The following is a 72,089-nucleotide window of genomic DNA, read 5'->3' as shown; positions in this document are numbered from 1 at the left end:
GAATGCTAATGTTATTTTGTATCAGTGTGCAAGTGGAGCGATTGTTAATGCATTCGAAATTTGTAGAGAGATGTCTTTTGCATTGTTTAGTCTTGGTTTCTTGTAAACAAATAATATCTGAACTCATAAGTGTTTGAGTGGCTATAATGTCTTCCTTATGTTTTTGTAAGGATCTTATGTTTAAAGATTGGACGAGAATAGTTGATTCCCTATGTTCTTGCATTCTATTGTTAAGGTTTTCCCATCTTGATCGAGTGGGTAGTCTTTCCATTTCTTCATGAACGTCTTTGTCTATGAGGAAATGTTGTTGTTGTAGTCGTTCAAGCAAGAATAGGTTTTCTGTTTTTAACACGTGACAAGGCTATGTACGTCAGACCGTGCATTCGAATCCTTGTCAGAGAGAAGGAGACCTTGTCCATTGTAAGCCCTGCACTCTATGAATCGTTCTTGTCATCACAGAGCTGGTTGGATTGGGAATTGTCAATGAGTGAGGATTATTTTTTTAGAAGAACCAATTTTTATTTCTCTTGTGACTCTTAATATTGGTTTCCATTTGCGATTAATAGTTGTTGTGTACACATATAAATTACTTTGGCTTGTTTCTTTTCGTATTTGTGGATTTTGAAATGAAATCCATATGATGTCATCATTTTGATGTGTGGACACACTCATGAAAATGCCATCTGCACCATTAATTAGTCCATCTTGTTGATTAATGTTTCCCGAGCATAATTCAACTAACATTCCTTTAATTTGTATAATTGTTCTCAAGCCATTTGTTGCTTTAGGGTTTTCTAATACTTTACAAGAAATTTGGCTATTGTTATTGAATGTATCAATTGCTTTGATGTTATATTCTTTGCCTTTTGTTGCATGAAATACTTTTTTGTTATGGTTGTTCATGTCCAAGTTTGTGTAGTAAGGGTGGGGGAAAGTGTGGTATTGTGGTGGTGGATGGAAGTAGTGGTTGTTAAATGTATTTAATCTATTCCACATTATGCGAACATGTTCTAAAACAGTCGTGTGCTTCTATGAAGTCGGAGTTGCTTTGTCCCATTAGTTGTTTGAGCTTGTAACATTGTGGTTTTGTTAGTCGGTAGGTGTTCGCTAATGTTTCCAATGACTCTTTCTCTGGTTTGAAGACCCAACTGTCTCGTACTGGTTTGGCTTGATAGAAATCCCCACAACAAATGGCATCAATGCCCCCAAAGTATTCTGTGTGTTTTTTTTTGAATGTATACATGCCCTATGCATGTGAAGGTCTATAACATCTAAAGTTTTCCTACCAACTAACCAGATCTCATTGAACACAATGAGTTTCACTTGTTCATAGAGACGGATGTGTGTGTCCAGTTTTTCCCTGGCCAAGCATGTTACGTTCTTTGTTTGTAATGTTAAATGCAATACGGAGTGAATGGTGATCCAGTTTATGTTGTATGTAGCTTTTCTTGTGTAAGCTAACATTAGCACATGTTTTGGATTATATGGTTGTAAAATTGCAGCAAACCTTGTACTATGAGCAACATAAGATTTGTTTTCCCTGTTCTAGCTCCACCTATTAGGAATAAGTGTATTTTTTCATTTGGTTTAATTTGTTTTCGTATCATAACATCATCGAACAGTTGTCTTTGTTCAAAGTTCAACGAGCAAATCATTTTGAAGTATTCATCATTTTGCATGAGTATTTGTTTTTTAATAGGAATGATGAATTTGTCATTTAATGTTTTTTGCTATTTTGTTTTCATGTCTAATGCGATGTCATATTTGGGAAAGTCCTGCCTTTGTGTGGCTTCATTTTCAATTATTGTATTGCCATTCTTGTCAATCAATAGACTATTGCTTGTATTTGTTGGTTGATCGTTGTCCTCATCTTTTATATACAAATCCTTGTTTTGTATAATGGCTTGATATCGAGAGTTGTAAGATTCTTCCCAAGATCCATGTATTAATAATTCATGGTCCTCGTCATTCTTGAAAGGATAGTATAAGAATAATTGTTCACGGTAATAATTGTTTGGATCGTTTGCTATGTTGAATTTTACAAATCTTATCATTCTTGCTTTTTTCTTTTTTTTTAATGTGTTGTCTTTTTGGTCGTATTCTATAACAAATATTGCGAGGTAAATGTTGTTTATATATTCTCATTTTTTGTATTTGTCTATAATAGTTTGACATGTAATTTCTGTTGATTTGATGGGGAGTTGTTGTAATTGTTGTTTTCTTTTAAGAATGAGAGCTCTATTTTGTTGTTTATTTCTATCTATGAAGTAAAAGTCTCTTGTTGTTATGTGTAATTGTAAAGATTAATTAATAAAAGATGCTAATTAATAAAATATGCTAATTGTGCACTCATTTGTTGTGCATGTAAGAATGTATTGCCCATTCCTCGTAATCTGTCATGTGTGCTGTTGTTAAGTTCTATGCACGTCTTCATTGTTTGTCAGAGGCTTGTTGTTATTGTGTTATCCATTTTTGTGATGTATGAAGTACAGTATGTTGTAGCTAAGTATGGATCAACAATATATTGTATATCCATGTTTGATTGCCATAAGAAACTCATTTCATGATTGAAAGCATTTGTGAAAATGTCTTTTGGTTGTCTTTTTAAGAATAGAGTTGGTTTTGATGTTGACAAATGTAGCGCTAGTATATATGTTGGTATGTCTACTCCAATATTGACTATCCATTCAACAAATGTCATCTATGAGTCAGGTTCTATCCATTCTATATTTGTGGAAATGGTTTGGTATGTTTGTTTGTAACTATGCATCATGTTTTGTTGTAGAGGTTGTAGTATAATCATTTCATGAAGTGGAGGCTTTGGATAGTGGAATCTGCAATTGTTATTGTTTTTTTTTTTGGCAAGAAAATGTGTGTTTGTGTGTTTGGATGTCTTTAATATTTGCTAGCAAGCAGGCTCTTGTCACATGTTATGTATTTGTTGATGAAGGAGATGATATTTTCATTCTCATGAATACCATATATAGGTGCATGTTGCACCCATAAAATCCCATGTTCATCCTGACTTCCTCTGTTTTAAAATTCCGTAACAAAAAAGTAGTCCATTACATTTCCAAGTAATTGTTTGTTGTTTATGCATATAATCTCCTGCACATGTCATTGGATTGTCTCTTGTTAATTCTCTTAATTCGATGATTGAGTCTTTGTGTTCTAGATGTATTTTTTTATTGTTTGGATATGTTTGTTGTAGACATTTTGTCAAAGGTTTCGATAGTCTCTTTGCACATGATAGTGTCATAAAAAAGGTTGGACTATCCAATTGTCTCATCATTGCAAACACATCTTTTTTGAGTTTCTCTTTATGATCTGGGGAAGTGCACAGGTTCTTGAAGTCTTTGTATCCAATTTTAGATTTCAAAATAGCTTCAATATTGGTGTTATTCATAACATCCTTTGCATATATTATTTTATTTAGTAGTGCCCCTTTATGCAAACAAACCCAAATTGATTGCATCACCTGATTGATTAAAACTTTAATTGATTTGAAGAACATATTTGGTATACTTTATGAGAAATGAAGGGATGTGTGTGTTAATTCCCATTTTACTATGTCTTGGTATGTTAGCTTGGTGTTTACAATTTGTCTTTCATGTCCAAAGAAGAGTGTTGTAAAGTTTAGTTCTTCACTGTGCCTGTCTTGGAACAACAAACCCAATCGTCTATTATCTTCACAAGGAGAAACATACCTGATGTCTATTTCATAATCTATAGCTTGCTTAGCCGTAATAAGATTATGAATTAGTGTGTCTGTATAGGTATCGTCATTATGTTCATCATCAACTTCATTGTTGTTGTTGTCTTGTGGTCATTATGTATTATTTGTCGCAAATGTTCAACCCATTGGTTGTTTATTTCGACGTTGTTAGCTTTGTAAAGTGGTGTTTGAATGAGTGTGTGTAGCGCTCACATTAAAACATTTGGATGAACTTTTTCAAGGAGGTATGTGCTCTTATATTGTAGTTTTCTCTTGATTTTGAGAATTATGGATGACTCATCATTAATGAGTTGTGGCAAGATATGCTGCACTTTACTTGTGTTGGACATGACATTAACAATGCTGCCTTGCATGCCGTATTGTCCACCATGTGGTAGTTCTTTGATTTGAGTAAATGCTATTCTGGGGGCAACCAATCATTCTTCCATATCATTTAGAATTGTTAGAGCAGATGTTGCAGTATTTCATTGAATTTGGAAGGGGACGAAATATTTTGGTAATGTATTTGCACGTATGGCTTTTTTACAATCTATGCAAATGCGTTCTATTTTCCCATAAAATGGTGTGTCGCATTGTCTTTTGGCCATTACCCCAGAATGTGTGTCTTCTTTAACATATAGTGTTTGTTTTTTGAATAGCAAACGCTCACAGGATATGCATGCATGTGTTGGAGTATCTTCAATTGCGTTAATGTATGCACATATGTACTTTGTAGGAGTTTTGAATGTTTTTAAGTACTTTGCTAATGTTATACAATCAATTATTGCACGTGCACTTTTTTTTTTTGGTTGACAATGTTTCTGTACTTAGATTTTGCTTTGCTGGTGTTGTTTTGGAATGCACGGACGATGGTCAATTTTCTCATTGTGGCCATTGTTTTGGCTTTTGGACTCATGTGTCGATACTAGAATTGTATTGTGGATTCTTTTTTTAAGGTTTGAGATTTTGTGTCAAGTAATATCATTGTGTATTATTGTTGAAGGAAACTATTCATGTAAGGTATGCACTACATCGTTTGTTGAAGTGGAGATGTTTTCTTCACAATTTACTCCAATGCAATCACCATGGCTTTTGTACAACAAGTGTTCTTCTTCTTGGTTGGTTGTAGTATGCCTAAAAAGGTAAAAATTGGTTGCTTTAGGAGTTTCATGGGCATTGAAGTCTCGTAGTTAATTTCATCACTCATGAAAATAATATGTTTTGAATTTGAAACCAAAAATGCTGAACACAATGTGTTGTAAGAATAGATCTTCAACATAGTAGTAATAACCATTCTCTAGCAATCCTTCAAAGTATTCTTTAGTATTGTTGATGTGTGATTAAAGCTGCTTGAAAAGGTACAATTCAAAGAATTGTTGTCCCCATTTTTCATGTGCGAATGTAGTTCTTTGTAGTAATTTGTTTCCTTCAGAGTAAACCATCTTTTTTAGTGTTACTGAAGGCATGATATAAAATTGCAACATATAAGATATACATGTAAATATGTAATTGTTTTGCAGGTAAAGCTTGTGGAAGGAGTTGTTAATGTGTATTTCTTTTGAAGTGTGGGAGATGCTTATTTGCGAGTAGTGATTTTTCATAGCTCATGCTTCAGGAAAAGTTTAATTTCAATATCTTGACGCTTTGGAAGTAGGAACTATGCCATTACTGGCTTTGGTATCCGTGTTAGTGCTAATGAGTTATCCTAGGCTGTAGAATGTATGTAACCAGTGGCCACTAATGCATCTGTGTTGCTAGTTTACACAGTGTGATGCATTTGTCATTCATTTATTAAAATGGTTGTTTTTTACCTCTTATCTTGTACACAATGTAGAGAAAATTTTAGTCGTGGTTGCAATTGCAAAGTTGCATGAATGAATTGTTTTTACTTGTAGGAATACGTTTCAAAAGCATGCAATAGGGTAGGAGAGGAGTTGCTCAAGAATTAATTTCTTTGTCACAATAGTATTGAGATTTTGTAGAATTTCCGCATCAAGAAAGAGAGTAGGTTGCTAGCATTGTGTAATGAAGCAAGAGAGTTGATCGCAGATATTGTGAGATGGCTTTTGTGATTGTTTCACGATTGTGTGTAGTATGTTTCGAATATTGTATGAAATAACTAAAGTGAAATGATCAATTGTATTGTAGCATGCTATTTGAAGATAACATGTCAACAAATTTAAATTTAGAATTTTATTCTCGATATATATGTTCTTTGCGTCAAAATGAGGATTCTCTACTTAAAATGTGTAGCGGACTTGTCTTGGAGTATAAAGAAAATACTCTAGTCAAAGCATATAATAATACGCATTAAATGCAGGGAGGATGTCAATGCAATTGTATAATTATATGTTGTAGATGGTTTTATGTGGGGCTATTTTTCCTTGCACGTGTTTTGTAATGAAACACATGTGCTGTTCTTGAATTTTGAGTTCTACAATACTGTATAAGAATCATATTGTTAGCAACCTATTTGTAAATGTGCTACGAGTATGCGAAAAACGTTTTTGTTTCAGTATTGAGTAATTAAAGTGTTGTAATTAATTCGTCTATAATATGGTATGAGTAAACTTTCATTGGAAAACATTTGCATGATCTTTTTTTTCTTGTCATCATAGTATAATGTTGTACTTAATCTATGGAGTATCATAGTATGTGCAATAATTCCACGTGTGCGATTTTAAATTTTTTTAACGTATTGAGGTATTTTAAAAGTAAAAAACAAGGAAGACGCATAAGTATTAAGTTTGCATGGTGGTTAGTTTCAGTAATGTTGTATGAATGGAACATTACACTTAAAGTGTGTAATGGAATGAAGCACTTTGAATTTATGTGAGAATAAAGTTCGTATGCTTGCACTAATTAATAACATTATCACCAATGATATTAAAATGTCTAACTTCTTAAAACATGTAAAAGTTACGAGTATGAAGTTTTCATAAGTGTAGCATTTGATATTATGCAAATGGATCATTACAATTAAAACGTCGAACAAGATAAAACACAGACAAGCCATTCAAGGATAAATTTTATAGATTTTCTATTACTTTTGAAATAGGTAGAATGTATAGCTCTTTTCTATGTATAATTCCCTTTTCTTTGGGGATTAATACAAGCCATATTTATAAATTTGTTTTAACATATCGACGTAATTTATAAGTAAAAAACAAGGAAGGTGCATATGTATTAAGTCTGCATGGTTAGTTTCATTAATGCTATATGAATGAAACATTACACTTGAAGTGTGTAATGGAATGAAGCATTTTGAACTTACGTGAGCATGTAGTTCGTATGCTTGCACTAATTAATAACATTATCACTAATGAGTAAGCACTTATTGAAACGTCTAACTTCTTAGAACACATAAAAGTTATGAGTATGAAGTTTCTATAAGTAGATCATTTAATATTACTGGAATGAATCATTATAATTAAAATGTCAAACACGATAAACACTGGCAAGCAATTCAAGGATAAACTTTATATATTTTCTACTACTTTTATAACAGGTAGAATGTGCAACCTTTTTCTATGTACAATTTAAAAAGAATAAAATAAAAACAAGCCATATTTACAAAAGAACATGCCATGTCCTTCTCTCAAAAGCGAAGCACTCTACTATGAAGTACTAGGACTCCAATCTTCTTTGAGAGAAATAAAGAAGACGGAACTGTGTTGTACAATGGATGAAAACATGCTGAACACACGATAGTTTATTGTACAAGAGGAAAGTAGAATGATAAACTGGGAAACCATTCACAACCGCATTAAACTATAATAGAACTATGGTGACAAGATTGGCTAAGCAACAACATTCGACAAATGAATAAATCCTGCAACTACACCATGCATGTTAACTAGAAACCTGCCTTCAATCTGCATGTCAAAGAGTTTAGACTTTCAGATACTTTGTGTCGTCCTCAAGCATTTTCATGAGAGGACAAGGTAAATCCAACACCTTGTCTACCCACATGTCCTTTAAGATAATGTCTACACTCCCACCATCTAGACTTGTAATAATACCTTTCACTTTTGGAATTTTCTCTAGAATTGTAACTTGATTGCAGGTCAAACGAGCCATAATATTATCTTTTGAAAATTTTCCTTCTTTGCAAAAAATGCATACGGGCTCGTACAATGTCGAGTTGATTCCGACAATACTAAGAACACCACTTACCTTCATACCAAATGGTGCCAAAGTGAATTATCAATAGGATGAGTTGGATTTACGAAACATTGCAAAGGTTGTAGAGTACTTAAATGTACTTGGTTACCATAGCTGATTTGTTGAATATGTCGATGGAAAACGCGTGCCAACCTTGTAGAGATCAAGGGAATTCAAGCCGAGACCAAAATGGTTAGATCTAACATATTCAGCTCAATAGGCTTACTATTCTTCTTCACCCCAAGATTCCTTAGTATGAAATGAAAAAAACCGGTGGCTTTGAATCTTTCTGCAATGTTGATGTAATCGGAATGCCTATTGCTCCAAAATGTGAGTTGTTTTTAAAAAACGAAAAATAAAATCAATTGTGTAAAAACAAAAGAGAGGCCATGGTTAACTTTATGTGGGTTGGTTGGAAGGGAACCAGTTGTAATAAATCAATACCATTATTAAGTCCTCCACGTCCTCACCATTACCAAACAATCACTTCGTCCATCTGGCGGATTGAGCTCCCGAGCTTGATAATTGTCACCGCAACAATTGTTGCTAGGGGAAGATAATGCACTTGCCCTTTGTTTATAAGATCCTTACATTCCTCCTTAGACTTGCAAATACTTGTTGTCGGAACAAACATTGGATCAACCATAAATGGCTCACATCATTCGATCCTAGTGGAAGGATAAAAAACTAAGGTGAAATCAATAGTCCCCCCATTGTTTTACGAGTATTTCTATTGCATACAGAGAAGTTGGTTATTCTAATATAATCACCAACATTGAGGGTTTTGATGAAATCCACATAGTACACCATCAAAACCCTTAATTTACAGAGCAGCTGCATGGATGCATGCGCAACATAGGAACCAATAATTGATGGATCTGAAATACAAAACATTCGAGTTACAACCTACTGCCACGAATGGATTGCTAATAAAAAACCAGATGATAAATTACATCTACCACACTGAGCAATTGCTTCATGTGAAAAAAGAGGGCACAAACATGTGGCTGCTCCGCTGCTAATGCCACAAAAAAAAGCCAAAAAAAGCTAGTTGAAACACATAGTAGTAGCAACATAGAAGCAGATAATTTTAGTGCAAATCCAACTGGATCTATTGCAATGGTTTGCAACCGACACTAGTGATACCACTGCCTCAATCTAATGGTTTCACTAAAGCAAGCCATGTTGAAATGTTACATAAGAATAACAGTAAAGACAAAAGCAAAGCAAATCTTCGGTGAAATCAATAGTCCCCCCATCGTTTTACGAGTATTTCTGTTGCATACAGAGAAGTTGGTTATTCTAATACAATCACCAACATTGAGGGTTTTGATGAAATCCGCATAGTACACCTCGCCTATTGCGGATTTCATCAAAACCCTTAATTTACGGAGCAGTTGCATGGATGCGTGCGCCACATAGGAACCAATGATTGACGGATCTGAAATACAAAACATTCGAGTTACAACCTACTGCCACGAATGGATTGCTAATAAAAAACCAAATGATAAATTACATCTGCCACACTGAGCAATTGCTTCATGTGAAAAAGAGGGTACAAACATGTGGCTGCTCCGCTGCCAATGCCACAAAAAAAAGCCAAAAAAAGCTAGTTGAAACACATAGCAGTAGCAACATAGAAGTAGATAGTTTTGGTGCAAATCCAATTGGATCTATTGCAATGGTTTGCAACCGACACTAGTGACACCACTACCTCAATCTAATGGTTTCACTAAAGCAAGCCATGTTAAAATATTGCGTAAGAGTTAGCAGTAAAGACAAAAGCAAAGCAAACCATCTTGAAATATTGTGCAAAAAAATATAACTTGAGGCTGATCTCAACTGAATACAATAGCCATATAAGAGATGGCATGATCCCCCAGCACATGCTTCGAATCCATAGTTTGGACAAATCCCAACTTCCGAGCGCCAAACAATTGCACACGAAAGCACACCCACACATGTAAACACAGCTTGCAATATCTATAGCATAATCATAAGAGTCCTCAAAAGTTGGATCAATACGGTTCACAAGCTTGCAGAGTTATAAGCATGATATCTAAGAGACAGTGCACATGAAACGCGAGCAACTATTGATAGTGTACTATCACCACACCCACACATGTAAGCACAACTCATCCTCCCATCCCCTCCATAAATCTGGCTTCTTACACACCTGAATAACCAAAGCCCCATCAACTCTAGACCTTCCATCTACGGCTAAAGCCACTAACTCTATAATATGGCTACATACCAACATAAGCTACTAACGTGGCTACATAGCAACACAAGCATTTATTAGTATTGAGTTATACTTTACTACATTGCTCAACCACCCCAACATACCTCACTCATCCCTCCCCCTTTCAACCTTGATACTCGAAACACGAATATGCAACAAAAAGAGTTTGCAAAAGTTACAACAACCATTATGCGCTATGTAAGACCAACAGGGCACAACACAAGACATGTTGCAGACCAAAAATGGGCTCAAATAATTTCAAAGGAAAAAACACAGATCTCCACACAAAATTAAAGGAAATGGAGGATGCAATACTACTCTTAATGAATACCATAAAGAAACTTGAAGCTGGCCTCAGCTGAATGCAATAGGCCAACTATACAGTACTACACCCACATCGCTCAAACTATCCATTGTCTTGGTAGATTTCACATTGCTCCACCATAGCCAAGTAAACCTAAGTTAGTAGGATGGAAGATATAACAGATGGCAAAACTTGAAGCTGGCCTCAACCGCCGAATGCAATAAGCAAACTATGCATTACTACACCCACATCACAATCCATTGTCTCAGTAGATTTTACATTGCTCCACCATAGTCAAGTAAGTCAAATTTCACGTAAGTTAGTACGATGGCAGATATAAGAGATGGCATGATCCTCAAGACATGCTTCGAATCAATACTTTGGACAAATCCCAATTGCCAGACACCGCCAAACAATTGCACACCAAACTAGCGATGTATAATCAAATTTTCATAGCGCAACGCCCACAAGCATACACGAATCTGTGGCACTTCTTTTTTGAAGAAAGACAGACAAGGCAAACACGTCGGCTAGTAGAGAAGCTGAAGCTTTAATACCATTCTTACAAACAGAGCGAGTGAGACAGAAAGAGAAAGAGAGAGCAAAATCAACAGACAAATGAACAACAGAATCACCTCTCGCACATTCTTCCATTTTCATTTTGCAAACGCGTCATGTCTATCAAACTACTTTGCTTTGATCTACAATACTTCGAATCCACACACACAATTGTAGCACGCTATGACTGAAACCTAGACATACCAATCCACTGTGGGCAAACGCTCTTTTATAGACAAACGAACACAAATAAAAACCATAAAAAGGATATACTTAACGATTCATTCTTCTACTCGCTTCTACAACCTACTTCATCCCATCGTCTCTATGCAGTCAAAGAAATGCTGCCAACATGATGCATCACACACTACACAACGTCACACAACACACGACACAAATGTTTTCTAGAAGGCCCTTTAGCTTTGCGCTTATGCAACAATAGAAAGTTGCATGTCCATATCTGTTGGGCGCAGAAAGCAAAACTGGAATAGCAACCAGGGAGAAAGATAGAAGGGTCAAGAAGCATGCTACACGGTGGTCGACCGCTCAGAGAACTTTTTAGCAGCTTCACCACGCTCAAGAGACTCGCTCATCACCACACAACAAATCCCTCCAGCGACGATGGTACTTGCTCCACGACGCACGTAGGCCAAAAGGAAAGCGATGGCTTTCGCTTCTACGGCAGCAGATCGACAGAAAAATGCAGACAACGCGGAGAGATAGAGACAAAGAGGAGAGACGGCCAGCAGATGGGGACACTAACCCAACAACTAAACCTAAGGTGTCACGAACGTGGTCAACTTGACCACTAACAAAGGACTATAGGGGCTCAAGCGACTGTGAAGCATCCAAAAAACAACCCTTTCCTAGGGCCTAAAACAAATCATCCAAGCAGGGCTATAGTGGTACGACAACCTTCTTTAATACTATTTCTTACTTAAATTTGATTGAAGGCAATCTATGATCGCAACTTTGAGATCGAGCGGGCCAACCTATCGTAGATAGGTCAGGGTATTCGTGTCAGGCCACGAGGGAGTGCCCTTGCTCCTTAGCTTTTGCGTGATTTCTACATACCTCGCCGTGATCTTTACACTGTGAAAATCGTCTAGTTCGTCGCTAGTTGTTTGGGATCCCTGCTCCATTTTGCCATGGATACAAAGAAGGTTGACAGCCGTGACTTTGCTATTCATCTTCGTTTGCTATCCCAAAGCGCTCGCGACACACCTCCCTCGTCTGACACGGCTCAGGACACTGCCGTATTGGAAGCTGTAAAGAGTTCTAGCCTTTGGCGCATTGAGTTTGTCTTCGTGGATCCATTGCACACTCCCGGGTGCTCATTCAATCGCATCTTTAATGCAGATCCACAGACTCCATGCAATGTGCGAGGGCCACATCGACCTGGTTGGAACCGTCAACACGTCTATTAGCAAGCTTTTCCAACGATGTGCTGCCTCCGTGACTCAGTTTCGCTCTAGCACCGGTCTTCTGATGTTGGTACGTTTTTTCGACAGGACATCACTTAAAGACTGAGCAGACCTTTTTTCCGTTAGTCCACTTGTCGTAGGGTGCCATCATTTGTCCCTGCGGGTTGAATTGTCTTCAATGCTTGCTTTAAAAGCAATACTAATGGTCTTCAATAATTGCTTTAAAAGCAATACTTTTGACATAAGACAGAAATAGGTTCTGCAGGGAATTGGACTCTCTTAGTCTTAGAACAGATAATCTCAAGGAACCGGCCTTTTGCAAAACATCACCTCTGAAATAATGTTGCCATGCTTGAGGCCACAATTAAAGCATGTGCACTCCCCTCACCCATCACCGATCTAACATCAGATGTCATAGGCAGGCGCACCCTGGTGCTCCATAATCTTACCGCTATTCTATATTCTAGGAACATGCCCAAACTGATCCCTGAAAACACAACATACAGTGCAGGTTCAATTTCACGACGGTCAAAAGGTTGAAAACCATAATCTTCGTCACGCATAGTAGGGACTAGCTACTATGATATCCCCACCCATGTCATCAATGCCCAATGGTGGGTGTAGCCCATAATTTAAACATATGCTCTCACAAATACATATCCACACACACCCACACATACTTGAGCATCCATTTCTCTTCTCCGAAGTACGTATATTTACTTGCTCTTTGTTACATACAACTACATCATACCTATGATTTACCAGCACGAGATTTCCAACAGTCACATTTTGAGTGCGGCTCTTCGTAATGGCTGCACCAATCCAATGTGGAGTAGTCTCTCAAAGGAAGCATATGTTGGAAATAGAGGATAGAATCACTCACACCTCACACTCCCAATCGCAGCTCACAACACTCAAAGAGACGGAGAAAGAGAGAGAGCAAAAACTCTGATATATTCTTCCACAACAGTGGGCTGACAAAAACTCAAGAGATGAGCGTACAAAACAGCCAATCGATGCTGTCCCAAATCTTGAGTCTACTCCTCTCCCTGCGCGCTTGTCTGTGCAAGTGATGAGGAATGAGGGGGGGAGTGGTGGCCTTTTATAGGCCCATTGCTGGGCTGTGAAAACCGACCAGCAGGGATAGGCCCCCTATTGCAGCACCGACTTGCTGGGCTCCACCATCGACTAGGCTAGTCGGCCTCTTGGAGGCTGATTTGGCTGGCTTGGGCCAGGCCTATATAAAGGCCTGTGTGCCTAGCACATGGGTTGCTGATGCAGTTTGCAGGCGCTGCCTTCTTTCTGGTCCAAGAGACACCTAGGATGCCGTGCCATCAATTCTTGCTACGCATGTTCCAGGACAGGTAGGTTCTCTGTCCTTTTCTTCCCCTACCCCCCTATAGTCTTATGCTCCCTTGTCCCCACAATCGGGGGCTCGCAAGTGGGGCAATGACTTCTAACACCCCCTCTCAATGACAACTGTGGGTTGATCCCCATGCGCCGAATGAGGTGTTTGCTCCCTGGGAAGCGCCTTCATGAAGACATCTGAGATGTTGCCGTGGGTTGGACAGTGCATTAACTGTATAACTTCTTTGTCGATGAGTTCACGAACAAAGTGGTAGTGAACCTCGATGTGCTTCAATTGTGGTTGTTGCACATAACCATTGTCGCATCTGCTTGGGCTACATTCATGTTCTCCAAGATCCACTTGAGCTACAATGCTTCACATGTTGTACAAGCAGCCTTGTATTCTGTCTCCGTAGATGAAAGGGCGACAATAGGCTGTTTCTTAATCAGCCATGAGATAGCTCCTGATGAGAGTAAGAAACAATATCCAGAGGTCGATCTACGGGTATCAATATCACCTGCCCAATCACTATCGTAGAAACCTCCCAACTCAATGCCTCTCGTATAAGTGATGCCGTAGGTGCATGTACCCTTCAAGTACCTTACTACCCTCATACCTGTGTCCCAATGGGCCTTCTTGGGTGTGGCGGAGAATTGACAGAGCAATCCAACTGCATAGGAAATATCCGGTCGGGTATTAGTGAGGTAAAGCAAACTCCCCACCATGCGTCGATACAGTGATGAATCAACTGGTTGAGATGGATCACACACACTCAGCTTTAGACCAGTTTCCATGGGAGTCACTGTTGCTTTGCAATTTTCCATCTGAAAGCATTTGAGTAGTTCCCTGCAGTATTTCTCATGTGAAATAAAGATATAGCTCTTTCCCTGCTTCACCTCAATCCCAAGACAGTAGTGAAGTATGCCTAAGTCCGCCATCTCGAACATCTCCAAGAGAAGTCTCTTGACCTAAGCAATCTTCTTCGTATGATCCCTTGTAATGATGAGATCATCAACATATAGAATCAATACCAGCCACAAATCCCCGTCTGTGTCGAGATAAAGATTTGCCTCTGATGGACTCCGTTAAAGCCCGATCTTTTAAAAGAAAATATCTATTCGTTGGTACCAAGCTCTGGGGGCCTGTTTCAGCCCGTAGAAGGCCTTCTTCAGTTTGCAGACTTTTGATGGGGATCCTGGAATCTGAAATCCTGGTGGCTGTGCCACATATACCGCCTCCTCCAGGGTTCCATTAAAAAATGCAGACTTGATGTCAATATGAAAGTAGGCCAATTGTGATGAGCAGCCAAGGCAATGACTATCCGAATGGTCACCATCCTAGCTGTGGGGGCGAAGGTCTCATCGAAGTCAAGTCCTTCCGACTGTGCATAGCCTTTGACCACCAATCTCGCTTTGTACTTGTCCAAACTCCCATCTGACTTGAACTTAAGTTTGTACACCCATTTAGTCCCAATGACCTTCCACTTGGTTGGTTTGGGCACTAAATCCCAGGTGTCATTTTTCATAATGGCATCCATCTCTGCCTGCATGGCTTCCTGCCATTCTGGAATATCCTTTGCTTCCTGGAAGGAATGGGGCTCCTCAAGCTGAGCCACCATAGTGTAGTTCACGAAGGGAGTCTTCATGTTGCGTTCAGACCACCGCACTCTGGAACTGCTCTCGGGAATGTCCGTGACCCGTGAGTCTGCTAAGGTCTTCAAATACCATTGAGGTAGCATCTTCTCTGATGGAGGTGCCTTTGCTAGAGTCGCCTTGGGAGTTGGTTTTGGAACAGCATGCTCCTCCTCCTCCTCCTCCTCCTCCTTGTCGGGGTCTTTAGTCGTCTCCACCTTTTGGATGGTGACCTTGGGTGGGGGTAATGACAGAAGTTCAGGAACCTCTTCTGCAAGCTGTGGCTCTGACTCCTCTATCTTCGGCCACATGAACAAATGCATGAGAACCGAAAACACTTAAATGAGATATCGTGGGCTTCTTACCATAGTAAGCTTCATATGGAGTCTTGTCATCAACAGCCTTGGTCTTGGTTCTGTTGAGGATGTGAACGGCAGTGTTCACGGCTTCACCTCAGTAAGCTTTCGGGAGATTCCTCCCTCGCAACATGGTCAAACCTGTCTCTGTGACGGTCCTGTGCTTCCTCTCAGCAACTCGTTCTACTGAGATGTGCGAGCTGTCTCTTGATCCCGTGCTTCTTGCAAAATCCATTGAACTCGGTAGAAGTGAACTCTCCCCCTGTGTCGGTGCGGAAGGCTTTGATTACCTCCTCGCTTTCCTTCGTTACCTGGGCCTTCCAGTCTTTGAATTTCTCATAAGCCTGAGACTTTTGGCCAGGCAGAATACCCACGTCATGCGACCGAAATCATCCACAAATAAAAGAGAGTACCGCGAATCTGCGAATGAATTTGTCGACATTGGGCCTCAGATGTCGGCATGAACCAACTTGAGCGGCTTCTTGGCCCATGATGAGGCCTCCTGTGGGAACTTGCCTCTGTGTTGCTTGCCCTCTAAGCAAGCCCTGCAAACATGATCATTGCCTGCAATCGGTGGAAGTCCATCCACCATCTTTAACTTCTGCATCTTGGTGAGAGTGCCATAATTGACGTGACCGAATCGCTCATGCCTCAATTTGGATCTGCCATGGTCCCTGTGCACCAATAGAGCGTTGAGCCAATATAGCCCATGCTCCTTGACTTTTTGAGCCACCACCTTTCCATTTGCCTTGGATGTGACAGTGACTTTGCCATTCTTGAATAAGATTGACATATTGTGCTTGTCCATCTGACAGACAGACAAGAGGTTCTTGCACAAGTTTGGTACATACAATATACCGGAAAGTAGCTCCTCGTTTCTTGTAGTCGTGATGAATGGAATACTACCAACACCCTTCATAGGGCATGTCTGATTATTCCCCATAGTGACCTTGGAATCGGGATGCGTACCTTTCATGGATTTGAACCACTCCTTGTTGGGCATGTGCTTCTATCCATGTACCAACCTTCCTTTCCTTCACTGACTGTGTAAGCGGAGCAATACTCAGTGATGATGAAGAGAGCGCCGGTCGTGACGTTTGCTGATTCTGTCTTTGGCTCCTCCTTGGACTTGGACTCCTTTCGCTTGAGGTCCGCCTTCTTCTTGCGGCACTCTTTAGCAGAGTGACCAAGCTTCTCACAATAGAAGCACTTCATCTGCCTCTTTTTCTCTGCATCCTCTGTCTTGTTGTTGTTCTTGGAGTCTTTGAACTTACCCTTGCCGGGCTTGTCCCTTGCCATGAGTCTCTTCTCGTCCGATTGAGTAAATAGCTTTGCCTGAGCCTCTTCCTGCAATAGCAAAGGGCCAAGTTCCTCGAAGGTGAGAGGCTCTGTACTCTGTCCTACAGTGATCGTAGTCACGAAACTCTTGAAACTGCGAGGTAGCTCGTGTAATGTCAGCAATGCTAGATGACTTGAGTCTACCTTCTGACCAACTGCCGCGAGCTGGTCCCTTACCACCTTGACTTTTGTGAGATGGTCATGAACATTGTCCGCCTCATTCATGTCCAGATGGTACAGTTGATGTTGAAGAAGCAGAATATGAGATTTGTTGTCTGTTTCATATAGATACTTTGCAATCTATGAATTAAATGAGGCAATGTAGGTTGCATTCGTAGATTTGCTCCCAATAGTGTATGATGGTAATAGATTTAAGGATCAAGAACGAAAGTATGAGCTGTTCACACTTTGTTTTGTGGTTTCTTGTTGTAAGCTTCGTTTTGCTTTCATGGGGAAAAGGTGCTCACCAGGTTTCAAAACATTCGGACCCTTCATGCTGCCTCTCTTAAGATTCACTAGCTTACATTGTCACACAATAAGTTGCTTACATTTTGTACTATATTTCAGTTCGTATTTAGGCCTTTGTTATAGGGCTTATGACTATGCTGTTAGAAAGTCACTGCCCCACCTGTGAGCCCCCGATTGTGGGGACAAGGGGGCAGAAGACTAGAAAAGGGCAGAGAACCTACCTGTCCTGGAACCCGCGCAGCAGGAATTGATGGCACGGCATCCTAGGCATCTCCTGGACCAGCAAGAAGGCGGGGCCTGCAGACTGCATCAGCAGCCCATGTGCTGGGCACATGGGCCTTTATATAGGCCTGGCCCAAGCCGGCCAGATCAGCCTCCAAGAGGCCGACCAGCCTGGTCGATGGTGGAGCCCAGCATGTCGGTGCTGCAGCAGGGGGCCGACCCCCTGCTGGTCAGTTTTCACAGCCCAGCAATGGGCCTATAAAAGGCCACCACTCGCCGCCTCGTTCCTCATCACTTGCACAGACAAGCGCGCAGGGAGAGGAGTCGACTCAGGATTTGGGACAGCATCTGTTGGCTGTTTTGTATGCTCGTCTCTTGAGCTTTTGTCAGCCCACTGTTGTGAAAGAATATATCAGAATTTTTGCTATCTCTCTCTCTCCGTCTCTTTGAGTGTTGTTTGAGCTGCGATCGGGAGTGTGAGGTGTGAGCGATTCTATCCTCTATTTCCAACATGGTATCAGAGCAAGGTTTCCAGCTCTAGAACAGAGTTCCTCAGCAAGAAGGCGACTCCAATCAACACTCAGGTTTGCTGCGTGGTCAAGTTCTCTACTGCAAATTCATTTTTACAGTTTGCTGTTCGCTATTACAGCAAGGATGGAGGACAAGGATTCTACCGTTGCCTCTTCAGCCCCTTCTCTTCCTTCCTCCTCCTTCAGATTTCTCTCATTCACCATCCCGAACTTCGGGAGTCAGGGAAACTAGATGGGTCGAACTACCCACTCTGGAAGGTGAAAATGCGGAGTCAGTGGCTCCAAAGTTGTGGAAATTGACCATGAGGGTGGAGGCAAAGCCGGAAGATATGCTGGACAGCAAGGGGAAGATTCTCATTCCAGTAGATGGAGAGGAGCTTGAGAATTGGGAAGACAGAGATGCCCACTCCCTAGCATTAGTCATCAGGACCACAGCGGACTCTGTTCTTCCGCACATCCAGATGGCTGAGACGTCTGTAGAGGCGTGGGCTATTTTGAAGGACGATCTCCAGGCCAACTGGCTATACAGATTCAAGTGAACCTATCCCTGGGATTTCCCTTTTGTAATAATATCCCAAACACAATGTTATTGGAGGTTGACGTGTTTTGACCTCTTATGAAACCCTCCAAATATTCTTGATTTGTGTTGTACAGGACTATATGCACCTTAGTGTTACTTGGAGGAAGGCTAGCTGATGGTGGAGTAGATGGTTCATTGTCCCACCTGTAAGTCTAAATGAGGAGGCACATGAACATGAAGCCTCCATAGGATGGGGGGGCATGAGAGGCTGCTATGTGTGTCAGATATGGATGCCCGATGAGCAGATCTAGTTGGGAATGGTTATCCACATGGGTTGTCATGCAATCAGCACAAAGGCTGACATATGGGCAGCAGAAAGTGGGGTGTGAAGTGCTGTCTGTAGAGCACAGTGGGCCTGAGAGAATGGGCAGGTCAGGGGCACTTATAGGTCCCTGCCCCACCTATATAGGGAGCACACAGTTGAGTAGTGAGAAACATACTCTGGTCCATTGTCTTTCTTGCCTTCGGAGCAAGTCAGGTACCTCCTTAAGGTACCTGTCAGAACAACTCCCTTTTGAATCTTTGGGCATTCACTAGTGTCTTCCACTGCTTCACATTTCGTCAGACACTGGTCCATTACAGCCTTGTTCTCAGCATGATTTCGCGCAACATATGATGTCCATCATGTTCACAAAAGGCCATGGATCCTTTTACCATGGCTGTTATGTTGAACATGCATACTCAATGGCACTAGTCTCAAGGCTATTTGGCGTAATCGCCAAGAAAAACTCACCTCTTACCAAAATGACTGTCTGTGACTTAGACCCTTCCTTCTTCTCCTTTTCTGTTGATCCGCCTTCTTTTTCTTGCAACCTTGCATAAAGTGTCCAGGCTGATCATAGTAATAGCATTTTCTATTTTCCTTGCTGTCGTTGTCAAAAGAGTTGTCATCCCCTAAAGAATCCTTCTTGTTTTGCTTACCTTTACTGGGTTCGATTTTACCCTTCCCTGTACTATGTAGAATTGGTAAATGCCTTCTCTTAATCATCTACTGGGGACCATTTAGTTTCCACAGTAGTTGCATGCAGTTCCTCAGGGTCTTCCACCCATGGGATTATTGCAGCCATTTCCACAGCCAGATCTCAGGGGTCTTCCATCCCTGGGGCTAGCTCAGCTCAGACAGAACGCCTAGATGATGAGCGTCTTGGGTCTACCACCCATGGGGATCATCCAGGTTCCACAGCTTATTCTCTTGGGTCTACCACCAATGGAGATTGTCCAGTTTCAGCAGTTTATTCTCTTGGGGTTCCCACCCAAGGGGATTATTTAGTCAGTACAGTTAGTTTGGATGGATTTTTAACTGGTCCAGCAGCTCCATTTCGTTCCTCTGGGTCTCAGCTGGATCCGCTTTATGAGGGGAGCAAACAGTTCTCACAGTTATTTGTGATGGATCTTCCATTGTTGGAGACGTCTTAGACCGGTCAATAGTTGCCTCTTGGGTCCACCATCGGAGGGGGTTGTCTAGTTCCCATAGTTAGTTCTCTTGGGGCTTCCACCCAAGGGGACACCCCAGATGCAGTCAATTCCATTAAGTTGAGGATAACCTTAGCAAGGGAATTACATTCCCATTGGTACCGTCTATGTAACACACTAAGTAGTTTTGAATAAAGTTTCGGGGCTTTTTGTAAAAAAAGGTTTATTTCATCAATCCAAAGTTTGATTTTTAAAGTTAAGGTCACGGCTCACAATGGATTCTTCTTTTTAAGACCTTTCAAATGAGTACCCATGTTTTATAGTTCTGAGTTCACCTTGACCTTGAAAATTTCTTAACAAGAATCTTGCTTAAAGTGGGCACTCCCACTGCAAAAAGTCCTTAAAAGTACCACTTCGAACATTTCTCTTCCAAAAAGTCCTTTAAAAATCTCTTTTGGGGGGGTTTTAATTTACAAGCATTTTTAACAACGTATTAAGAGGTTTAAGTTAACTAGACTCTCTAAATGCCAATACATTTGTATTCTGCTCTGCACCCCAGTAGAACTCATCAACCTCCCCCGCTCCTCCTGCTGCCCTCCTTCCTGCTCCCCTCCTTGATGCCCCCTCCCTCCCCTCCTTGCTTCTCCTCCCTCCCCTCCCCCCTACCTGCTGCTCCCCCCGCCTCCCCTCCCCCCTACCTGCTGCTTCCCCCCCCGACTCCCCTCCCTCGCTGCTGCAGCCCCCCCCCCCCCCCCCTGCGCGCTGCCTCCTCCCTTTCCTCCCCCCTACCTGCTGCTCCCCCCGCCTCCTCCCTCCCCTCCCCCCTACCTACTGCTCCCCCCACCTCCCCCCCCGACTCCCCTCCCTCGCTGCTGCAGCCCCCCCCACGTGCTGCCTCCTCCCCCTCATGCTGCCTCCTCCCTCCCCTCCCCCCTAGCTGCTGCTCCCCCCCCCCTGCTCTTTCTTTGCTTCCGCCCCCCCCCCCCGCTCCCCCCCCCCTCCCCCGGCCCTCTCCTCCACTCCTCCTCTCCTCTATCCTCCCCTCCTCTCCCTTCCTCCTCTCCTCTTGCTGCCCCCCCTCTCTCTTTGCTGACGACTCCTCTCCTTGCTCATTCCTCTCTCTCCCACCTTCCTTTCACCCTCTCCCTTCATCTGGAGTACCCTATTCTCCTTTAGGGGTCTCCTGGGCTTCAGGAAAGCGGATGGAGTTCTTCTTTGTGTTTGAATCGGCCTTTCCCACCTCGATTGATGACCACCTCGATTGATGAATGGGTTCCCACTCAGTCAATCTGTTACCGCCCACACCGGCCGCGAGAACCATCGCTTTCTCAAAAGATGAGCTGCAGTAGTTGCAAAAGGATTTGGAGCATGAGTGTTCCACGACTCTCTTCGCACGCATCCATGGCTCCCACCCCTCCAGGTCACAAGCTAGAGATTGGATGCTTGCAGTGCTTCCCCAGGAGCGCGCCCCCCACCTTAAGGATGCTCGTTTGTTGGGACGAGGTTTCTTTTAGGTGTGCCTAGATTCCCCGGATGTCACGAGAGACCTGCTACAGGCCGGGTTTCTATTTCTAGGCTACAGGAGGATTTTTTTGTTTCCCTTCCAACTGGGCTTTGACCCAGTTGAAGAGGACAAGCAAGGAGTTTCTGTTTTCATCAGGTTTCCTGGTCTCCCCTCAGTTTATCACCGGCTTCTTTCAGTTATTGGCGAGAGGTTTGTCGTGGTAGCAGAGATCCCCCCTCTTCCTGGTGAGCCCTCTTCGGCTGCTGAGACGGTCAGGATGGATGGGGTACCCAGGATTAGGGTCATTGTCCAGGACCCTAATATTTCAGATGACCACATCATGCTACAGCGACCCGATGGATCTTTCTTCCGCCAGAGATTTGAGGTTGCAGGTCGGCAGGACCAGTGCAAGATTTGCAGATCCTTGAGGCACTTCGCCAGAGATTGCCCAAAGAAGAAAAAGAGGCCCAGAAAGCAATGAGCTCGTACTAGCTTATGACAGAGAGCAGGAGCAGGACCTACCGCTCCACAAGCACCGCCTCAGACACGGGCTTCCCCCCCTCCTAAGGCTACTCGAGTCCCTCCTGCACCCCGCACCACCTCTGGCCCACTGTGGGTTCCGGTCGCGGTTAGGCTCTCTACTTCAGATCACACCTTCACTGCTTTGGAGGCTATCCCCTTGGAGCCTCGGGAGGAGACTAGTGTTCAAGAGCCTTGTTCGACTCCACCCCAGGATCAGGATGTACCTTCCTCAGCAGCCGAGGTTGTTGGCACCTCATCCGCAGCACTTCTTGATCAGGACTCAGTACAGGTGCCTCTTTCTATGGATAGAGGGAAGGGGGTCTTACATTCTCTCCTTGCTTCGGTAGGAATCCTTCGTACCCCCTCCCTAGGACTGGCTCAGCGGAACTTCTTTTCCGCTCTAGAGGACCTCTCTGACCTCCCATATGATGATTTTGTACCTTCCACTTTCGTAGAGCCAGTTATTGGCATCCCTTTTGAGAGATCTTTCTCTCTCTCACCTATGGACTTTCCTCCCCTTGGACCTCGTGTGTATGGCAGGAGGTCAGCTTCGGTGGAGGGTTCTTTTTCCGCCACCAGGTCGGGTAAGGTATTCCAATCCGCTTCCTCCCGCCGATGAGGATAGCCAGTTGGAATATATAGGGATTGGGCGGCATCCCTTATCGCCGTCGCAGACATCTGATCAGGAATTAGCTCCATCTAGATGCTTCAGGTGGTTCCCTAGACATTCTTTTTCTTCAGGAACACAAACTGGATGTCAGAGATTGCTCCAAGTCAGGTAAGTTGCTTTCAGGCAGGACTTTTTGGCTTCCTGCCTTGGGAACCAGAGGAGGTACATGCATATCAGTTTTAGATTCCATTCTCCCTCTGATCATTGGACACGGTACCATAACCCCCTCCAGGGCCCAGTGGTTTTACTTCTGATTGACGGACATAAGGTTGGTCTATTGCTTGATCAGAGAGCAGAGTATGCCTTCCATGCACGGGAGTCCTTTTGGATATAGATTGGAGTAAACCCTTTTTTTCTACACTTGGTCCCAGACATAGTAGAGAGAGTGTCAGGTAGCTTATTGACTCTGACAGCGTTTTGCAGTCTCATCCGGATACCGTCATGCACTTAGCGATAGATTTCTATGCCTCCCTTCTTTCCGCAAATCCTGACACAGAGGCCAGAGATGTGGCTAGAGATGAAATTTGGCAGAGTTTACCTGTGTTGGTCACACCAGAGATGATATGCTCACTTGATGCATGCTTTACTAACATAGAGTTCAAGACTGCTCTCTTCGCCCTTCATAAGGCAAATGCCCTGGTTCCGATGGTCTTACTCCTTTTTTTTACAGCCTTTTGGGATATGATAGGTGATCATATTACTTCAGCCCTGCAGGGCATTTGGGACTCGGGTGAGATGCCTGACTCATTGACCGAGGGACTCATACACCTTATCGCGAAAGGTGGCAACATGAATTTTGTATCCCATTGGAGACCCATCACTCTTTTGGGAACTGTATACAAAATCCTTGCGAAGGCGATCAGCATCCGATTGCAGCCCCTTCTTCCAGACCTCATCCATGATACTCAGACAGGCTTCGTGCATGGCAGGAGCATTTTTGATAATACATTTTCCTTTTGGGAAGCCACAGAGTGGGCTATGCAAAGTGGGTAGAGGCTGGCAGTTCTACTGCTGGACTTTGAGAAAGCCTATAACAGAGTAGATTGGGCTTTTCTTGAGGGCACTCTTCTACGACTTGGATTTTCAGATGCATGGATTAGAGGGGTGGCCTCCCTTTACAGGTCGGTCCACAGCCAGGTTTTGATTGGAGGGGTAAGGGGCGACAGGTTTCAGATTTCCAGATCAGTTCGTCAGGGATGCCCTTTAGCCCCCTTCCTCTTTCTTTTTGTGGCAGAAGCTATGAGTATCTTCCTTAGATCTCAGGCTGAGCTTTATGGGTTGAGATTGCCCTTGAGACAAGAGCAGGAGCTTCTTGACTGTGAGTTGGCTGATGATACTGCTATTTTTATTGAGGTCTCTTCGCAGTCACTTGATTCTTTCCGGACAGCCTTGGATATTTTTTGCTTAGCTACAGGGGCACACATTAACTGGCATAAATCCTTTGGCTTTTGGATCAGTGATGAGGACACTCCAGGCTAGGGAGTTGACATTGGCTTTTCTTGGATTTAGAGGGGTGTTCCTATCAGATATTGGATGCCAGGTAGGATTGGGCATCTCTGCAGCACAGCAGTTTGTCCCAGTACTAGAAAGTATAAGAAAAAAGCTCCTTTTTTGGAGCTCAGTCAAACTTGACCTTGCCTCTAGAGTTGTGGTAATGAACCAGGTTCTCTTGGCCACCGCCTGCTTTGTGTGTTCTTGATGGTGCCGGTCTAGGGATTGCATCACTCAGCTCATTAGACCAGTCATGAATTTTTTATGGAGTGGACTTGATGGCACGGCAGATGTTGCAGCGAGGGTGGCCTGGGAGACCATTATTCTCCCTACATGGGAAGGGGACTTTAATATCATTGATCCAGACTTGCAGTGCAGGGCATTGCTTTGTAAGGTGGTGGTGAGGGGACTCATGCCTGGGTAGGAACCTTGGAAGGATTTCTTTTTTGGACGCATTCAAGCTTGCACACCTACCTTGGGAGATGATTGGGTGGACAGCCCTCGCTGGATTTTTACTTCCGCCTCTCTTAGGTCTCCTGCCTCTTCTCTCATGACTGCCATCCTAAAAGCTTGGGGGAACTTCAGGAACACTCTTCGAAGGGTTCCGCCCTCTACCCTTGAAGAGATTGATAGGAAGCCGATCATCTGGAACGATAGTATACTTGATGAGCATGGCAGACCACTGGGCACTTCCCATTATATGCAGTGGTCTAGATGGGAGAGAGGCCCCGCCTACAGAGTAGGCACTTGGAAGGCTTTTATCAAGCTACGTGAGGATCAGAGGCTTCAGTGTGTGAGTCACCTCAGAGGGGTAGCACGTAGGATTCAGCAGATAGATGCAGCCATCCCGGTGGAATGGACAGTTGAGATGCCTATTACTTCCACCACTTGGATGGGAGCTTTTTCGAGGACAGCAGTTCCTCTACAGGTGATCGCTCTTTGAGATCTCAGGAAAGATGCTCTAGTCTTTGACATTGGGGATGGAGGTATACTCTCTAGATCCACGGATGATATTCTTCTAGAGGTTGCCTTCAGCCTGTCAGGATTGCTGGTTTTGTGGACCATGGAGCGGGCTTGCAGTGGTACTTAGACCCCGACCCTCTGCTCTTGGCCCTGGGATCCTGGAGGTTGTGGTTATTTGGAGGTGCACCTATCAGGTGCTTGCAGTGGGACCTGGGAGAGTGGGAGTGGATAGATCATGGGCATTAAGAGAGGGGGATTTCCTTCTTTTGTTTCACGGTTGGTAATGCCAAGAGATTTCAGCTGAGTAGTAGAGGTTGGATTCCCTCGAGAGCCCCCCATTGGGATAGCTTCTTCATCACCGCAGATTTACGTAGGAATTTTTGGAGGAGGCTCTGGAAATCCCTCAGAAATAGAAAGATCACTCTTTTCTTTTGGCTTTCTATTCATGGAGGGGTTGCAGTGAATTTGTGGAGATCACGATTTGGGGCTGATCCCACTTGCCCTTGCTGTCATTTTACAGAGGAGTCGGTGCGACATTGCCTTTGGGACTGCAATCAAGCGAGAATTGTTTGGAAAGGAGTTGCTCGGATACTCAGCATTTTTCATACTTCCCCTTTTTTCATGACTCGGGGCTTGGTCGCATGGTTATTCCTTACTGGGCCCCAGGTGTTTTATGAGGGTGAGCCTTCTTCTTGGGCACTCTCGATCCGCCAACAGGTGATAGAGCCCTGCTCTCTTTAGGATGTACCACATATTCCTTTCAGAGCTTCACATGTTTCAGTCGACACCTCTTGGGAGATTTTGGCTAGCATTTCCTCTTGGCACATTTGGAGAGCCAGATGCACAGAGGCCTTGGATGACACCGAGATACACCCATCACAGGTGTTCACGGGTATTTGGAGTGACACGGTTCACACTTTGATAGCCATATGGGCTAGCATGCAGGGCCCTTCACGAGCAGCCTCTTCTAGGAGGACTGTATTTCTTCGAGTTTGGAGGGGTTCTCCCTTTTTCTCAGAGGTTGCTACCGGATTGAGATGGCACTATCAGCCCCAATCCTTTGTTTTTGGCTCTTGAGCTTTTCATGCATTGCATGGTGTATCCTGTATTCCCGTATGGAGCTTGCTCTAACGGTTTTCTTTAATACTTAATAGAAGTCTCTTTTTTTGCAAAAAAAAAAAGAAGTCAATACACACTTATGTGAACACTCAATTTATACCGTTAACTAGTGCTCCCTAACTAGTAGGAATAGGCCCTTAGTCCACAACTTCAGCATGGTGATGTAGCAAGCTGATGTGGCATGTTGACTTGGCATGCTGATGTAGCAGCCATGGCATGTGACATGGGACACGACAGCCCATGAGGTGGCACATGACACATGGCAGCATGTGGGGACATGTGGAGGGGCATGCATGAACCATGGCACCACTTGTCAATCTAGGAACTCCAGCCCCCCATGCAGCCCCATTTCCAAAGGAGCCACCCCCATGCCAAACTGGGCACAAACTCCCACGTTTTGAAGCTGCACCCTCCTACATCCATAAAGGAAATACCCACACCCCCCCCACCCCCATTTGCACACATTTCTCTTCCCCTCTTGCTTGTGCACTCTCCTGCAGCCTCTCCTTCTGCAACAGCTCCCACAGTAGCTCCTCTTTCCTTTGCAGGTTCCTTCCCCATTCAGTCTAGCAGCAGGTTTTTCCTTTGCAGCAGCCCTTCTGCAGCCGCTCCTTCTGTTCCTTCTGCAGCAGCAGCAGCCCTTTTGCTCCTTCCTCTGCAACAGCTTCTCTTGCTCCTTCTGCAGCAGCAGCAGCCCCTTCTGCTCCTTCTTCTGCAGCAGCCCTTCTGCAGAACTTCTGCTCCCTCTGCAGCAGCCCCTTTTCCAAAAGCTCCTTTGATTTTGCAGAGTAGCCTCTCCTACAAACTTGTTCTCCACAGTCCTACAGCAGCACATATCCCTATGAAATACTCTCCCTTATGTTATGCTACTTCCTCCCAACAACTACACTCACGTTTTGAGGCAAATCTGTAGCAGATTTATATTGTATTCTGCATGGCTTTTGAAGTTGCATCAGCGATCTAGAAGCACACAGGTATGCTATATCAGAATCTCTTTTCTCAAAGCATTGGCTTAATGTAACCGATGCGTGGAAGCAGTGGTAATAGTGCAGGCATTTGGAGAGCCCTTGGAGTCTTGAGCATCCTTGCTAGGCTACCTATTGAGACACTGTTGTGTATATAGTCTTACTGCTCAGCCTTGAGCTTCATTTTCATGTCTTGTACATGCTCCGACCATAGTTTGAAAGATGTTGATAAGATTTACTTCAACACCTTAGTCTTGTATCTCATTATTATAAAGAGCCTGGATAAAAGGGGGGCATCTCGGCCGTGTTCATCTTTTTTCAAGGAACATTGTATATTTTAGTCTCTGTCTTGCAAATCTATGAAGTAAAGCAATATTCCACAATCGTACATAAAGCAATCTTTCCCGTTCCCCCTTTAAAAGAGCTTGGAGAGGTTTCATTGGTGTCAGAGCTTAGGATAGTGATCCCAAATCTCTGTGCTCCCTTATGAGATCAGCCCTCTTTCTTCTAATTGAGGCAACCAGCCTTCATGGCTAGTCATAGTCCCCATCTACCTCCAGTCTCAATGAGTGGAGTAACCTTCTGACTAGTATTGCCCAACAGATTCATGTCCATGAAGGTAACCATGTTGATTCCCATGAACCAGGGCCTCCATTCGAAGGAAGATGCCATGCAAATGTTCAAGATTTTATAAAGGAGGGTAAGTCACCCTCTGCCTCTCCTTCAAGAGGAAGAAAGCACCTTGGTGTTGTCTCTCATTGTTATAAAGAGCCTGGATAAGGGGGGGCCAGGGGGGGGGGGGGGACATCTTGGCCTGTGTTCATCTTGGAATATTGTACATTTTAGTCTCTGGCTTGCAAATCTATGAAGTAAAGCAATATTCCACAATCTTACATAAAGCAATCTTTCCCCTTCCCCCTTTAAGAGAGCTCGGAGAGGTTTCATTGGTATCAGAGCTTAGGATAGTGATCCCCAAATCTCGATGCTTTCTTATTGAGATCAGCCCTCTTTCTTCTAATTGAGTCAACCTGCCATCATGGCTAGTCATAGTCCCCATCTGCCTCCAGTCTCAATGAGTTGAGTAACCTTCTGACTAGTATTGCCCAGCAGATTCATGTCTATGAAAGTAACCATGTTGATTTCCATGAACCAGGGCCTCCATTCGAAGGAAGATGCCATGCAAATGTTCAAGATTCTGTAAGGAAGGGTAAGTCACCCTCTGCCTCTCCTTCAAGAGGAAGAAAACAACATCGCAGTTCGTGGCCTGTAAGGCATAAGAGAAGGAGAAGATTAACTGAGCCAAAGATCAAACTTGGACACAAGCTGTTGGAGTTCAACAAATACAAAGGTGAAGATAGCCCGAAATTCTGCTAGCATGGATATGAGATCTTGGCTACTTCTTTAATGGAGATAAATATGAAGAAAAAGCCAAGATCCGATTTGCACCCTTACATCTACAAGGCATTGCTTCTCTATGGTGGGTCGCTATGGCTAGCACAGGACAAAAGCCTGGAAGCATCCTTTTGTTGAGGATGAGAGATCATGCATGTGTTTCAATTTGTTGAAGTGAAACACTAGTGATTCTTCTTTCTATCCTTTCCCTCTCAAACATAACCAGAAAAACACTTTTTGTTGCTTTATTTCCTCCAATCTCAATCAAATTATTATTCTGCTAGGCAGGAAGGTGGTTCCTCTCTCAGAATCGTACTGTGCTTAGACTCAAAGCTGCAATAGCTGGTTGCTTTAAATGTTTATTTGTCTCATCATTGTCTGTGCCAGTGTTTCCAGCATTATAAATTGATATGTAATGAAGAAATTTCTTTACACATTGCAGGGCATACTTCAATTTTTCCTTGATTTTGGAGAGTACATTTTACATGATGTAGACCCAAGTCTTCATATTTTTTTCAAATCTTGCCTGAGCCGGTAAATTTTCAGCAGTTATTGAAGGGACTTCTTGGTTCCACAATTTAAAGATTGATTTCTGTGACTATGAATTTATTCCAGACATATTTGTCACCTTATTGGCAGACTATATGCTGATCCAGTGGTAGCTGCTGCAACACTGGATTTTCTCAACCATAATAAAAAGAAGCTTTTGCTTTCACACTCAGCATTACTTCCTCAGGCAAGACTTTTGCTATTATTTGCTGAGGCATGGTTTTTTTTGCCGAATTAAAAAAAAAAGTTTTTTTTGTTAATTATCACTAATTTTACCTGCTTTAGTGCTCACCTCAGTACATACATTTTGTGCAGTACTTTCCTCTTCTATTGAAGGTCATTGTGTGGAACGGAAATAAGTAAGTACATTTCTGCATTGAAGCTGCCGTATTTTTTAGGCTGTAGAATGAACATACACCTATGTGGATTTTGATCATTGCTGCCCCCTGGCCCCCCTGCCCCCCCCTTGAGGGATCCCGCTGCCTCGGCTGTGTCCTTTTAAAAAGAAAAGGTTCCCTTCTGAACTTGGTAAAATGGACCAAGTTTGCTCATGTCAACGTATTTCAGAGATTCAGTTTTGCAGGTTTTTTTGACGGGATTATATAATAGCTATTTAAGATGGAGGTATGGTTGTTATCATCATCGTAAATGTTTTATGAAAGGCAACTTGTACTGCAAGGTGTAAGAAAACAATACAACGTTTGTGCTCAACAGATAACAAGATCTCGTATGCAAGAGAGAAAAGCAAATAGTATGGAGAATCAAAAATTTGATTACTGTAAAACTGATACAATAGATGGCGCTGCCTCCCAGCCGTGCGCTCCTCTGTGAGAAGCTTCGATGGCGTGCTGGAAACAGTAGAGGACGGAGGCTGGATGCTAAGGAATCAGGGTTGCTGTAGCCAGTGATGATAATGGGCGTCACGGGCTTGCTCTTATATAGCCACCAGTTGTAGTCGGTTAGACCCAATTGGGTGATTGACCCAGTTCGCCCAAAACGGCCGACTGGAGGTCGGTCCCGAAATAGGCCACCGACCACATGTTAGAACCGTGGCGCAGAATAGAGCAACTAACCTATTGTCTCCGTTCGGCCCAAAGCCATCCGGGATCATCTGGGGCTCCAAACGAGCCCCACAACCCGAGAGTGGACTGCCTCGATAAATGCTCCGTGCGGTCAGTCATGGGATGTCTTCCTGCACTTGCATGTAGCCTAGTTGGTAGTGTGCCAACTCTATTTGAAGCCGTCCAGCCATCAGGCCACACATGGTCCCCATCTGGTGTCTAAACCAGGACCTACCGGATAACCGAGCTACTCAAATGCCTTCTCCTCATATGGGAGGGCTTACAAGTAGAGTTAGCTGGTTCCCACGTAGTTACACGAGAGTGGAGCATTGATATCTAACACCCCCTCTCAATGTCCACCCGCAAGTGAACTTACTTTTTCGGCCCAATGCCAAGTCGATGAATATGCCTCTCCAGCAAGTCTCTTCCAAGAGCCTTCGTGAAGATGTCCGCAGCATTCTCTGTAATCGGACAGTACACCAAGTCGACCTCTCCATCCATGATGAGCTCGCGTACAAAGTGATATTGAATCTCAATGTGTTTTGTGTGAGCGTGGAACACATGGTTCTTTGCAATTGCCATGCAACTCTGATTGTCACATGATAACTGCGTAGGCTTATTCTGCGTTGCACCCATGTCTCCTAAAATCCTCCTCAACCACACTACCTCACAAGAGGCAAAACATGCTGATTTGTACTCAGCCTCGGTAGAAGAAAGAGCAACTGTGGGTTGCTTCTTATTGACCCATGACACAGCTCTAGATCCAAGTGAGAAACAGTAACCGATCTCCTGCTGTCCACGTCTCCTGCCCAATGTGAGTCACAGAATCCGATCAAGATGTTGCCCTTGGTATAGGTGATGTCATAATCAAGTGTGCCTTTGATGTATTTCAGCACCCGCATCCTTGCCCTCCAATGGTTCTCCCGGGGCTTATTGGAAAACCTGCTTAGTACACCAGTCGCAAAACTGATGTCCGGCCGTGTGTTGCACAAGTAAATCAAAGTGCCCACAAGCCTTCTGTACTTCGCTTCGTCCACCAGTGGTGATGAATCCTCGTTTGAGAGCTTCACGTCAATCTCCATAGGGATGCCAACTGTCTTGCACTCAGCCATGCCAAATGGCTTCAGTATCTCTCGAGCATACTTCAGCTGTGAGATAAAGATATGTTTTGGCTCTTGCCAAACTTCAATCCCGAAACAGAAATGCATCAGTCCGAGGTCTGTCTTCCTAGCAACAGCTTTGTCTGCGAGATCTTTTCTTCATGGTTCCCTGTTATGACAAGGTCGTCCAAATAAAGAACCACGATCATACACCTGCCTCCTTCTCTGTAGATATATGAATTTACATAAGATGGGCTCCTCCTGAACACGTTTTGTAGAAAGTAGGCATCAATCCGCTGGTACCACGCTCGTGGGGCCTGTTTCAGCTCGTAAAGTGCCTTCTTCAGTTTACAGACTTTACCTTCTGAACTGGGGATCACAAAACCTGGTGGTTGTTCCACATATACCTCCTCCTTGAGATCTCCATTCAGAAAGGCAGATTTTACATCCATCTGAAACACGGGCCAACTTTCATATGCTGCTAAAGCCAAAACATTGCGAATTGTGGTTAGTCGAGTTGTGGGAGCAAAAGTATCATGATAATTAAAACCATGTTCCTGTGCAAATCCCTTTGCCACGAGCCGAGCCTTGTACTTATCCAATGTGCTGTCGGACTTGACTTGGTCTTGTACACCTACTTGGTGCCGATTATTTTGCGTTTTGGTGGTCGATCCACAAGGTCCCAAGTGTTGTTCTTAATTATGGAGCCATACTCCGACTGCATAGCCTCCATCCACCTATCATCACCCTGTGCTTCTTCAAGACACTTGGGTTCTTCAGCACGGATCACCTCTGTTATCAAAGCGTAGTTAACCAAATGTTCTTGCGCCCTTCTTTGCTCCTCTAATCTCTTGGACCGGCGGTGTTCGGATGGTTCCTCCTCAATGGTTGGAGGTTCTCTGCCGTCCAAAAGCTGCTTTATTCACTTCGGGAATGGCCGTTGCCGTTGTGGTTCTGCAGGCTCTTCTTCCTCTTCTTAATCTTGAATCCTCCCAAGCACCGTTGGGGGAGTTCGGTCTGCTGTTGGTGGTTGTACTGGATGGATATCTTGGTCCTGGTTGTCTAGGAAGGAAGCATCCTCCTCCAATTGATGCGGCTGTTCTGAGAAGACCACATTGCGACTTACTATTACCTTCTTGGTAACAGGATTATAGAGACGGTAACCCTTCGTCTCTTTATTGTAGCCCAAGAAAATACACTTTCGGCTCTTCGGTTCCCATTTGGTCCTGTTAGCATTAGGGACGTGCACAAAACAGCCACATCCAAAAACTCTGAAATGTGCAGCTGAAGGTTTCTTACCAGAAAAGGCGTGCAGTGGAGTCATCCCGTTCACAGCCTTCATGTAGCTACGATTCAGAATGTAAATTGCTGTGTTACATGCTTCAGCCCAGAAAGTCTTTGGCAAATCTTTCCCTTTCATCATACTCTTGCCCATTTCGTAGATGACACACATCTTGCACTCTGCTACTCCATTTTGCTGTGATGTATGTGGCGGGGGTTTCTGCCTCTTGATCCCGTGACTTTTGTAGTAGCTTTCGAATTCACTTGATGTGAACTCACCACCTCTGTCTGATCTCAACTTCTTCACCTTCCTCCCCGTTTCTTTCTCGACCATTACATGCCATTCTTTGAACTTACTAAAAGCCTCATCTTTAGTCTTCAGGAAGTATAGCCATATCCTTCTACTGTAGTCGTCGATCAGTGTCATGAAGTAGTAGGAACCGCCTAAAGCTTCCGTCTCCATCTTTCCGCAGAGGTTTGTGTGAACGAGCTCTAGAGGAGTCTTTGCCCTGCTGGCCTCTTTAGGAAAGGGTTGCCAATGCTGCTTGCCCATCATGCAAGCTTCACATACATCGGGCAGATTTGTAATTTCTGGGAGGAGGTAATTTCTGGTAGGTCTGCAATCATTCCACTTTTATGCATCTCCTTTAAAGAACTAAGGTTTAGATGACCAAACCTCTCATGCCACAGCTTAGTGTTGCTCACATCGGCTCGAGCACTGAAAACTGAGAGTTCGTAGACGTTGTTGCGCCGTGTACCTTTACCAATGACCTTCCCTTGAAGATCCAAAATCTGTGGCCATTCTTATCGAAGGGAACTTTGAGGTCCCGATCCGTGATCGCAAAAACGGACAACAAGTTCCTCTTGATATCTGGCACATAAAGAACATCGGACAACTATTTTACAACTCCATCTGACTTGAGAGCAATCGTACCTTTTCCTTTTGCTGGACATTTTGCATCATTGCCGACTGCTACCAGGATGTCATTCCCTACCGGATGTAGAGAGGTATACCAATCCTTCCGACTGGTCATGTGGCGCGATGCACCACTGTCAATAATCCAAGGTTCATTTGTAGGTACATGAACTGTCTCCGTGTAAGTCTCCTCAATTGCTACGAATAGCTCTACTGGTACTGCCTGCGCGCTGTTGTTGGACTCTTTCTTTACTCCGTTCTTCTCATCTGCAATCTTCTTCCGGCACTCATTCTGCTTGTGCCCTGTGTTACCTCCTAATCTCGTTTCTTCCTGCTTATCGTTGAATCACGGGCGAAGGCACCTAGTCTATCCTCCCAGCCAACCTCGTTGGTTTCAAGCTTATCTGCTGAATCGTTAGATCATTACGTTTTTTGAAAGCTTTCTGCTTGCATAATTTCAACGAGTCCCAAACTCCCTAGATGGATCTAGTATGCCACATGTCCTCAATTTAGGGTCCTTCTTTAATGCATCATTTACCCCTCTCTTGGGATAACTTTGAATTCATCTGTCCCTAGGCACATTTAATGCATTAAAGTCCCTTAGCCTTAGATCCACCTAGTCTAGTGCCATGTCACCCACACCAAGGACCTTGACCTTTATTCCTTTTTGATTATTTACATGAAGCCCAAACAGATATAATATAAACATTGATCCTTTAAAGGAAAATGTCGACTGACCCTTCCGAGGTCATGTTACCTTGACTTGAGCGTAACATTCCTTCCCTCTTCAGCATCAGCGTCCTCGATGATAAAGTCTGGGAACACTCTTTGTAACTGGTATACGGATTCCCAGGTAGCTTTTGATAGAGGTAGACCATGCCATGCAACCAACACCGTGGGTATCTTCCGATTGCGCACTTGCATTGTTCCTCGGTCCAGGATTCCTGTTGGTTTGCGTCTCGCATTATCCTCTATCTCCTGAAACAAAACAACACCCTCGATTAGTGAGTCACCTATATGTAAAAATTTCTTTAATCGAGAAACATGAAACACTGGGTGCACCTTACAACCTTGTCGCAATTCTAATTTATAGGCCACCTTGCCTATTCTTTTTAGAATTAACCATGGCCCACAATATCGAGGTGATAACTTAACACACTCTCCTGCAGTCAAAGACTTAGAGTGCAAAGGAACTCTGAGAAAAACTTTTTCTCCTTCCTTAAATTCTCTAGCGGATCGATTTTCATCCGCATACGCCTTAGCTCTATCCATAGCTTGGCGGATGTTAGCTCTCGCAAGTGCTAGCATCTCCTGCATCTGAACCACAAAGTTTGCGGCAATAGGCACTTTTTGAGGTACTCCAACTATAGTTGGATTCGCCGGCCTATAACCATAGTTCAGCTCAAACGGACTGAACCCTGTAGAGGAATGTTTTCTATCATTGTAGGTAAACTCTAATAATGGCAACCACTTGTCCCATGTATGTTGCCTCAATGACACATATGCTTTAAGCATATCCTTTAAAATTTGGTTGATTCTTTCCCTCTGACCATCCGTTTCTGGATGATCCCCACTACTCATTCCCAACTTAGTCCTTAGTGTCTCAAATACCGCAGTCCAAAAATGACCGATAAATTTGACATCCCTGTTTGACACTATGGATTTGGGTAATCCATGCAAACGAAATATATGTCTAATAAACAAATCCGCCACTTGCGAGGCACTAACAGACTCTCTAGTTGGAATGAAGTGAGCCATCTTGGTAAGACGATCAACCAGCACAAGGATAGAATCATATCCACCTTGTGTCGTAGGCAGACCTACAATAAAGTCCATGGAAATGCTCTCCCAGTTACTTAGTGGTATCTCCAGGGGCTATAAAAGTCCGGGTGGCTACACCCACTCTGCCTTACTTACCTGACACGAAAAACAACGCGTCACATATTCATGAATATGCTTTTTCATCTTTGGCCAAAAGAAATCTTGCTTCACAAGATCATATGTCTTCTCAACTCCTGGATGTCCCGCACATGGGCTATCATGGCATTGTTGAATGACTCTCTGCATGAGATCATTCTGATTAGGTACTACTACCTTGCCATTTCTTTTCAGCATACCATCCCTTATGGCATATCTTGCATAAGTTTGGCCTTTTCTGGATGCCAGGTTATCCTTTTTCCCAGGTTTGAACACATGAGTCTTAGGCCAAAGGCTCTGGACGAACTCGTCCACCTTTTGAGTTTCTCTAATCTCGGTCATTAGAGCACTCTCTAATACCGTGAAACTCATGTTATGCATAATGCGTGACAACGCATCAGCAACTTTATTATCCTTCCCTCTTCGGTACCGAATCGTCAAATTAAACTCTTGCATGAGTTGTGCCCACCAAGCTTGGCGGCCTCTCAAGTCAGGTTGTTTACAAAAATGTTTCAGAGTATCATGATCAACATCCACATAAAACTCTGATCCATACAAATAATGTCTCCATGTTTTCAAAGCATGGACAACAGCATACAACTCTAATTCATGAGTTGGCCAATTTCGTTGAGAGGGAGAAAGCTTCTTGCTTTCAAAGGCTACTGGCCTTCCCTCTTGGAGGAGAACTGCTCCTACCGCAATGCCACTTGCATCGGTTTCAAGGAAAAACGGTTTCTGGGGATCAACTATTTTTAACACCGGTCCTGTGACCACAGCTTGTTTATGGTGTTAAAACTTTCCTGTTGATTTTGTCCCCATATGAAAGATACTTTATCTGAGGTTAGATCAATTAATGGCGATACTATTTCGGAATATCCTTTGATATGCCTTCGATAAAATTAGACAAATCCCAAGAATGATCGCAAAGCGGTCAAACTTAGAGGGATTGGCCAAGTCAGTATCGCCGCCCCCTCAGGAGTAATTATGAATCCTAAATATTCAAGTCTTACCATACACACTATAGTTTTCTTTTTGTTGACATAAAGATTGGCTTTCCTCAAAGTACTGAAGACTATTCTTAAGTGTTCGTGATGCTCAGTAATCCTTTTACTGAATACCAGAATATCGTCAATAAAGTGTACTACAAACTTTCCGATATACGGACGTAGTAAATCGTTCATAAGCATGACGAATTTAGCTGGAGCATCAAAACCTGCTTCTAAAAGTGGTTTTATGCACATCCTCGGCTCTAATACGGATCTAATGGTAGCCACACTTAAGATCTATCTTACTGAAAATTACGGCCCCATGTAATGCATCTAGCAAATCATCGATCCGAGCCATCGGATACCTGTGCTTAATAGTGATATTATTCAATGCTCTGTAATCTATACAGAGACGAAAAGTATCATCTTTCTTCTTCTTTAATACCACTGGCGAAGCAAAAGGTGAGAAACTTGGTTGAATCTGCCCCAACTTGAGGTATTCTTCTAGTTGTCTTCGCACCTCCGCCTCTTCAGTAAAACTCAACCTATAGGGAGGTCTATTTACAGGTTCTGCCCTTGGGATTAGTTCAATCTTATGCTGAACATTCCGCTCTGGAGGTAATCCATAAGGTAGCTCATCCCTAAAACAATCAGAGAACTCCTCTGTTATTTGATCAGCCAGCTTGGCTATCTCTCCATTTTGAGCAACATCAGTGCTAGCCGAAGAATAATCAATTGGCTCTACCGATGCTGTACAAAGAAACAACAACTCTTCTTGAGCTTTTCGGATTTCCATCACGGAAACCAACGGTCTTTGAGGTATATCCCTCTCACCTCGTAAGACATACAGCGCATCATTCATCTTGAATTGATAAATATGCTTTTTCCAATCTATGGTTGGATTCTTCCTAGAATGCCAAGCCTTACCCAGGGCTATGTCTGCATGAGCAAGCTTGGTCATTTCAAAATCAAGCTTCTCAGCATAGTCCTGAATTCGAAGCTCCAACTGGGTAATCCTTTGGTCCCATACTTGAGTTGAACTTCGGTCTACCATCCTAACTGTATATGCATAGTCAGATGGGCTAGTCTTTAGTTTCAGCCTCTTTACGAGCTTGGAGTTAATCACATTGTGCGTTGACGCTGAGTCAAACAACACAATGACATCATGATTAGCTACTTGCCCTTTCATCTTAATTAACTCCGTATCACTAAAGGCTATATACCCCGTTGCTGCGGGCTTTGACAGGATGTTATCAGGTGCACTAGTTACTAACTTAGCAACAGACACACATAACAAAAAAGGTACTGACCTTTGAGAAGATCCCGCTAGCTGAATCTGCATCTGTTCTGCTCTGGGACTTCCCTCCATTTCCACGTCGCATTTTGAGACCATCATCTTAGCCATCCGACGATCTTTGTTCCGTGGACAATCTTTCCCGGTAACTGTTTTGAAGTGTATTCACAGACATTATGATGCTTCGTAGAAGTAGAGGGGAATAACATGAACTTTTATGCTTTAGTATCCAAAGGATTAGAAAAGAGTGGATTTTTGGACCCAGATGGTTGTAAGCGGCAAAAGACCCATGTGGTATTGTCTAAGTCAAAGGCATTGTGCTATCTATGGAGGATGATTGGACCCAGAACCATAATTATATACATAGAAAAGGGGGGTTGGGGCTTATGACTTCCCAATGCTCTGAGAGACTCATGGGTTTTAAAGAGTAGAGGGGAAAGAACATAAGCTTTTACGCTTTAGTATCCCAAGGATCAGATTGAGTGGATTTTTGGACCTAGATTATTGGTATAGTTGTAAGTGGCAAAAGACCCATGTGGTATTGTCTCAGTCAAAGGAATTATCCTTCCTAAGACTGGAGGATGATTAGATCCAAATCTAGAATTATGTATGCAGAAAAGTGGGGGGGCGAGGCTTATGACTACCTATTGCTCATTGGTTATAAAGAGCAAAAAAAGCAAGGATGTGAGATGCGAGAAAGAGGACTAGAAGACCCACCAAGGCCAATGGTTGAAAATATACGAGATATCAGGGACCTGAGCTCACGGAACTAGTTCAAGTGGAGCCATCTAAGGTGGAAGAAATGGAGGGGATCCTTAAACTAGAACAAACTGTATACCACATAGAGAAGAACCAGCAGGTACCTTATCAAGTTCAAGAACTATTTGGCACTAGCTATCTAGTGGGTGGATGAAGAGTTTTTCTTAGATTATCTTTCAATCAAGGACAATGGATTAGAAGTCGAGGGGATGTCACAAAATTGTACTTCTCCCAAGAAATAAAGAGAGATCTTTTTATCACTGACTCTGGTCAAAGAAAGTTGACTTTTGGTTAACTAGAGTAAAATTACTTTCCTTTGTTTTACATTGGTTATTGAGTACTGTGGGGATGCCCACAATCGACTAGGATTAGGCCAAGCAAACTGAAATGGATGCTTTAGCTAACCTCTAATGTGCCAAAGTGTTGGATATTGTTTATTGATTGTGTAGGACCTTGGAGAGTGCAAAAAGTCCCAAGTTTTAATGAGGAAAACACAAAAAGTAGGTCCCACAAGAGAAAAGAAGATATGGAGCGCCCAATTTTGGGAGAAAGCACATGGCAAGGGTGCAAGCAGCATAAAAGAGGGCCCATAGGGCTAAAAGCAAGGAAAATATTTATGGAGAAGAAAGTTATAGCTTTCTAGGCTATTTTAGCTAAAAGTAGGCCCTAGCTTTTTGGGAAAGCCTAGCTTTTTGGTTGCGTGCCAAGCTTATAAATTAGAGAGCAGCTTCATTCTTCTTTGTAAAAGAATTTTCTATTGCAATAAAGACCGGGGGGCCGGGGGGGGGGGGGGGGGAGGGGTTGGCAGCCCTTATTTTTGGTGCGTGCCTTGCTCTCTCTCTCTCATGGATACATGACCTCACCATACCCCCCCCACCTGGATCCGACCACTCATATCTGGCCTTCGATGTTCTTGCTACCACACCAGGCACAGGGAGAGTTCCTGCCGCTACCCGTACCCAGATCCACTTTGATCGTGCCCTTGATCTAGTGTCCGGGGGGGGGAGGGGTTGGCAGCCCTTATTTTTGGTGCGTACCTTGCTCTCTCTCTCTCTCTCATGGATACATGACCTCACCATACCCCCCCCCCAACTTGGAGGCGACCACTCATATCTGGCCTTCGATGTTCTTGCTACCACACCAGGCACAGGGAGAGTTCCTACCGCTACCCGTACCCAGATCCACTTTGACCGTGCCCTTGATCTAGTGTATGTATGCCACTTAGCCAGAGAGCTTCTGGCCTTCTTGGAGGCTGATTTAGACGTTGCCCACGCCTTAGCCACCCTTGTCACAGTGATACAGGATGCTGTCACCAGATCCTTTCCTACGATCCGATCTTCACGGGTACGAGATGGGAAGATGCCTCAAAACCCCTGGTTTGATGATGAGTGCAGAGAGATGCGAGCCCACCTTACACGGGAGCGAGCCTTGGGTCAGTTGACGTCACATGAAGCACACAGGATCTTTTAGCGGTTGACACGCCGCAAGAGACGAGCCTTCCTCACACATAGGATGGATGAGATCATCAGATCATTTTGCGGAGGAGACCCAACTACTGGGTGGGGATTCCTGGCGGAGGGGAAGCCACCCATCCCCATCACTGATTTGGGCATGTGGCACACTTATGCATGCTCCTTATATGTAGATACTGCTAGACATGTCCACTATGCCTAGGCCTACTACCTATCATCTATTCACTACGCAGAATGTGCGGGCTGCACTTTGCCGCGGCTCCACAACCGGAAAGCATAGGATCACGAAGGCCTTCGGACAGAGCACTTCGCACATGGGCAGCAGGTCCTAGCACTGATCCTCGCACATATGTTTAACCTTGTAGTTTGTTATGGCTTCCCACCAGCATGGAGCACCACTACTGTCGTACCAATACACAAAGCAGGAGACCTCATGGACACTGGGAACTATCGCACCCTCATGATTGGCGACACACTGACCAAGATCTATGATCGGTACTAGAGGGAGAGATCAGCAGTCATACAGAGGCATAGGGGCAACAAGCACTAGGGCATGCAGGATTCAGGAGGCAACACTCTTCTCTCGACCACATTTTCACTCTGAGGGCTATCATTGAGGAGGCGAGGTCTAAACATTAGAGAGTCTACACATGCTTCGTAGACTTTCGAAAGCCTTCGACACTGTTCCACGATCCCGCATGATCAGGAGACTATAGGACATGTAGATCCCAGAGATGCTGATTTGGGGTGTGATGAGCTTATATGAGTCAGTTAGAGGTAGGGTCCGTGCTCGAGGCGGTCTATCGGATTGGGTCGAGAGCACCATTGGGGTGAAGCAGGGCTGCCCTCTCTCACCGACTCTCTTTGGACTCTACATTGATGAGATCACATCTTTCATAGATCGCCTAGGTGGCGAGGGCTCATTACTAGGGGATCTCCTCATACAGATATTGTTATATGTTGATGATATAGTCCTTATATCCTCTTCAGCGGAGGGGCTGCATAGAGATCTGGAGGCTTTAGAGATGTTTTGCAGAGAGAGAGATCCACCGACGAAGGGCTGGCTTTTTTAGACACACTAGTGCAGCCGACTGTCATGTATGCAACACCTTTGTGGGGGTGCGATCTTCTGAGGACAGATTGGAGGAGCTTCGAGCGGCTACAGGTGACAATGGGATCTAGGATGATCCGATGTAAGCCCTCAGTTCCACATGAGATAGTGCAGGCAGAGTTCGCCATGACACCTCTCCAGGTTGATGCCATCTTTTAGACAGTGACTTTCATCCATAGAGTCTAGGACTTACCCCACTGGAGACTTCGAGGTTGGCCCTAGAGTCATCTAGACGATTTGCAGAGAGCAGGGCAGACACATGGTATGCACACATATCTACATGGCTTGCCAGGCACGGTATCCAGATGGATAGGCTTTCCCCTTTCAATACAGCATGGATGCACCTCCTAAGTCGATCCCGCGAGATGAGATCAACCGTATCATACGGTTAGACCTCCTCCAGCTTCACACATCCTAGACTTGGGGGGAGGACAGGAGCTCCCCACCAAGACCCAGTTTTATCGCGACCACTTCCTAAGAGTATCAGAGGAGGGATTCATTATCAGACCCCAATATCTCGAGGATAGAGGAGGATTGCCATTGGTCAGATGCGGGTTTCATCCCATCAGTTGAGGATTGAGACAGGGAGAGCAGCGGGTATACCTAGAGAGCAGCGGGTTTGCACGCTATGTACGCTGGGGGCGGTTGAGACAGAGGAGCATTTTCTTTGTGTTTGCCCAGCCTACTACGAGATTTGGAGACACTACCACTGTCTCTACCTAGAGGGGGGTGGCTTCAGTCCTTTGTCACGACTGATCCATTTTCATGACCAGGTCTGTATCGGGCTTTATCTGATGGAGATGCGGCGACACAGGGAGGCGCTTCTACGACAGATCAGAGAGTAGCAGGGGATGGTCAGACCACTACAGGACATAGAGGGTGACTGGGCACAACGGCACGTCACAGACTTCTATACATTTGAGTCAGCCACCGGACACAGTGGAGTGGAGGAAGAGGAGCTAGCCGATATGAGAGCAGTCTGGATGAGTAGTCGGCACAGTACCACCGAGAGAGGGGCGCAGAGGCCACATGTGCGACAGAGAGCTCCCAGAGTACACTTTATTGAGGTCCGACCTAGCACAACTTTCCTCAAGGGAGACCGACAGAGACGAGGGGTCACTCTAGACATAGCCCAGAGAGTCCAGAGAGCGAGGAGACCGCGCCTCCCACGGCAGCGCGAGACATTTTCGCAGCCCACCAGAGAGCTCACTGTATCAGGCTTCGGTTTCGTCCCAGTGCCTGGATAGATTGATTGATATGACTTTGATTTTGATTATGATTCTGTTAGCATAGACTAGTACTCAGCAAGGGTCCTAGCGTACCCTTTGCTTCAGCCCATTGAGGCTTGTATGAGTTCGCTTTTCTGTGCACTTTGTCCCATAGGCCCACGAGGTCTCCCGTGGACGTTAATATGTCTCTCTCTCTCTCTCTCTGATTACGTAGTGCAAATTAGCAAAAATTGCCACATTATTAAGTATGCAATTACAATTTGATTAGCCAGAAAAGTTTCATTGGCACAGCTGTGGGATCTTGTCAATGCTCAAGTTCGTTCCTTCATCTTCCTCAACTGTACGTGTTAGGTGATCAGCCACTTGAAGCACATGACGCTGGTCAAAGGAATTTGGGAGCATTTGGCATCTCTCTACAACAATGTATCGCCCATGAAACACGTTTCCCTAGTCCGGGAACAATCTCATGGAGCGGCGAGAAGCAACTAGCCTTGTCATCAACTCAGGCTGAGAACCTGGTTGCTTCTGGAACTGTGTATGAGATGGTGTGGGTACGAAGGCTACTTGGCCAGGTCTCCAGCTCGTGGGTTTGGTTCGACTTCAGGAGCTGAGAGTGGGTTTGAAGAGTTCTGGGCATCTCCTATCTGTACTATATGGAGTGAGGGCTGATTTGTGCATGTGCCTGCCCAAAGATAGTTGTAGTATTCTCCCTGTAAGTTATGCAGTTAGCTGGGGGCTGTGCCAGGGCATTATGCCAGGGTGTATAGGCTGCTTACGGCGGAAGTAAGGCCTGGTTAAGAGACTGGTATGTTGGCTGAAGTAGGCTAGGTGAAGAGGCCTGGTAAGGGCCAGGAAGAGCAGGTCCGGTTGGGACCAGTCCGGCCAGCCAACCACCCAACCAATGGGTCACTGACCTGACCAGGGTTAGGTAAACTGTTCAGATCAGGTCGGGTTAGCAGACCAGCGAACCCAGACCCAGTGGGGTTAAGTCAGCCAGGTCAGCAGCCTACACCTTCTTTAAGTAGGGTTCATTGTGCCCTTGTATTCTATGAACTAGAGGTGCAGTTTCAGCCTCTGGTTGGAGTCTTCCAGGGTGCAGTCCTTCCTTGGTTTGTGATCTTCCAGTTGTGGTTTTCTCAGCAATAAGGCAGGCGTTTCTCCAGCACATGGTCCTTGCAATCTTTTGCAGTTTGTTGTGCAGAACATTCTCTCTCTAGTTGCAGTTCGTTCTCTCTCTAGTCGCATTTCTGCATCTCTCTCTTCCACATGCTATCTTCTACTGCGTACTCTGACAATCTATGCCATGCATGTACTCACTAAGAGTGCCATATTAGAGCTGATGATTTTCGGGTTTAAAGAACAAGTCCAAGTTTTGGAATTCCCTTGATGTATGCTTGAGGATAATAATCTGCACTGAGAATATCAGCATCGGAAGAATAAAGTTATCTTCTTCTCCTGCTCCACACAGTTGTATGCCACAATTAGGGTACTAGCACTCGAGTTGGGATCTTCCGTGACACAGATAGGTCTGTAAGAACCGTGTTATGTTGGACCAGCAATTCATTCTTTTTTCAGGAATCCGTATTTGTTTGCCTATTTTCTGTGAGGGAGGAAAAAAATGGACTACTGGACAGAACTATTTTTGCTTTGAAGAGTTTCCAATTGGTCCAATAATACCATCTGACATTTGGAAACAGCAATGAAATGTAAACTCATCTGTTAAGCGATCATATTTAGCATCAGTGTATCGATTGGATAGAGAATAAATCAGTCTCCCTCATCAGTGCAGTCTCTTGCATTTACCCACAGAACCCACTAAATGACTTGCTATTTTCTTGCTGAACCTTGGAACCTGGAAACCAAAATTCGTTTGCCGAGACCCTCTTGTCAGAACCCAGCATAACCCTCTTGCCGGAACCTGCAAATTGGAACCCTCTTGCTGGCATGCAGAACCCATTCGCAGGAACGCGGAACCCTCTTGCCGTAACCCAGAACTCTCACTCCCTCTTGCCGAAACCCAGAACTTGGAACCCTCTTGCCGGAACTGAGAAACTAAAACCCCTTTCCTGAAAACTGGAACCTAGAAACCGGACACCTCTTGCCAAAAACCTGATGCCTCTTGCCAGAAGGCAGAACTCCCTCTTGTCAGAACCTGGAACCCATTTTGCTTGAACCCAGATCCTGAAACTCGAAAACTGGAACCCTTGCTTGAACCCAGATCCTGAAACTCGACAACTGGAACCCTGAACTGTCTTGCCAAAACCCTAAACCCAGGTTCCTGAAACTAAGAAGTTGCCTACCGTAATCCCAAAATCAACATTCCAGGTACATTGAAAGCCAGTCCATGTACAAGATGTTCCCATCCATCCATTGCACACAAATTATTAGAGAGGTATTAAATTGGAAGCTGTTTGTGAAAATCTAAATAAACCACAGGTGTTCTAAGTTCTGAGTTTAGAGTTCTGTTTCTGGGCCAAATTATGTTGATCAAGTTCTTCTCACTACTGGCTGGTCCGCTGTATTAATTAACAAAATTGTTACCTATATAATAAAATTTCACCCTTTCTATGCTCCAAAACAGAAGAAGAGATATGATGCTTGGGATGTCGCTAAAGTAAAAAGTTTCATAGGGTGTCATGTTTTTGACTGCCTTGGTGTGGCACCTATTAAGCACATATGCAGCCATAAGATAGCCTTAGGCTAGGAAATAAATATATGAAAATGGATATTTGTAGGATTGGATATATTCTTGTCTTAAAAAGGTATATACAATTAATGGATTGAGAAGGAGATATAATGAGGATGGCAAATTAGTGATCTAGATCCAAATGGAGCTCGACTCTTATGGGAGAGCCTATCTTCTCCACCCTTCCCTTCTTTTTTCCCATGAAAAGTACTTTAGATCCAAACAGGAAACCCTTGAACTAGCTTGCTGATGCTGCTTAAGTCAAAAGTGATCATTGGACCTACGTGAGAGCCCATGCCTTGAATGCTTTTTAATGTTTAGGCCTCTATTCTAGATTATATTTATCATCTTTAACCCTAGGGCTTGTAATAGATGGATTTTGTTGCCTTCTTTGGGCTTGACTACTCTTGAACTTTGAATCATATTTTGCCCTATAGGATAACCTAACTACAAGATCCTTTTAGGGGAAGATTAGGCAGCAACCTGTTTTGTTGACAAGCACCCCGTTCTTGAAATTGTAAGGGTGGTTGTAATGTCCCTGTTTGTCCTAGCAATGGTTCTCATCCTCTAGAGATGTACATCGATTATTGGTTCGCCCATAATAAAGTCGAAGCTTTTGGAAAGAAAAAGGCCTTGCGCTTTTTAGTGTGCTTTACAAATACACTGCAAACCAAGATTACGCTTACATTGAATTTCGTCTCACAACGAAGACTTGTACCATCACCAAGTGCAGCTGTAGGTGTGCCAAGAAATTCAGCAATTTCTTTCAACCTCGCTTTTGCTGGTGTGTTTGACATAGTAGTTATTTTCTTTGCCCATTGTGGACTAAGGCCAATCGTTGAGGTTGTCTTTCAATGTAACCAATTTGGAATGTATCTTCCATGCTCACAGCCTATCTAGTTTGTTCATTGCCTTAGGGCGTGATTGATTGAAAGGATGTTGATTATAGTAGTTGACTGTGGTTGCAGGCTAGATGAAGCATTTTTGCAGCTTTTTCCTGCTCTTATGGGACCATCTTCGTTTTTGCCTTTATTTCCAGCACTTCTTGACCTGCCAAGTAAGTATAGTGTCTTTTTCCTGTCTGTTCACTTTGTTGCTTGAAAACAAGGTTCTCTCTTTGATGCATATAAAAAATTGAGTTTCCCAAAATTTTGTTACTCTCCCATGCCCTCTTGTTTTATTCATGTAGTTCTTGCAAGAAAATTCTTTGTTTGATAAAATAAATGACTCACTAGTGATGTTTGGATTTTATGATTGCTTCAGCATTAGTGCTGGCTTTGGAGAGCCTTGAGAGGCGTTCTGGATCTTTGCTCAGTGACAATATGGCCATGGTTCAAAAAAGCCCAGCCCCTGAGGCATGCCCCAGTATAAGCTATGTGGTTTTTTGTGGGTGTGTGTGCGAATGTGTAGATATCTCTCCACTTCTGAAAAAGAAGAGGGGATTAAACAAGGAAAATAATAAAGGAAAACCCTTTCCCTTTCATAATCCTACCTTGATGTATGTGGGACCTTCCAAGTTCCATTTGTTTCATGTTGATGGTTTTGTTTTTACTTGCTGATACTTTGAAAAAATAAACACATCTTGTTGCTTTGCAGGCCTTGCTGGCACTAATGGATGAGGCGTACACTGGATCCAGCACTCCAGACCAGGGTGGGGACTCTGGTGATGAAAGCACATCTTCTAAGGACGAGGCAGAAGCCCTGTTTGCAGACCTTTTGAAAGATGAGAATGATGGGCTTGCAGTAAGTGGCTTGCAGCTTGATTTTTGGAGGATGTTTTTGCAAGTTGTGTTAATTAGGGAAACCAAGTACTTTTGTATTCTTATTTTGCTTGTGTCTCAATAAAATTATGCAATGAAATTATTTTGATTGAGGTTGACTAGCTAAGCATGAGTGAAGCTGAATATGCGATGTAACATCAGTATACTATGGACAATGGCAGCAGTATCACCCTTTCTTGTTTATAATATCAGGAGCGACATTGGGCATTCCCAGGAATGGCTGCAGCTCTAGAAGCGGTTATGGGTCCATCTCAATCAGAAAGGCTAAAACATGCCCTGAAGTTGGTGCCTTCACTACTACAGCTATATTTTGGAGTTGCAATTAGAGATGTCAACGATGGTATGATTCCACTCCTGCTTGTAATTTGTTTAAATTTGTAGGTTCCACTTTTGCATGCCATCTATCATCCTTTATGCTTAGTTCATAGTGCAACCCATAGGCCCTACATGATCAAGGCTAGCCATGCTTCTCTAAAGGTGTGCTTTAGGATAGATAGGCCTTGCTCTTGTAAGGTTGGTGCCCTGAAAAGTTGAGCTACAGAGAGCCATTTTTACAACCTTTTAGCTAAATATCACAAGGTAATGATTTCATGGTTACTGTCTTACTTGTTCTTTGTAAATGTGAAAATGACGGGTTTTTTTTTTGGCGCTGTAACTTATTAAGGATAGCCACTGTTATTCTTGTCCGGCCAGTGGACCTGGTCCCTTAGACAGCATATAGAGGACCCACCATATAGGTGGACATCCAGTTTTTTCAGCCTTATGCTTCCCTCCCCCCAATAGTGAGCTCCCACATCTTGTCCCTGATCACTTGATAGGATATGATATTATACGCCATGTACTTCCTCATCACACTGTGTATCTACTTTTCATGGGGTTTTAGATATTAGTATTAGTATTAGTCTTGGGTGTGCCTGCTTAGTAGTAATTACCATTCATTCTTCTAGTTCAATATCAGACAGTTTAACTCAACAAGAACTGTTTGTAAGAAAGGACTAGTCCCCTGATATTTAGAGCTGAATGAATAGCTTTTAAAAAAATCTGGAGTTTGGCTGCAAACTGGGAAGTGGAGTAATTGCAAACTGAGCAAATTAATGGCTGCTAACTGAGCATTGGATGACTGCAAACGGAGCAGATGTGTAGCTGCTAACTGATCACATATATTGCTGAGCATTGGGTGACTGTAAACTGAGCAGATATATGGCTGCTAACTGAGCTGATGTATGGATGCTGGATGAGCAATGACTGGCTACAGGTTGAGCAATGGTTGGCTGCAAGCTAAGCACATGTATGTGTGCTTACTGAGCTGATATATGGCTGCTAACTGAGCAATGAATGGCTGCAAGCCAAGGGAATGTATGGCCATTAACTGAGCATGGGCTGGCTAGATTTGAAGGCCGGTCTCCTCCAAGGATTACTAGTCCTCCAAACTGAATGACTTGCTGCCCATAAGAGTGGTGTTCCGAGAGGGGGATAGTTGCAGTAGCACCATCAAGCAGTAGAGAAGGAGGCTCAAGAAGTGAGGCAAGTTTCCACTCAAGAAGTGAGGCAAGTTTCCCCCTACAAGGCATGCAGCAGTTGGGCTGGCCTCAAGGTAGTAGGTAGGCTTATTTTGGTGGGCTATGGCTTTGGAAAACTTTCCCTTTTGGCTTTGATGGGTTGCGGGAGATTCCCATGATTGCCTTTCGGTATTTATATATTTCTTCTGGCAACAAGGGCTCACCCTTGCACTTTGCTTCACTGGCAATTCCACTGTCCAAGCCAATTCCTGGCTTCAGTAGGCATCCAATTCCAAGCGCCAACTAGCACCCGACTGCCAAGGCAAGGCTAAGGCATTCCCCAATGTCTGTGATCAATTGAAAGCTGACAATGCATTCCACAAGGCATCCAGCCGATAGTCGACTATATATCAATCTCAGCATCCTCATCAACATCATCATCAGCAGCAGCAGGACATCAGGATGGATGAGGCAGTGGAGGCATGAGGTCAGCAATAGAGCGCTCTTGGCCCCTCAAGGGTGCAGTCCTCTCTTGGTCGTAGCTCTGCGTCTAACCAGGGCCACGGTGACCCCCCTCGGTCGGGCTCGACTCGAAACAAGGAGGGGATGTCCCCAAGTATGATCTGTGTGTCAACCCTCTGTTTGAGCTGTCGGGTCACAGCAGGCTTCGGGTCACGGTCATGTCGAGGTCTCGTCTCGTGGGGGTCTATGTGATCTGGCTGAAAGAACTCCGTCATAGAGCTCTGAGAGGTATCAGTCGAGGAAGAAGTCTGCTCCTGTCTCCGTGCTCAGAGTATCCTCTCGCGGTGTCTAAGCACCTCATGAATGAAACCAGCCAAACCTTGTTGGTCTAGGTAGGAGAGGAAACGGGCCAAAACCCCATAGCTATCTTTGAAGAGGCAGTAGAAATGCCCTCGGATCTCATAGTAAACAGGATACCTGAAGATGAAATGCTCCTCTGTCTCAACCTCCTGCATGTCACACAGTGTGCATATGCGCCTCTCCTTGGGTAACCGCTCTGCTCTGCCGCTCTCGATACGAAGTTTGTGTGAAGAGACCCGGAACTGCCCAAAAGAGATCCTCAGCGAGTGGGGTAGGTGAATCTCTGGTGGATCAATGAAACCCTCCCTTGTGATATGTAAGAAGTGATCTCTGTAGAAGCCCAGCTTCACTGGAAGATCACTCGGGCCCAACCAAGTCTGGAATGTGTGTAGTTGTAGTAGATCCTCATGGATAACCTGGTTGACCTCGTATGATAGAAGGGGAGAGAACGGAGCATCCATGCTATATTGGAATGGAGGTAGTTTGTCCATGTGGAGCCCTAGTCCCTCAAACCATCTCTCTGTGGGTGCATACCAGCACCTCTGGTCTCCCCTTGTTGCAAGTGCCATAGAAGAGGATAGTGCTAGCCATGGTATCCTGCTATGCCCAGAGGTGTAATCCCCATACTCCCTGACTCGGTATGGATACGTGATGACTTGAAAGGCAGCAACTAGCTATAATAGGGGTCGACCCAAACTCCGCCCGAATGATCTGGTGAGGAATGGATGGCTTTCCACGGATCATCCTTGATAACATGAGAACCTGTATCCGCTCCACCCTGATCCACTCTATATCCGACAAGTCTGGCTCCCAGCATGGACTGCCATACATCCCTGCTGGGCGGACCAACGAGTTGAAAAGCAACCCTTTGGTCCGTGGATCTTGAAAGTGAGAGCGGAAGCACTGCCTCTCTAGTCTAGCCAATGAAGCATATCCTTTGCTCAGGCGTGCATGCATCAAGGGTCTCATAGTGAAGATGGGTCCGGAAAAGACGACCCCTATCCCAAGATAAGTGTTTGATGAAAATACCGCGATAGGGGACCCATCAAATGCGAACTACTCCTGGCGCATGACGGCTCAAGATGTATTGAAGATCATAACCTTGGTTTTACCCAAGTTGACCTTCAAATCGTGAGACTCACAAAAGGACTGTAATGCGTCAAGGTGTCTCTGGAGCCCCTCTACTGAGGAAGACAAGAGAGCCACATCATCTGCGTAAAGCAATATCCGAAACAATGCGCCCGTGAGAGAGCAACCTACCGCCCTGTGTTTGCATCACTGTCTTGAGCTCGTCATTGTAGAGGCCAAACAAGATAGGTGATAATGGACACCCTTGTTTGACCTCGATAGTGCTCATGATCTCGTCTGTCCATCCAGATCCTGTCCGGACTCTGCCTAAAACTCGCTCATAAAGTGCCATGACAGCCCAAATGCTCTCCCGGTCGTAATCCAAACCCTGTAGGCATCGTATGAGGAGGGCTCTTGGAACCGTGTTAAATGTCTTGCGAAAATCCACAAAGCAACGGTAAACCCTTTGCTTCTGTGCCCTCGCCTCCTCAATAATACATTTGAGTGCGAGAATGTGGTCCATGGTCCCATGATCACACCTGAAACCGGCTTGTCCTACTGCTCTAAGTCCTCGACACTCTGCAAATCTGCTGACCTCAGAATCAAGTACTGATGCATAAATCTTAGACATGACATGTCCAATCATAATGGTCCTGTAGTTCTCCGGGCTCATGGGATCCCTTGCCTTGTGAATGGGTGAGATAGTGTTAATGGTCCAGGTGCGTGTAAACCCCAAGCAAAAGCTTCATTAAATAGCTTTGCTAAGATCGGGGCTAGGAGGTTAATCCCATATGCAATGAACTTAGTGCATAGTCCCTCATGATCCTTCGCTCGGCCATTATGAACTTTCATTACGACATCCTTTACCCCCCTCCCCCCCCCTAGTGAAGAGGGTGCAGGATGTGGGACGTGGCATATGTGATAGGTTAGGGACTGGCTGATTTGGGATATCATAGAGTGTGCGTGCATAATCAAACCACACCTGAGTGTCAATGAGTGGTGAGGGGGACCGTCCCTCTAGAAATCTCCGCCAAAAGTCCTTAGAGTTGTTATTGAATAGAATGTTTAGTAGCTCCTCGTTTCGATGCACAAAATCAAGTTTCTTCTTGCGTACTAGTCGACGGTACTCGTGTAGCGTCTTTGGTTCGCTTGGAAGACTGTTTTTGGTTTCGAATCTGAGTTGACGGCGTAAAGTCTTACTCTCATCATCGTACCAGCTATTACATGGTGCGGTCCCAAGTGGTGGTGGGCGGGTGGAGCGGGTGGTGTGGGGAAAGACGTGAAGAGCAGTCTCGTGTAGTGAGTGGGTGACTAGGGCAGCACGATCCTCTAATAGGGGTATGAAGTGAATATATGCGAGAAGTATGTATAGACGGCAAGAGTCGGCAAGAGTAAGTAGGTGAGTGATTGCGATCAAAGCGTATATCATGGTAGGTGGAGTAAGAACTCAACGGGGTAGAAAGTGCTGTGCGGCGGGGGGTAGAAATGCTAAAGAAAAGATAGGTATGATCAGGCCTTGGAGGGAGAGGTGCTACGGTAAAGTCAGTGATGTGAGATGTGAAGGCAGGGGATCCCATGATGTAGTCCACAACACTGAAGCCTCCCCCATGTGGAAAGCACATGAAGCCACTTGATGTGGGCCATCTGTCAAGACCATTATAAATAATGAAATCATGCATCCTGTCGAGGTCTAATAGGGCCTGCCCATAAGATACGAATGGTCCTCGTATGTCAGTTGAAACTCGTAGCATACTTGCCTCCTCAAGGTCAATATCTGGCAGTAGGGTGGAATCATTCCTGAAGTCGAGGAGTGGTGCCTGACGAGCGCTTGTCCTCGCGTTCAAGTCTCCAACTAGGAGGACTTCTCCACGGCTAGAGAAGTCAACAATGGACTGATAAAGAGCAACAAATGGGGATGTCTCATCCTCCCCTCGGATATCTTTGGTAAAGCGGGAGGTCTCCGGGGGAAAGTAGCAAACTACAATAAACAGATCTTGGCTATCCATGTGCCAAATCCGGATCCAGAGAAACCTAGAATGTGTATCTCTCTACTCCAGTGAGATGGCCCCCAAAAGTGTGGATCTGTAAAGGACTGCGACTCCTCCTGACCCTCGAACACCTCTTGTATCCCTCATCTCATCTCTGTAGGCAGACTCCCATGTATACCCACTCACTACTGGTAGTGGGCGCTCTGGACTCCGATGTGTCTCTATATAAAAGACTGTGTTGTGACCTGTATAGGATTCCAAGAAGTTCCCTGGTTCTGGCCATAAGGTACCATTACAGTTCCAGATGGTGCATGATAGGGTCTTGGATGTCTGAGTCTCATAGACTCCGCCTCCCTATGCCGGAGGAGAGGTGGGTGCCCGACGGGGGCCTGTAAGGAGTCATCCATCTCGTACTACTACCCACTTCCCCTCCTTGCGGGCTTGATCCCGCTGTTGCAACAGAAAGTGCCTCTCCTCAACTTGTAGTGGGGTGTCCTCATCCATGGAGATCGCTGGCTGGTCTCGTAAGACTGACCTACAATGTAAAGCCGAAAGTCGTGCTTGGGCATCATGGAATCGTATGATAAGGGGCTGCTCTCGGTTGGGTTCCTCCCAACCCGCCATGCTCTCTCAATCCTGTGCTTAGTCGCCCCTAGAGTAGTGGCCACGAAGGCGGTCGCATCTTCCATCGGTGTAGCCTCAATGCGTGGGATCCCCATGTACTCTGATGTTGAGAGCCTTGCTAGCTCTCTGTTGCTGCTCTAGGAGGGTAGCCGAAACGGTTGCCCTTGCAGTTTCTCGTTTGGCTACGTTGATCCATCTGGACGTCTTCTCGATGGCTGATTGCATGCTCGCAATTTGTGCCTTCACAACTGGGGTGCTCCCTTGGACTGTACTTATAGCAGTGACCACCTGTCGGAGCTGCGAGATCTCCTGTCTAAGCCCCTTAATAAGATCAGCCTAGTCTCAGATAGCGTGAGACTGCTCTTGTATGAGACATGCCTACTCCTGGGTGAAGCGTGTCTGCTCCTATGCGAAGCATGACAGCTCCCTCTCGTGCTCTCGGATGCTATGAACCTCCATCAGCAAGTTCTCCCAAGCCTCTGATGGGTCAGCTCGTCCGTGCTCTAGCAGAAACTGAAAGGACTGTGGCATGAAAGTGTGAGGATGAGACTGGAGGTTGGGTGATGGCTAGGTGAGATGGGTGCGGTATGGAGATGATAGTGGCTTGGAGGAGGCGATCCCAGCAGGGTGTGGGAACGTGGGCTGACTGAGAGGCAGAGGGAAGAAAAAGGTCGAGTAGTGTGGAATAGTGTATGACCCCTCCAAAGTAGGTGTCATAATCGGAGAGAGAACTGTAGCGGGAGAAGAAGGGAGAGATGGAAGAGATGGTGTTAGTGACAACCCCTCTATCTTAGGGGAGGGTGGAACAATCGATGTCATGGGTAGGGGTATATTAGAGCCAGTAGCTGTAACTGTAGAGGCTGTGGATGGAAGTGGAGCTGAAACTGAAACTGGAGCTGACGTTGAGGCTGGCGCTAAAGCTAAGGATGAGGATGTAGCTGAGACCGAAGCTGAGACTGAGAGTGAGACTGAAGCTGAGACTGAGGCTGAGGCTGAGGCTGAGGTGGACCCCTCCTTTGCTTTGCTGTCAACTCTGAGTCCACTGCGGTTGTAGCGTGTGTTCACATCCTCGAGTTTCAGCTGTGTTTGTTTCTTGGCTTTGTTGTCATCTTTCTTGGCGGCTTTATCCGTATCTTTGCCACCTTTCCCCATTTCGTTTGACTGACCCGTAGTCGGTGCAGGTCTTAGTGTAGGAGTGGGATTAATACCCCCCCCCCCCCCCCGACGGGAGGTACCCCTAGGGGGCTGAAAAAAGGCGGGGAGCGGGAGAGCTCAATGGAGGGGGCAGAAGGTGGGGCTGTAGGTTGGGGCGGAGGAGAATGGGTGAATGTGGAGGGGAATGGAGGAGGAAGGAGTGGTGATAGGATAGGATAGGGCGGGGGGGCTGAGGGGTGGCGAGGCTAGGTGGAGGTAGGCTGAGGGTGGGGGCTGGGAGGGCTGAGGGGTGGCGAGGCTAGTTGAGAGTAGGCGGAGGAGGTTGGGAGTGGCGAGGCTAGGTGGGAGAGGCCAAGCGGGAGGAAGACGCTGCACGGGCGGAGGAGGCAGCGGGAGGGCGGAGCAGCCGGCTAGAGGAGGAGCTGCGGGGAGCTAGGAGGGTGGGAGCTGCAGGCGGGGAAGAGAGATAGAGAGAGGTTGGGAGAGAGAGTGTAGGCAGCACGTAGGAGAAAGGAGGTGGGAGTAGATAGGATTAGAATGGAGAGAGACGGAAGATGGTGTAGAAATGATCACGAGCAGGAGAGGGGAATCCGTACAGCAGCAATGAGCCTTGGTGAGTGTGTAAATGAGCCATACAATCAGCAAATAACCTCGATTGGGCTGCGTGCAAACACAGTACAACCAGAGAACAGCCTCGAATGGCGTGCCAAATGATCCGTACAGCAGAGAACAGCCTCGAATGGCGTGAAGGATAGCCACACAGTCTCGAAATGCGTGAAATGGAGCATGGGAGATGAGCACATGTGAGCAGGGAGAGCTGTACAGCCAATGGGTCACCTCGTAATGCGAACTGGAGAGAGAAAACAACACATGCAAATAAAGGACTGCCACGTGGCTCAGTAAAGCCTCTAACCCACCCACCAAGGTCACACTTGTGCCTTCCCTTGGGCCCTCTTATTCCTTGCCTTGGCCTAGCACTTGGGCCTAGTAGGTGAACTTTAGACCCTATTTTAACATCAAATTTTAGGGACTTTTAGGAAGTTAGCACTTCCTCTAGGCTAGTCCCCGAAGCCAAGGTAGTCACGGTGTATTTGCCAACAAAAATCTTGTCCCCGTGACATATTTTCTTGCGATGCTGTGCCAAATGAGCATCTCTTTCTTTGAATAAAGAATGAGCATCTCTTCATAGTACTTTTCCTCTCTTACCAAATGAGCATCTGTCCTGGTTTTTCAATATGAAAATACTGCTTTAACAGTGAAGCATCAGCAGTCTACGAGTAGGAAATAAAACTCCTTAATCTAACATCCATTTTGTGATAGTGATGTCCCTGTTACAACTCATTTCAAAGACTAGCTTATGGAAATATATATTTAATTCCAATCTATTTTTTTCCTGTCTAAAATATGATGGATACTAGATGTAACAGTATAGTTATCATGATCTTCATCTTTTGACAATATGCAGGCATAAAGATTTTTTAGAAGCAGTGAACTGCATGGATGCATGAAAGATTTTCTCCATTTCTTACCTATCAGACCGTTTTTGATGTTCTACATCTCACCAATACATTAGGACAGATATAACATATAAGCTTATGTCTAGCCCTTAGCTGACTTACTCAGAGAAGGTAACGTCTTAAAGTCTTAAGGCGCATGGTGTGATCAAGGCCTTGGTACTCTAAATTTACCATCTTTATGCATTCATTCTATGACTTGTATGTAGCACACTCTATTCCAAACGGAGAAAAGATTAGTCCTTCTTAAGTAAAAGTGACCCTATTCTTGATCTTATAGTGGAGATCGAAGGAGAAAATACTAGGTATGAAAAACTTATAGAGCTAAACCAAGAAGACAGTCTTGGGAATCAATCAAAATGAGCAACCAATGAAACTACCCCCCTATGTACTTGGTAAGCCTCATTGAACAACTTGAAGTTTGGAAAAAGCCACATTTAATAAGAGTATAAACGTCAAGATCACTGTGGAAATAGCATTGCTCAACTTCAAATAATTGGTTCCAAGACATTATTGAAAGCCTCAAAATTTTTACTCGTAATAAGCACTTATAGAGAGGTTAATATGGGGGGCCCTATCCCCTCATTCTTCACCTGTTTATCAACACTCATCTGAAACCTTTCTTCAGAGATTTTTGAGAAAACATTAGTACAACTCCTAGAGTTCTCTATCTTCTTTAGGAAACAACTTGAAAATGATAAATCATAACTAATTATAAAGCTCTTCCAGATCATACAAATAAGCTAGGCCAATCTTCATGGCCTCAGGCCTATATGGGTTCTCCAACTCTGAGGGAAGATGCCTGCCACAGGATCACTAATTCCAAACATTAGTAATAGCAATTCGATACATTTTTAAATACATCTGTCTAGTGCATTGACAGAGAATTTAATGATTAAGTCAACAAGAATTGTATGCAAGAAAGCCTAGCTCTCTGATATTAAAGAGCTTAAAAGATTGCCTTGAGCTGGCTGCAGACTGGACAATGAACTTACTACAAACTGAGCAAATGCATCAGCTGACTGCAAATTGAGTGGAAGTATGGTGCTAACTGAGCAGATGTATGGCTGCTAACTGAACAATGAATGGCTACAAGCCGAGCAGATGTATGGTTGCAAACTGAGCACTGGCTGGCTGTAAACTGGGCAGATGTAGGGCTGCTAAACCGAGCATTGACTGACTGCAAACTGATCAGATGTATGGCTGCTAACTAGCAATGCCTAGCTGCAAGCTATGTAGAGGAGAAGATGGAAGAATAGCAGCACCACCACCAAGTAGTGGATCATGGAAGTCAAGCTTCATAATGACCCCTAAGTGCTTCATAGAATCAGTTTCAAGGTTTGAGAAGCGTTGCACCATGGAGGGAAGGAGGATTTCATGTTATTAACATCTGCTACAGATCCGATGAGAGAGATATCATACGATGTTGCTAACATCCACGGGAGATCCAGAGAGAGAGGACAAGAAAGAAATAACTTTTATTAAAGTCTTCGAAAGATCCAAGGGTCTATGAGATTGAAGAAAACCAAATACAAAAAATTCTTAGGGATTTTTTTTTTTGAAAAAACAGTGCTAATTATATTACTTTGAGAGCAAGATACAAAAGGTCAGCTTGTAGCTGACGGGCTGCGTTCACAAATCGGACACAGCCCTAAAAGGTAACAAAAAAGTAAATCTCTCTCTCACGGAGGGATAAGGCGAGTGTGAATGAACAGCCATCAGGGTGGTGAGTAGCGCCACCGAAGGCCCTGCGAAGTCTGCTCGAAGAAGAGGCCCTGTGTGTCCCAAGCCCGGAGGAAGCGTCTCCGCTTCTCCCCACCGGCCCGGGAATCTCCCTGAATCTGGTCCCACTGGCCTCTGAGGGTATGAATAATCTCGCTCCAAATATCAGTCATGATCTGGGCAGTCGATAAGGAGGTGCCACCGAGGATCTGCGCGCAACGCGAGGTCCAAATGTGCCACCCTGTGATGCTGCTAATAATCTCCCAGACTGGCTGCCTCTCCTGAACTCCTGTATCAGCCTCTGCTAGGTGCTGCGGGATACCCTCGAGCGGCCCCCACGTCCCCTGTGTAATAAGGAAAGTGGGGTCCTGTTGGCATGCCTCGAATAAGTGATGAAGACCAGGTGCGGTGCTGCACCAACGGAACGCGCCCCAAGTGATCAAACCTAGCTCCGGTGCTGCGCGAGTAAGAATCCCGAAAGTCCACCTCCACACTTCCTGGGCGCGAGTGCAGCTCCACAGGCAGTGTTTTGGTGACTCCTCATCCTCATGGCAGATCTGACAGCGTCCGTCCTGGCCTATCTGCGGCAACCAGCTCCCCACTGGAAGACCTTTGTGGGCAAGAAGCCATAGGAAGTAGGAGATCTTCCGTGGCCGCCAGCTCTCCCACAAGGCCTTCCAGAAGGCCTGCAAAAAGAACCTGGAAATACCCTGTGCATACCAGCTGGGCCGCTGGGTGGGGGGGCGGCTCTGCATCCTCCCAAGAACTCGCCTGCCCAAAGTCGTGCTGTAGGCAAAGAAGGAGGTCGGCCCCTGTCCTGTCACAATCTCTGGCCATCTCCACTCTCCTGGGTCCCAATCAAGCTCTGACAAGGCCCGCCCCTCCCAGAGCCAGAGTCGCCAAAGCTGCAGCTGATCCTGCTCAATGCTAGGATCGGTACACCAGACCTTTCCCAAAAGGCCTACGACCCGAACCCTCTGCCATGGGAGTAGGGGGTCGATGAGTGCATCCTCTATCCTGAGTCGTCCATCCCCCATAACCGCGAAGAAGGAAATAGAGGAATCGTCCATAAGTCCTGCGACCACCAATGGGATGCCACGGGGGGTGAACTGTCCCAGCCAACGGTCGTCACCAGGCATGAGGATCTGAAGCTCAGGTGGAGCCAGCCAATCAGCTGGGATCGCGCCGTCGATCTCCGTGCGTCTCGCCTGGGCTCCACGGGCACCTCCAGCTGCCTCTGCGAGATCAGCCGTCTCCAAATGTCTGTACGTGTCCCTCCAAACTCGAAGGGACCGGGCTGGCCCCCTCATCCAGCCATCCCACTTGATGTGTGATCTCTCCCCCAACTGAAGGCCCTCGGCATCTCTGACCTGATCATTCCAGATAAGCGGCTGGCGATCGATCTCCTCCTGACAGCTAGGAGGGGACTGAATGAGACTGAGGCGGAGCCGCCTCCAAACCATGAGGAGGCTACGAACGAGTGGGGAACGGGGCTGAGTGAGCGGGGCGGAAGTGAAGATCCACCTGAGGGACGGGAGCCACTCTCCACCTCGGCGCGGGACACAAGAACCGACCCCCTGCTGAAGTAGCATCTTCCACGTCTGCCCCCCTGGGGTCAAACCGCAGATGACTAGCTTGCCTAACAAGGCTTGACTCTGAAGCTCTGGATCGATGACCCCCAGGCCACCCTCAGCCTGTGGAAGAATGACTGTCTGCCAAGCAACCCTGGCTCTGGTATCTCTGAGGCCATCCTCCCCGGACCAAAGGAAGTTCCGAACCAGCCTCCTAAGCTGTGCCACGCTGGATCTCGAGAAACACCAACAGGAAGCCACATACCAAGCCGTGGCTAGGAGGACCTGGTTGACTACCGGGGCACGACCTGCAAGGGAAAGCTTAGCAGTGCTCCAGAAAGCCAGCTTCCGTCGGATGGAATCTAGCACCGGGAGAAACTGCTGAGCTGGCGTGATATCCAGGCCGACCTGAAAACCAAGGTATCTAGCTGTCTGTCCCCGTGGGATCCACCTGAAACCCAAAAACCTCCCCCACTGAGAACACGCCCCGGGGTCTGTGAGAAAACCAACTGATTTGTTCCAGTTGATTTTCGCACCAGCAGCCGAACAGAAGACCTCCAGGGCCATCCTCACCCTCTCCAGCATCATCTCATCGTCCTGGACATACAGGGCTGTGTCATCCGCGTACTCCGAGTCCAAGAGCTCCGTGTCCTCCCGGAGTGGAAGGCGAACACCCTTGATCCCTGTAGACCTCGCCCGAAGGTAGTAAGTCATAGCCTCGGCGAAGAAGAGAAACAGGTAAGGAGCAAGGGGGCAGCCCTGACGCACTGATCTCTCCAAGCTAAAACGCTCACCCATCCTGCCGCCAATGATGACTCTGCTAGAAGCTGTCCTGTACAAAGCTGAAATACCCTGAATCCAACCTGTTGGGAAACCTAGCCGCTCCAGAGTCCACTCCAGAAAGGACCAGTCCACTCGATCGTAGGCCTTCTCAAAGTCGAGAAGTAGGATGGCAAGGTGTGATCCGCTGTGCTGAGCCCACTCCGCCGCCTCTGAAAAGGTGAAGACATTATCTAGGATACTGCGATCCTGGACAAAGCCTGTCTGAGTGTCATGAATGAGGTCTGGGAGTAGAGGCCGAACTCTGGCGCTGATCATCTTGGCGAGGATTTTGTAGGCAGTGGTAAGGAGAGTGATCGGGCGCCACTGACGGATCTCCTGTCTATCTCCTCCCTTCGGGATGAGGCAAATCAGTCCCGAGGAGAGGCTCTCTGGCATATAACTGCTGCTGAAAATCCTCTGAAGAGCTGCCAGGAGGGGCTGATGGATCTGGTCCCAGAAGGAGGTGAAGAATGCCCGGGATAGCCCATCCTCACCTGGGCATTTCTGCCCATCGATGGCCATCAAGGCCTCCAGCATCTCATCCGTGGTGAACGGTGCCAACGTCGCCTGCATGCTAGGCTGGACCAGGGATGGAGTGTGCCTCCACACCTCCTCACGGGAACGTCGAGTACGAGGGGCAAGCGGCTCCTGCTGGAAAAGGGTCCTGTAGAAGTCGGTGGCCAACCCCAAGACCTCTCCCGGATCCGTAACGATGTGTCCCTCCGCTGTCCTGAGACTCCGAAGCTGATCACCTGCAGCTCTCTGGCCATGCGTCCTGAAGAACTCCCTGCACATCCGGTCACCCTTCCGAGCCCCAGAAGGAGAGAGAGGCGTGATAGGAAAACTCTAAGCGACGCTGGAGTGTCTCCTCAAGAAGGGCTCTGGCTCGAAGGGCCTGGATCCGAAGCTCCTCCGAGCCCGGGGATGCCTGCTGGAGTCGCTGAATGGAGGCGAGGTCCCTCCGAAGAGCTCTCTCTCTACCCCACCATTCCTGTCGAACCTGTAGGGCTGCGAGCTGGCAGATCTGGCTGGACTCCTGCAAAGCATGCGCCACCGAATCAACCAGATCCATGCACTCGCCCCAGTCTCTGTCCCAAAGACTGCATATACTGCTGCGCACGTCCTCCCTCGAGAAAATGGAGTCGGAAATCCAGCATGAGCGGGGGGGAAGGGCTTGAGCTGTCGAGTCTAATGATAAGAGCACAGGCGCATGGTCGGAAAGTGTCGTCCCTGGAACTATACCCGCCTGACCGCCTCTGATGATGGCCCAATCACTAACATAAAATCTATCCAGCCTCTCCAGGAGTCTGCCTCCTTCCCTGCGGAAGCCCCACGAGAAGTCCAAGCTCCCGTGCCAACGCCAGAAGGACGGGTCTCGCCAATTGTCCCTACCTCCTGTCGCAAAGATAAAAGAGTCCCAAGCGGACTGCTCTGCCTGAGACATACCTGTAAACTCCGGTCCTCTGCCCTGCTGGTCCTCCAAGGTCTCCAGATTGTTGAAGTCACCTCCAACAATCCAGGAATCCATGTCTGGGAGAATCCCTGTAAGTGTCCTCCAGAAGGTGGCTCTGCAACGGAGATCTGTGGGAGCATAAATGTTGAGGATTCCAACTCTGGAGCCCTCCAGTTCCAGGCCTACCCAAAGGGCGCGGCCTGGTATCAACGTGCCATGACCGAAAACTCCCTCGGCTAGCTGCTCGCCCACGGAAGTACAGACACCACCACTCCTCCCCAGTGTGCCGATCGAGGGCTCCCAATAAGTGTGAGAGCGTCCAGGGAGAATCTTCCCGCATCTACGGGAGTGAGCCGCAGAAAGCTTGTGCTCCTGGAGCAGAAGTACATCCAAACGACCAATCACTGCTGGCTGAAGTTCCTGTCTCAAAATGAGCTTCCTAGGACCACGGGTGCCAGAAGAGTGAAACCCGTTCACATTCCAGGATACGAGGTGTAGGCTCATGGTGAGGACTGGGAGGCTGCGAACAACTGTCTGCTCGCGGTCGAAGTCAAAGAAGAAGCTGACATTTCGGAGTGGAGGCGCTGACGCTTATGGGAAGGTTTGGACGGGAAGCGGGGTCGTCCTGCCTGTCCTTCAACACCGAGCTAGCTCGAGATCTCTGAGGTGGACATCCCATAGAAGGCACGGAGTTTCTGAGGAGTCCAGGCTCTGACATCTTGGGGGAGGGGCCAAGAGAGGGGGGGCCTGAGGATCACAATCAGTCTGAAGCGTTTGGCGGCGCAACGCCACCGCAGGCGCACGTCACCCTCGGACCACTGAGTCTCGAGAAGCTGCCCACCGGACGGGCCTATCTAGGAGCAAACCTGAGCATGCGTCTGCTCCCTGAGAGCCTCCCAAACCGAGTCGTCTGTCCAGGTCTCGGTGCCGTCGCTAAGGAACGTGAAAGCAAAGCTGGGGCCATCCCTAGGGGCCAAGGCGGCTATCTTCCCATCCGCCCCTTTGCGGAGCAGGAAGATACTGATGTCGAGGCAAGCAGGGAAGGTCCCGAGGTCGGCCACATCCAAGTAGTCCCAGGGGCCAGATCTGTAAAAGTCGCGGGGGAGCTCTCTCTCTCCTGAAGCTGAGGCCCGTCAGAGTCTGCCACTGAGGGGCTAGCGGGCAGAGAAGCCTGCTCCGGCGGTGGTGTAGACTCAGGGTGTCCTGCCAGCGGAGGGGGAGGGGGAGGAGGTTGGGGAAAAGGCAACTCAGACTCCTCAGGGGCGACTAGCGGAGGAGGAGGAGGGGGAGCGGGGGCTGCCCTCGGCTGAGGAACCGTCGGTGCAGCAAGCTCTGCGGGAGAGCTGAAAGAGGCGGGGGGGGGGAGGGATGGGGATGGGGATGCATCTGGAACTGGGGCTGAGAAGGAGGGGGAGGAGACTGAGGAGGACGAGGAGGGGGCTGAAGCTGCGGGTCGGGAGATATGGGGTGCAGCTGGGGGATGGGTTGGGGCTGAGTGGAAAGAGGCTGGGGAGTGGAAGAGAGGGGGACCTGAGGCTGTGGAGGGCGGACTACCGTCGAAGAAGATGCTCTCCCAGGTCCCTGGGGCGGCTGCCTGTCAGGTCTCTGAGGTGCTGCTGCAGGTTGGGTAACCTCTGCCTCCTTGCCTTTATCAGAAATCTTCTTGTTCTTTCCTCTTTTCCTTCTAACCTCAGTCCAACTGCCAGCTAACTCTGGTCCGGACTCCGGCTGCCTCTGCTCCGCCTGGCGTGGCTGCCCGGAGGGGGCGGAGAGGGAGGGGGCGGAGAGGGAGGGGGCGGGGGAGGCCGAGAAGAGCTGGCGAAGCGTGGACAAACAGCCGCCAGGTGCCCAAAGCCGTGACACCTCAGACACTGTCCTGGCTGTCCGGTGACTACCATGCTCTGGGTGATGCTGCCGGCATCTGTCACGATCTCGATCACTGCCGGGAGAGTCGCAGGATCCGCCACAGCCACACGGACTCGGGGGGCTCCTGCCGTAGTCACCACATCGGCGAAAGTATCGTGCATAACCCAGCCAAAGTGGAAGCCCAGGTCCCTGACAATCGGCCGCAGCTCAGCAGCAAGAGCTGGAAAAACTAGCGTCACTAGATGGCGAGGTATACGGAACCGAGCATCAAAATCCGCTGCACTGAATCCACGGTACCAGGGGACTATCATGATAATCTTTCCATCCACTGACGTGGGGGAGCCAGCAATCAGGTTGCTCGCAGCTTTCGCATTGGAGAGTTTGAGCCAGAAGATGCCCCTTCCCATAAGGGCCACCTCTTCAATATGGCCGTCCTCTAGCATGAGAGTGGACTGGAGCCAGTCCCTGATGGCTGATCTGGAGGGGGAATGTCCAATGACCCTGCCATAAACAGAGGCAAGGGCAAAGTCATTGGCAACCTCCTGAACCCGAGATGATTGTTGCTTTGTCAGGATGACGCGGTAGGCATTTGGAGAGGGAGGGTCCGACTGGGCCTCCGGTTCCGGGCAAGGAGCCGCCATGCCGCCAAGACAAACTACGAGGCTTCCGATGAGGAAGAGGCTGCCACCCAAAAAAAGGGGGGGGATAGATGCGGGAGGGTGGAGCCTGGGTGTGGCGGGGAGGATGGAGGGCGGAGGAAGCGGGATGGGAGGGCAGGAAGCGGAGGTGGCGCGGGGTGGAGGAGTGGGGGCGGAGAGCGGGTGAGGTGGGGAGGCGGGAACGGAAGCGGGGGAGAGGCGGAGTGGGGCGGGAGGACGGACGGGGGGCGGGGGGAAGGGGCGGGGTGGAGCGAAGGGGCGGGGGGGGCGGGGGCGGAGGGCGGGAAGGGAAGGCGGGGGTGGAGTGGAAGGGCGGAGAGGCGGGAGGGGGCGGGGGCAGTAAGGCAAGGGGTGGGGGGGGCAAAACGGGAGGCGGGGGTGAGCGGAGTGGTGGCGGGGCGGGGTGGAGTGGAAGGGCGAGGGGGGGAGGGGGCGGAGCGGCGAGAGGGTGAGCGTAGCGGGGGGGGGCGGAGTGAGTCGGGGGTGAGGCGGGGTGTGAGGGGTGAGGGCGAAGAGGCAGCGGTGAGGGGGGGGGTGAGGCGGAGGTGCGAGGGGGTGAGCGGAGGTGCGAGGGGGGGGTGAGGTCGGAGGGCAGGGTTGAGGCGGAGGTGAGGCGGGGGTTGCGAGGGAGGGCGCGACGGCAACGGCGGGTGAGGGGAGGTGAGGGCGGAGAGGTAGGGGCGGGAGAGGTCGAGGCGAGGAGGAGGGGCTAAGGGAGGTAGAGGTACGGAAGGGGAGGGGGAAGCTCGCAGGAGCACATCTTCTTCTTAAGTTTTGCGCATAATAAAAATTCTTAGGGATGGAGCCAACCAAAGCAGGCATCCACTACCAAGGCTGATGTCTCAATCTTCATCAAGTCATTCTATCTACTAGTATGGGGATGCCATTAATATGAGCAAGCAAGTAATAAAGCGAGCAACGTAGGTAGTGGCTAGCTTGTGATCGAAGTGGATCTCTTGATAGGTGATGTGTGTGTGAGGGGATGTGCTTGGTGTAGGGTGAGAGGTGGACAGCACAAGAAGAATATGTATTGGCGGGGAGATGGAGAAGTCTGTGATTTAAGACCATCTGTCATGAGCATTGTAGATAATCAGGTCATGTATCTTGTCCAAATCCATGAAAGAGTGCCTATATGAGATACTGGGGTTCATCTATTTGGGGAGTCTCGACTCACTGGATATGCATGCCTCATCTAGATCAATGTCTATCAGTTTGCAGTCCTAGCATTGATGTCCTCAAGAAGAACAACTTCCCATGGCTCGAGAAATCTAGGATAAGGCAATGTCTCACCTCCCTATCAGAGGTCCCTGGTGAATTATGATGGATGTAGCAAAGGTCTCACTGAGGTGCACCCATGATCCGAATCCACAAGGTAGGGCCGCTAGTCGGGTGTGGGTGTCCTCGAAGCATATGGATTAGGGACTGACCAGTTGCGCCCTATGCTTTAGACTCCCTCAGTCCCATGCTCCTGTACCCCCAAGATGGAGGTTACAAAGTGGTGGCATTTGTGATGACGGAGGGGGTGTGGGGGATCCCTTGTACTTGATGTTGCAAGCCTTATTGGTTTTCTGCCATTGCTCAAGTAGGGTGGCTAAAACGGTTGCCTTTGCTAGCTCTCGTTTCAACACATAAACCCACTTGGAAGTTTCCTTGATGGCCGAGTGTAGAGTGGTCATGTGCTCCTCTTGCGTCCTAGGGTCATGCCTACATGTCGCCAAAGGTGCACTACTGACACGGCCCCTGAAACCTCTGATCTGCAAGCAAACACAAGAACACACCAATGTGAGGAATCCGAGCAGGCTGCTCACCACCCAACCCTGACATCTACGAGATGCGATCCCGAATCAAGAGATGTACCCTCCGAGCCGCGAGCTGAGCTACTGGCACGAACTCCCAACCAGATCCTAACCAGCCTGGTGTCCCATACTACCAGGTGGTGCTGTGAAGCCTGGGATCTGCTGTTGGGCCTTGGGCTGCGCTATGATGCAGGCGCGCATCCGCGACTCAATCCAGGATCAAACTTAGCACCTGGGAATGAGACTTGCTCCCATTGGCTTTGTGAGAACTGAACCCCTGGGCCCCTTATATAGACTCGGGCCAATGCGCCAAAAATACCGAAGACCTCTAACTGGTTCGTACCCTTGCCACTCAACCCGAGAATCAAGCCTGCCTAGCTCTAAGCCTCCCCAGGCTACCTGAGCTAGTCTTGTGTACCCAGTACATGTCAGATACCAATCCATGCACATGACAATGACCTCCTTCGAAGATCAGTACCCTCGCTCTAGTTCGTCAAGACATGTATGCGTAAAGGAGGGGAGGAATTGGCGGCTGAGGCGGAGGTGGAGAAAGTCTCGCAATAGTGGGTAAAGAGTTTGGTAAGGCATGGGGAATGAAGGGGAGAAGAATGCACTGCATGAGAGGTAGGGGAGACAGAGGAGGGGACTGAGGTAGCAGGGAGATATCATCAGCAGAGCATTGGGCCTGGAGGGTCACATTTGTATATATTGAGCTTTCACCTGATATTTGCACTTTCTTTCTCCCCTTTTCCTCTTCTTTTTTTTTTTGGGTGTGTGTGTGTGAGGTTATTCCCTGTCTGTTCGTCAGATAGATTACTCTTTTCCCTTGTCTTACAATGAAATCTTCTGATATTGTTATTGCATGTCTCCTCTTTGGGGACTTCTTTTTATAATATAAACGTACATGGATTTCACCCTACCCAAAAAAGTGTGTGTGTTCCTTTTTCCTTTTGAATTTGTTCTGCAAACAATTATTTTTAGTGACTCATGTGAAGCCACCCTCCTTGCTGCATTTCAGTCAGTCTAGTATTGAGGTTTGTGTATGATGTAGTCTAGTATCAAGGTTTCTGTATGATGTCTTCATATTTTGACATGTGTCTTAAAAGCATCTTTATTGCTTTGGAGTGATTGTGGGTATGCATGCTTCCTTTGCTTTACTAACAGCACTTTTTGTGAGTCAAGTGTTCAAGCTAGGAGTAGGTCAAAATGCTGGAAGATTTTTATATTGCAGTTGTTTGCCATAGCAAGGTTGATGATGTAAAACAACCTGCTGCATATGACTTGCCCTTTGTCTTTTGGCTTTGTGTCAGCATTATTATGTGCTTTGTTGCCCATCCTGTTCCTTCGGGTTGATGCCATGTTTCCAGACGGGAGTTTCTGTGCAGAGGTATATATCCTTTTCTAAGTTGAAGTTTAAAAATTTTTATTAAAAATGAAAACATTCCTCAAACAGAGTTCCTGACTAGTATGCTCAGGTTGATTATCTAAATATTTATTCAACCATGAGTTTTGCATGCTCTAGGCTCAAAAGCGCTGCCTGGAGTTCATGCTCGCAGCATTTCAAAGATCACCACATCTTATTTCAATTCTGAAGGTGGCTGTCTTCCACTTAGGCATGGAACTTTGATCTTGTAACAAGTTTTCAACTAATACCCAGATCTTATGCAATTGATTGAAAATGAGAATTCAATGCTCTGGCACATTCCAGCTTTTAGACAACAATAAAACTGTGTATATTTTTGTGTGTTTAGAAACCAATCATAGACAAAGTTGGGCAACCCTACAGCAGCCCTGCAAAGGTATGAATTTTAGTCTTCTTTTTTATTGATGCAGTTGCTTTGGAGCTTATTGCAATGAGATCCGAAAATATCCTTTAGAGACACTGGTATTTTTAATGGGGATGACTGCTCTCAGCTGTTCAAACTATCACCATTAATTAACTTGCTCTACTAAAGCACAGGTTTCTTGTTATAGGCTGAGCTAGCACTCCAGCTGTGTTGGGCAGTTGGTGAGCATGGAGGTGGTGGCCTATCATATAAAGATACAGCCAGGGAGTTGTTCGAGTGCCTTGAGCTACTTCTCTATGAAAATCTCTCATCAAGGTGATTCTATGTGAATAAAAGATACTTTGGAGTCCCTCAAAACCTAGATAGTAGCCAGCTCTTTAAAAAAGAAAGAAAGCCAGCTGATGAGATGTTAAGGTTTATGTGGCTTTGTAGGGTATCTTTGTTCTGTTTTGAATGCCCTTCTTTGCTTGTCTTCAGATCGGTTAATGTCTTGGGGTTTCTTTCATATTGGTAATAGAAATTTATATAAGCTGAAAGTTTTCCAATTGGGTTCTTCTCAATTCACATACTCCAAATCTCAGATCTGCAACATTGGAACCAATTTTGAAATTGTATCGTCTTCACAAGCAGTCGTACTGTTGTGTTTTTAAAGGATGAGTTTGGTGCTGATGACGTCAGTGGGGATGTCATAGTAGCTAGTCCCTGCTATGTGTGATGGAGTTTATGGTTTTCAATCTTATGAGTGACTATTGTGAGATTGAAACTACACTATGTTGTGTTTTTAGAGGATGAGTTTGGGAATTTTCTTGGATTCATCTAGGTGTATACATAAATATTCTACCACGAGTAAGACCGTATATCATGTGGTTGATTGCTTACTGGCTTCCTTTGAGGTACAGAGGTGTAGCAGCGCGACAGCTTGATTCCTTTCGATCAGTTGGAGGGGCTCTATATGAGAGGTCTTCTCAAGCTCGCCTGCTTTGTGTTGTTGTGACTTCAATTACAAAGCTTGCTACTTTCCATAGAGAGCTGGGTCCAAGGGCTCGTGTTTGTTTGGCAAAGGTTAGCAGATTCTGGTGTCATCAAGCACTTACCTTGGCAGAAGGGCATAATTGTGCAGAGTTGTTTTGTGTCTTCAATGTTGTGCAAACATTTTTTGCAGGTTGCCAGATCCCACCAGCTCTTAGACAAAGTGGTTTGGAGGCGAGCACGGGATTACCTAGGACTTATGCATGAACAGGCCATCTGCTCTTCTATCCTTGGGCCAGCTGTAGGGTACAGTGACCATCCTGGAAATGTACGGTGGTGTGATGGTAATACAAAGGCAGTTGCTCATTTACCATTTTATTTACTGCAAGAAAAAGAGGGTAATTTCCAACTTTAATTCAGTTTATGGTGCTTTGTAACTAGTACGATTTGACATACTGACCATTTAGAAATGCCAACTCAAGTAGAACATGATGTCACTAATGCTGTCTTGGTGCAGGTCCTCCATTTCATGATTTCTCTCTATCAGACCTTCTGGGCCAGGCTTGAAGAGGTGAACTTTTGTGATTAGCATACTATCAAAATTTTGACTGCCCTCTGCTTTTTGTATAAAATCTTCTAAATCTTTGCATCTTTCGAGCAACATATGGTGCAACAATGAGAAATAAAGGTGGCTTTGAAACAATTGTTACTAGTTGTAACAATCCGTATGGTTTGCTTTCGGAATGGGATCACATGAATAAGCATCTACGAATTGAAGGACGGATTTTGGGGATGTTCTTGGATTTATTAAGATATACGTTCCTGCCATATAAGCAAATATGCAAATCTCACCTTGTAAAGTTTTCGTCTATGTTGCAGCTTGCTGATATTGCGATAAATTCGTCATGTTAAGTGGTGTATTGACCTATCAGCTAGATTGTCTAAGTATTTTTTTGCTTAGATACTCGTTAGGAGAGACTCAAATGAAATCATTTAGTCTTAGCAAGCTTTCGGAGCTTGAATGAAGAGAATGTGGATTACTTTTTGATTAGAGCTAGCCTTTGTACAGCCGACTCTGCCCTTAACCTCAGTATACGAAGACCTTTGCATGAATGGATGCTTCAAGTATGTGTGGGTTTATGGGTTTGTATGTATGAGAGCATATGCTTATACCATGGTCTACACCCACGGTTTGGTGCTGATGATGTTGATGGGGATGTCATAGTAGCTAGTCCCTTGTATGTGTGATGGAGTCTAATATGATTTTCAACCCTTGTAATTTTTCATAAGATTGAAACTGCACTCTGTTGTGTTTTTAGAGGATGAGTTTTGGCATTTTCCTGGATTTATCTAGATATATATATGGATTGAGGATGGATTCTGGGATCTTCAACCATGTCATATCAGCCTGGGATGTTCAAAACAAAGAGAACCAGTCATGTTAGTCATTTGGAACCTTTTCACAAGGTTATGCTTAGGTTGTCTTGACTCCTACTGTTTGGTTGTGTTCTTCTTCCATATTGACCTTTTCGTGATCTGCAATTCTCTGGCAGATGTGCAAGGTGCCTACTTTAAGCAGGTGTATATAATCTGAGGCAGAATTGATGCCTTCGGGCACAGTGGCTTTTTGGTGACACCAAGATAAACCACCACATCTTTATTGAAATCCTATTCAAGCGATGCTATTTGGGCACTCTTGCAAGACTACTTCGGGGACAGAGTGCATAAGGGGATATCTAGCAGTGGAGACTATTGTATGTGGCAATCCTGAAGATACTTTGAAGATATTTGCGAAGTGTACTCAAGTTTTGATTGAATGTTAGATAGTCTATGGGGAGTGTTGTGTCATATTTTGTCTTGTGCTGTACAATGTCATTGGAAACATCAATCTAGTTCTTATGCAATCCAGATTATGTATATAGGAAATTGTGAATATCTTGTTGCTATTTTATTATTTCCTTTGATGGAGTTACACGTTAATGGTGGTGTTTATCGTTCTCTTTGACAGCCGCCCATCTTTTCACCCCTTATTGTGAGTATTTGCATCACAGCAATTAAGGATGTAAGTGCCTTGGTGCTCAGGATTGATAGCTTCACTTATCTTTCTAAAACATTTTGACTGTGCTAATTATTTCAAATTTTACAAGCTCCCCTTCCATGAAGGTACCTCATTTTATGAAACCAATGTTCTCATAGATAATAAGAGTAATAAGTTGATTCTCAAAGAATATTGTGGGGTCACATAGGCAAGGCAAATAGCTTAGACATGAAGACAAGTATAGAAGGGAAGATTTGGAAGAGATGTGATATGAAGAATGGATCTAGCTCATTGAAGATGGTAGATAACATCAAGAGTGACGATTCCAAGGTAGACTATTAAGTGCCATGCTTTTTAGGTGCTCCAAATAGGTAGGAAAGTTCTTGTAGCTAATCTACAATAAGTTTGGAAACAATAAATGAAGCCAGAAGGTGGGTAGGAGCAACAAGCAATAGCCAAGAGTGTGCAAGCGAAGAGTGGAATCACAATTCTCACAAGGTAAAGTGAGCTTGAAAACAACAAACATAAACTAGGCTTGTGAAATCTGAAAGCTAGAAGCACAAAAGCAAAAACATATACCAATACAAAGGCTAATCAAAGCTAAAAGTCCAATTAAGCCCTAATTCTAATTAATATTAATTAGAACTCAATTATGAATGAATTGATTTAACTTTTGGGATAAGATTATAATTAAGTTTAGTTCAGTTTAATTGGTCCTTGTGAAATTGTACCATGACCCCTCTAGCAAAGTAAGCAAGTACAAGAAAAAGAGTTTTCACAGTAAAAACAGTAGGCTTCATAGGCTAAGTGCAACCTTAGATTACCACTTATTGGTGGATCTTCAAAGTGAGTTATGTAATGTGCATGTGCATGACTAGGGTGCTATACAAGGTAACTAAAAAAACCCTCCATGGATAGTAGTAGCTATGGAGATCTTTATTATCTCATTGGATAATTCATTTTCCCATGCTTTGACTTGTTCATCATGTAAATTGTCCAACACACCAATGCTCACCTCTAAGGCTTGTTAAAGGTGTTAGGGATGATGGGTACAAAAACCTTGTGGGTGTACCAAGTATCTCTGTCTCCATGACATGCAATCTATGATTAGGTGGCAATTGTGTTCAAATGGGAAAACTATGCCTAGCAAGGGGTGTTCCTGTGAAGCACAGTGATGAGATGGAGCCATGTGCATATGCAAGGATTGTGTGTGCCTGTCAGGAGGTAGAAGTGCTTAGCTAGGGGTTGTGCCACTTGGCACTGATGATATGGCATTTGACTGTTGACTGGATTGTTGACGTCTCATTGGTGACATGGTAGTCCACGTGGACATGATGATTGGGCATTGCTTACTAGGCAAGTGATGTGGTAGTGTTGAGTTGTCACTAATGATGTGGCACGTGTCTGTAAATGTGGTAGTGAGATGTGGCAGATAAGGTAGAGGTAGCACCTTGATGACATGGCAGTTGAACCTCTAGTGATGTGGCAAGGAGATAAGGTTGTGCCACGTGGCTAAGTTTTGATCACTGACCAAACCTAAGGTCAAGTTTATGAACCATGGTAGTAGCTTATCTGCCACGTGGCATTTCCACTTGGCTTAGGGTCAGGACCTTGGATTTTGCAGAGAATGTGAGGGAGGCGTTGAGAGTAGTTCTTCTGTTGCTGTATGGAGTCG

General features: G+C 45.7%; 1 protein-coding gene across 1 annotated transcript; it reads left to right on the top strand.

The window, feature by feature from the left end:
- Positions 1–12,050: 12,050 nt before the first annotated feature.
- Positions 12,051–69,642, top strand: LOC147889030 (AP-5 complex subunit zeta-1). Its single transcript, XM_087392809.1, has 16 exons — positions 12,051–12,251; positions 12,343–12,477; positions 29,362–29,453; positions 29,559–29,655; positions 29,784–29,827; positions 46,249–46,337; positions 46,544–46,635; positions 46,877–47,023; positions 47,254–47,401; positions 66,931–67,007; positions 67,143–67,214; positions 67,372–67,419; positions 67,595–67,722; positions 68,307–68,469; positions 68,570–68,774; positions 68,894–69,642. Exons 1-16 carry the CDS (start codon positions 12,132–12,134, stop codon positions 68,941–68,943), a joined length of 1,707 nt encoding a protein of 568 aa, XP_087248935.1. The 5' UTR covers positions 12,051–12,131; the 3' UTR covers positions 68,944–69,642.
- The last annotated feature ends 2,447 nt before the right edge of the window (positions 69,643–72,089 follow it).

The sequence above is a fragment of the Dipteris shenzhenensis genome, chromosome 21 (assembly GCF_047967505.1).
Source record: "Dipteris shenzhenensis isolate YYH24624 ecotype China chromosome 21, Dip_SZ_1.0, whole genome shotgun sequence".
NCBI lineage: Eukaryota > Viridiplantae > Streptophyta > Polypodiopsida > Gleicheniales > Dipteridaceae > Dipteris > Dipteris shenzhenensis.
This window is presented reverse-complemented; position numbering and strand designations above follow the sequence as displayed.

What these genes read in the sequence shown, in the direction of transcription:
- LOC147889030 (XM_087392809.1), top strand. Translation starts at nt 12,132, where the DNA reads ATGGATACAAAGAAGGTTGACAGCCGTGACTTTGCTATTCATCTTCGT. An exon ending in AAAAAAGCCCAGCCCCTGAG is followed by an intron (nt 46,636 to 46,876) that starts GCATGCCCCAGT and finishes GTTGCTTTGCAG; the next exon opens with GCCTTGCTGGCACTAATGGA. An exon ending in ATGAGAATGATGGGCTTGCA is followed by an intron (nt 47,024 to 47,253) that starts GTAAGTGGCTTG and finishes TTATAATATCAG; the next exon opens with GAGCGACATTGGGCATTCCC.